The sequence below is a fragment of the Triticum dicoccoides genome, chromosome 3B, assembly GCF_002162155.2.
Source record: "Triticum dicoccoides isolate Atlit2015 ecotype Zavitan chromosome 3B, WEW_v2.0, whole genome shotgun sequence".
Taxonomy (NCBI): domain Eukaryota; kingdom Viridiplantae; phylum Streptophyta; class Magnoliopsida; order Poales; family Poaceae; genus Triticum; species Triticum dicoccoides.
The window spans coordinates 426794633-426866721 of NC_041385.1; the positions used below are offsets into that span (position 1 = coordinate 426794633).

Genomic DNA, 72089 nt, shown 5'->3' on the forward strand with positions numbered 1-72089 from the left:
CTCGCGAGAGGTGTTCTTGAGCTGGTGTAGTGTTCTCGTAGGAAGAGATTCGGTCCCCGTTGGCTTGGTGAGGACTCGATGCCTTCCTACTATGGTGGCTATCTCTATATATAGAGGCCCTGGTCCTCTTCCCAAATATTGAGCGGGAAGGGCGCCAACAACGGACATTTTGAAGGGGAACATCTAGTACAAGCTATCCTGACTAAAGTTGGTCTTCGACTGGCACTGGCAATGACGCCGTCTTGGGATCCACGGTGACCTCCATCCTGCCGCTCTGCTGGTCTTGGTCTCGTTGCACCAATCTGGAAACCTTTGCCTGATGCCTCGGTACTCCGCGCCTGTGCTTGCCCCCTTTGCACCAAAGAGGAAACAAGGACACTGCGCAGGCCGGCGCCCGCCTGGCGCCCGCCTGGTCTCGATCGTCACGGCTTGCGTCACGAGCACCTCGCGAGGTACCCTTGCCTTGATCTCTCTGCCTCCTCGCGAGCCTGCCTGGCGAGGCCGCTCCTGAGGAAGCCTTGCGTCCTCCTCCCCGCGAGGCTTGGCCCCTCGCGAGGGTCTTGAGTTTGCGTTGATGAAGATGGGCCGCACTGGGCCTGCACTTGAGCCACACCGCAGGCCGCAGGCAGGCAAGTCTGGGGACCCCCGTTCCCAAAACGCCGACATATACTAAGTCTTGAGCAAGAGATAGATGACTTAAGGGAGCATAATTCTATCCTTGAGCGCAAGCTAAGGAAGAAGCCTACATCATCAACAACTCCATCATCACCACCTTAGAAGAAAGAGACATAAACACATGGGTATGGGCACTCCCCTTGGCAACTGCCAAGCTTGGGGGAGGTGCCCCGGTATCGTATCACCATCACACTTCTACCTTTACCGTTTTTCGATACCTTTGGTTATATCTTGATCTAGTAGAATAAAGTCTTAGTATGATCTAGATTTGAGTTTTGTTTTGATCTCTATCTATGTAATCTAGTCCGTGAGATATATATAATAAAGAGTAGTTTTGAGTTGTGGGCTTTTGCTATCTTGATATGATCTTGAGGGAATTAAAGAAAGAATAAAAGAAATAAAAAGATCATATTGATCTTATGGAAAGTGATGACTTCATGATACGTCTCCAACGTATCTACTTTTCCAAACACTTTTGCCCTTGTTTTGGACTCTAACTTGCATGATTTGAATGAAACTAACCCGGACTGACGCTGTTTTCAGCAGAACTGCCATGATGTTGTTTTATGTGTAGAAAAGAAAAGTTCTTGGAATGTTCTGGAAATTCACGGAGGCACTTTTTGGGATTAATAAGAATTTTTGGCGAAAGAATTAATGCCAGGGGGCCCATAGGCTGTCCACGAGACAGGGGGTGCCCCTCCTAGGGCGCGGCCTCCTATCTCGTGGGCCCCCTAGACCTCCACCGACCTCAACTCCAACTCCATATATTCACGTTCGGGGAGAAAAAAAATCAAGGAGAAAGTTTCATCGCGTTTTATGACACGGAGCCGCCGCCAAGCCCTTATCTCTCTCGGGAGGGCTGATCTGGAGTCCGTTCGGGGCTCCGGAGAGGGGGATTTGTCGCCGTCGTCATCATCAACCATACTCCATCACCAATTTCATGATGCTCACCGCCACGCGTGAGTAATTCCATCGTAGGCTTGCTGGACGGTGATGGGTTGGATGAGATTTACCATGTAATCAAGTTAGTTTTGTTAGGGTTTGATCCCTAGTATCCACTATGTTCTGATATTGATGTTGCTATGACTTTGCTATGCTTAATGCTTGTCACTAGGGCCCGAGTGCCATGATTTCAGATCTGAACCTATTATGTTTTCATGAATATATGTGTGTTCTTGATCCTATCTTGCTAGTCTATAGTCACCTATTATGTGTTATGATCTGACAACCCCGAAGTGACAATAAGCGGGATACTTCTCGGTGATGACCGTAGTTTGAGGAGTTCATGTATTCACTATATGCTAATGCTTTGTTCCGGTTCTCTATTAAAAGGAGGCCTTAATATCCCTTAGTTTCCATAAGGACCCCGCTGCAACGGGGGGGTAGGACAAAAGATGTCATGCAAGTTCTTTTCCATAAGCACGTGTGACTATTTACGGAATACATGCCTACATTACATTGATGAGCTGGAGCTAGTTCTATATCACCCTATGTTATAGCTATTACATGAGGAATCGCATCCGGCATAATTATCCATCACTGATCCATTGCCTACGAGCTTTTCACATATTGTTCTTTGCTTATTTACTTTTCCGTTGCTACTGTTACAACTACTACAAAAACCCAAAAAAAATTATCTTTACTTTTGCTACCGTTACCTTTATTATCATACCACTTTTTTCTACTAAACACTTTGCTGCAGACACTAAGTTATCCAGGTGTGGTTGAATTGACAACTCAACTGCTAATACTCAAGAATATTCTTTGGCTCCCCTTGTGTCGAATCAATAAATTTGGGTTGAATACTTTACCCTCGAAAGCTGTTGCGATCCCCTACACTTGTGGGTTATCACTTCACATATAAAGAGTATGATGAATAAAAGTTGTTAAGAGTTAACAAACATAGTTTTGGGCATCGTTGCAATTAATAGGAAGTAATAAAGAAAGAGAGGTTTTCACATATAAATTTACTATCTTGGACATCTTTTATGATGATGAGCACTCATTAAAATATGACATGCTAAAAAGTTGATGTTGGACAAGGAAGACAATGTAATGGGTTATGTTTTCTTATATCCAAATAAGTTATATTGTCTTGGATCATCAAACATGTTGAGCTTGCCTTTCCCCCTCATGCTAGCCAAATTCTTTGCACCAAGTAGAGATACTACTTGTGCTTCCAAACATCCCTAAAACCAGTTTTGCCATGAGAGTCCACCATACCTATCTATGGATTGAGTAAGATCCTTCAAGTAAGTTGTCATTGATACAAGCAATAAAAATTGCTCTCTAATATGTATGATCTATTAGTGTGAAGAAAATAAGCTTTATGCGAGCTTGTGATATGGAATAAATAAAAGCGACGGACTGCATAATAAAGGTCCCTATCACAAGTGGCAGTATAAAGTGACGTTCTTTTGCATTAAGATTTTGTGCATCCAACCATAAAAGCGCATGACAACCTCTGCTTCCCTCTGCGAAGGGCCTATATTTTATTTTTACCTTCTACCTTCATACAAGAGTCATGGTGATCTCCACCTCTCCTTTTTGCACTTTATCCTTTGGCAAGCACTATGTGTTGGAAAGATCCTGATATATATATCCACTTGGATGTAGGTTTTCATAGAGTATTATTGTTGACATTACCCTTGAGGTTAAAGGTTGGGAGGCGAAATTATAAGCCCCTATCTTTGTCTGTGTCCGATTGAAACTTCATACCCATAAGTATTGCATGAGTGTTAGAAATTGTAAAAGACTAAATGATAGTTGAGTATGTGGACTTGCTGAAAAGCTCTTATATTGACTCTTTCGGATGTTATGATAAATTGCAATTGCTTCAATGACTGAGATCATAGTTTGTTAGTTTTCAATGAAGTTTCTGATTCGTACTTTACATTGTGAATAAATTGTTACTTTAGCATAAGAAATCATACGGCAATATATATGTTGTTGTTCTAAAGATGATCATGATTGCCTCATGTCAGTATTTTATTTTATCGACACCTCTATCTCTAAACATGTGGACATATTTTTCGATATCGGCTTTCGCTTGAGGACAAGCGAGGTCTAACTTGGGAGAGTTGATACGTACATTTTGCATCATGCTTTTGTATCAATATATATTGCATTATGGGATGTTACTACATATTATGTCACAATACTTATGCCTTTTCTCTCTTATTTTATAAGGTTTACACGAAGAGGGAGAATGCCGGCAGCCGGAACTCTGGGCTGGAAAATGAGTAAATATAGAGACTATTCTGCACAACTCCAAAAGTCCTGAAACTCCATGAAAGTCAGTTTTGGAATATATTAAAAATATTGGGCGAAGAAAGCACTAGAGTGGGGCCACCCACCAGCCACGAGGGTGGAGGGCGCGCCCCCTGCCTCGTGGGCCACCTGACAGGCCCCCGATGCCCATCTTCTGCTATATGGTGTTTTTTCCCTGGAAAAAATCATAAGGAAGCTTTCGGGAGAAGAGACGCCGTCTCGAGGTGGAACCTAGGCAGGACCAATCTAGGACTCCGGCGAAGCTATTCTGCCGGGGAAACATCCTTCCGAGAGGGGGAAATCGTCGCCATCGTAATCACCATTGATCCTCTCATCGAGAGGGGATCAATCTCCATCAACATCTTCACCAACACCATCTGCTCTCAAACCCTAGTTCATCTCTTATATCTGATCTTTGTCTCAAAACCTCATATTGGTACATGTGGGTTGCTAGTAGTGTTGATTACTCCTTGTAGTTGATGCTAGTTGGTTTATTCGGTGGAAGATCGTATGTTCAGATCCTTAATGTTACATAATACCCTTATGATTATGAACTTGAATATGATTTGTGAGTAGTTACGTTTGTTCCTGAGGACATGGGAGAAGTCTTGTTATAAGTAATCATGTGAATTTGGTATTCGTTCGATATTTTGGTGAGATGTATGTTGTCTCTCCTCTAGTGGGGTTATGTGAACGTCGACTCCATGACACTTCACCATGATTTGGGCCTAGGGGAAGGCATTGGGAAGTAATAAATAGATGATGGGTTGCTAGAGTGATAGAAGCTTAAACCCTAGTTTGTGTGTTGCTTCGTAAAGGGCTGATTCGGATCCATATGTTTCATGCTATGGTTAGGTTTACCTTAATTCTTCTTTCATAGTTGCGGATGCTTGCGAGAGGGGTTAATCATAAGTGGGATGCTTGTCCAAGGAAGGGAAGTACCCAAGCACCGGTCCACCCACATATCAAATTATCAAAGTAACGAACGTGAATCATATGAGTGTGATGAAAACTAGCTTGATAGAAATTCCCATGTGTCCTCGGGAGCGCTTTGCTTTATATAAGAGTTTGTCCAGGCTTGTCCTTTGCTACAAAAAGGATTGGGACACCTTGCTGCATCTTGTTTACTTTTGTTACTTGTTACCCGTTACAAATTATCTTATCACAAAACTATCTGTTACAGATAATTTCAGTGCTTGCAGAGAATACCTTACTAAAAACAGCTTGTCATTTCCTTCTGCTCCTCATTGGGTTTGACACTCTTACTTATCGAAAGGACTACGATAGATCCCCTATACTTGCGGGTCATCACAACCCACCTCCGAAGCATTTGAGAGAGAGATCCTTGCGAGGACAAAGCCCAAAACACCTAGAGCCAAAGAGTGCTTGGCATCACTGAAGTCTTTCTATCCGCGTGATCTGAAGACTTGTTACACTTGAGGACTGTGAATCCTCTAGCCGGTTAGGCGTCGCGTTCTGAGCATCCAAGAGTCATTGTGGATTGCCGGTGAACGAAGTCTGTGAAGGTTTGGAAGTCTACCTTGAAGACTTACCAGAGTGATTGAGCAAGGACTGGGTGTCCTTAGTTCAAGGGGAATAAGGTGAAGACGCGGTCTTCTGAGTCTAATCTCAGCCTCCCTAACTAGACGTACAGTTGCCTGGAACTGGTCTACCAAATCCTTGTCTTCACCAAGCAATTGGTTCTATCCCTTACTTTTCTTACCTTTCAGTTTGTCTTCGTGAAGTCATTGCTTGCCTGCTAAATTCATTTTTCTTCACTATGTGAAGACTTGTATCTGTTTGGCTTCATAATGTCTTCCTTTCTGATCCTGTCTACCTAACTGCAGATAGTTTTCGTGCTTCCACTTTATTGTCTGCTTGACTAATGCTAGTCTAGTGTAGTTTACATTCTGCTGCATATCATATAGGTTCGGTTTACTTGTTTGTCTTCAAAGCCCCCGTGTTTGGAAGACTTTCATAAAAATCGCCTATTCACCCCCCCTAGTCGATAACTAGCACTTTCACGGTGATTTATCTTGCCCATTGATGACGGCGGATCTCGATGGCGTGGCGCAGTGGAGACTCGACGCCCGATGCGTGGAGATGGACTCGCGCGGGAGGGTGATGCTGTCTGGCATCATGGTGGCGTCGGCTGGCAGCTAGACCGGGCAAGGTAGATGCAGCAGTACAACTCTGAAGATGGATTAGTGGCAGATGGTTGCGGCGGCCTCATACCCGGCAAGCGTCCTGGTTGAGGAGCACGCCGGACTAGTGGGTGCCCATATCTGGCACGCGTCCTCGTTGGGACCTCAGGTCTTAGATGTTAGGTTTGGCTGCGAGGTCTGTTTGGTACTAGGATCAGACTATCAGCGCCCCTTCATCAACTGGACAGGAGTAGCGACAGATGTTGCTTAGACGGTAGCTTTAGTCTTACTGTTGTATGACTTTGTAAGCTCTTGTGTTAATAATTAATAAAATGGTTGTATGCATCGTCCAGATGCAGAGGCCGAGGATCTTCCTCCTTTTCTAAAAAAAAGTTAGCACTTTGATTGAACCCACTGGTGCATACAGTGCACTATATAAAGTATCTTCCGTTAAGATCTCCATTAGCCGATATTTCAATTTAGAACCCGATCTCATCTCAGATGCACCCGATGAACAGTAAAATAAAAAGAATGGAAAGAAGATTTGAAAATTCCATGTTTTTTGTGGTGCGAGATGCTCGTGTGCGTAAACTTCGTGCAAAATTTGTGAAGTTTGGACATTCAAGGAGCTCGTGGCAAAAAGAAAAAATCAGGCATGAACTGTGTGATTTTCAAAAGTTTGTCGCACCCGAATTTTGTCTTCTTTTCCACGAGGTTCCGGAATATCCAAACTTCATCAGATTCTTGCACCAAGATCACGCATTTGAGCATCTTGCTTACCAAAAATGATTTCTTATTTTAAAATTATGTACTATTTTTAGTAATTTTACTGTTCATGCTCGGGCTTATCTGAGCCCGGGAGCCAAATCGCCGCATCTCAGGTAAGCCACCTAGTTTTTCCAGGCCCAAGATCACAAAGCGTTTCTTTTAAAGCATGTGCTCTTGACGTAAAAGAAGAATGTGTGTAGTAATAGAGTGGTCTGTGACAAGCTCTATTTTTCTTCTTAATTAATGGATGAGGTCAAGCTTAAGCTTATGCCTCTGTTTAAAAAAAATGCGTGCTCTTCGTAGCATTGTCATTTACAGATCAGAACCCATCGATATCAGCAACGTTTCCGCGGAGAATACACGCTGAAGTCAAATTACCAGTGATGCATGCTTGTCAAAAATGGCATCCTGTCCCGCTGGCAACTGCTTCAGCTTCTCTAATTTCTGAACCAGAAACCCAAAAGCAGGGTGTTGTTACTGATCCAAGGCTCAGGCTTATTGCATGAACTATGTGGGCAGTCCGATATTTTCTGTCGCTACCTAGTAACTTATAGATTAGTCCTGCTGCAGCAACAAAAAAAATAGATTTTTTTTGAGTAACAAAAAAATAAAAAATAAAATAGATAACGTTGTTAGATAATAACGAGAAATAAACGAGACAGAGAGATACGGATTTTTACGTGAAAACCCTTGCGGGAGAAAACCACGGAACGCACGACGGCGTATCACTATAATTGGGAGGAGTATTACATTACACGAGATGACAAACCCTCTACGTGCTAATCTGGTGGAGATCTCTCTCATCTATTCTATGACTAGCCGGTACTATATAAAGGGGCAAACAACTCTCTTTCTTGGTGGACACGAAACAGAGTTGTAGTCATGCTACGTCTAGCACGGTTGGCATGCCATAGTCCGGTAGGACTCCATCTGTAGTACAACACTTGTATGGGATTCGGAACATAATAAAATAACACTCCACCTTGAGACGAAATCCCTTATAATAATCATAGATAGCATCAACTCCTCAATTAAAGTCATCACAAGTAAACCTTGTGTCTGGAAACGTCCATAGGACTAATAAACTTCTCATGAAGTCATATTGAGCAAATCAGTCAGTAGGTCGTCCAGAAAACAACACAACTATCAACAAAGCAGACTAACAAAACTTGGTCTTCCAATAAAAGTCTGAGTCTGTGCCACTGACCTCAAAAACTGAAACTGCTCAATCATCAAATGACATAAGTCATCATATCTCCTGTGGTGCCTGAATGAGCGCATAGCTCATAGGGCAACATCTTGGTGCACATCGCATTGTGAAGAACTCATCTCACGGAATCTGAACGTGCTTCAAAACAGAAAGCACAAACCTCGGCAAACAATACTCATGCAAGAGCATATGGTGAAGGAAATATGCCCTAGAGGCAATAATAAAGTTATTATTTATTTCCTTATTTCATGATAAATGTTTATTATTCATGCTAGAATTGTATTAACCGGAAACATGATACATGTGTGAATACATAGACAAACATAACGTCACTCGTATGCCTCTACTTGACTAGCTCAATAATCAAAGATGGTTATGTTTCCTAACCATAGACATGTGTTGTCATTTGATTAATGGGATCACATCATTAGGAGAATGATGTGATTGACATGACCCATTCCGTTAGCCTAGCACTTGATCGTTTAGTATATTGCTATTGCTTTCTTCATGACTTATACATATTCCTGTAACTATGAGATTATGCAACTCCCGTTTACCGGAGGAACACTTTGGGTGCTACCAAACGTCACAACGTAACTGGGTGATTATAAAGGAGTACTACAGGTGTCTCCAAAGGTACATGTTGGGTTGGCGTATTTCGAGATTAGGTTTTGTCACTCCGATTGTCGGAGAGGTATCTCTGGGCCCTCTCGGTAATGCACATTACTATAAGCCTTGCAAGCAATGTAGCTAATGAGTTAGTTACGGAATGATGCATTACGTAACGAGTAAAGAGACTTGCCGGTAACGAGATTGAACTAGGTATTGGATACCGACGATCGAATCTCGGGTAAGTAACATACCGATGACAAAGGGAACAATGTATGTTGTTATGCGGTTTGACCAATAAAGATCTTCGTAGAATATGTGGGAGCCAATATGGGCATCCAGGTCCCGCTATTGGTTATTGACCGGAAACGTGTCTCGGTCATGTCTACATAGTTTTCGAACCCGTAGGGTCCGCACGCTTAACGTTTCGTTGACGATATAGTATTATATGAGTTATGCATGTTGGTAACCGAATGTTGTTCGGAGTCCCGGATGAGATCATGGACATGACGAGGAACTCCGGAATGGTCCGGAGATAAAGTTTGATATATGGGATAATAGTGTTTGATCTCCGGAAGGGTTCCGGAATTCACCGGAAGGGGTTCCGAATGTTTCCCAAAATGTTTGGGTACGAGAACACGTTATTTGGGCCAAAGGGGAAAGCCCACGAGGCTTATGGAAAGTGCAAAAGGAAGTTTTGCGGAGACTAGAGGCTAGACGCCAGGAACCCTGGCGTCTAGGGGGTAGACGCCGGGAACCCTGGCGTCTAGCCCTGGAGTCCGTGTAGGACTCTTGCCTTTCGGGCAAAACCGACTTTGTGGAGGCTTTTACTCCAAGGACCCCAAGGCTCAACATATAAATAGAGGGGCAGGGCTAGTACCAAAGACACATCAAGAAACACCAAGCCGTGTGCCGGCAACCCCGTCCCCTCTAGTTTATCCTCCGTCATAGTTTCCGTAGTGCTCAGGCGAAGCCCTGCAGAGATTGTTCTTCACCAACACCGTCACCACGCCGTCGTGCTGCCGGAACTCATCTACTACTTCGCCAGTCTTGCTGGATCGAGAAGGCGAGGACGTCATCGAGCTGAACGTGTGCAGAACTCGGAGGTGCCGTGCGTTCGGTACTTGGATCGGTCGGATCGTGAAGACGTACGACTACATCAACCGCGTTGATAAACGCTTCCGCTTAGCGATCTTCAAGGGTGTGAAGATACACTCCCCCTCTCGTTGATATACATCACCATGAACTTGCGTGTGCGTAGGAAATTTTTTGAAATTACTACGTTCCCCAACAGTGGCATCCGAGCCTAGGTTTTATGCGTTGATGTTATATGCACGAGTAGAACACAAGTGAGTTGTGGGCGATACAAGTCATACTGCTTACCAGCATGTCATACTTTGGTTCGGCGGTATTGTGAGATGAAGCGGCCCGGACCGACATTACACGTACGCTTACGTGAGATTGGTTTCACCGTTACGAGCACTCGTGCTTAAAGGTGGCTGGCGGGGGTCTGTCTCTCTCACTTTAGCTGAATGGAGTGTGGCTACGCCCGGTCCTTGCGAAGGTTAAAACAGCACTAACTTGATGAACTATCGTTGTGGTTTTTGATGCGTAGGTAAGAACGGTTCTTGCTAAGCCCGTAGCAGCCACGTAAAATTTGCAACAACAAAGTAGAGGACGTCTAACTTGTTTTTGCAGGGCATGTTGTGATGTGATATGGTCAAGACGTGATGCTATATTTTATTGTATGAGATGATCATGTTTTGTAACCGAAGTTATCGGCAACTGGCAGGAGCCATATGGTTGTCGCTTTATTGTATGATATGGAAACGCCCTATAATTGATTTACTTTATCACTAAGCGGTAGCGATAGTCGTAGAAGCAATAGATGGCGTAACGACAACGATGCTACGATGGAGATCAAGGTGTCGCGCCGGTGACGATGGTGATCATGACGGTGCTTCGAAGATGGAGATCACAAGCACAAGATGATGATGGCCATATCATATCACTTATATTGATTGCATGTGATGTTTATCCTTTATGCATCTTATCTTGCTTTGATTGACGGTAGCATTTTAAGATGATCTCTCACTAATTATCAAGAAGTGTTCTCCCTGAGTATGCACCGTTGTGAAAGTTCTTCGTGCTGAGACACCACGTGATGATCGGGTGTGATAGGCTCTACGTTCAAATACAACGGGTGCAAAACAGTTGCACACGTGGAATACTCATGTTATACTTGACGAGCCTAGCATATACAGATATGGCCTCGGAACACGGAGACCGAAAGGTTGAACGTGAATCATATAGTAGATATGATCAACATAGTGATGTTCACCATTGAAACTACTCCATCTCACGTGATGATCGGACATGGTTTAGTTGATTTGGATCACGTGATCACTTAGATGACTAGAGAGATGTCTGTCTAAGTGGGAGTTCTTAAGTAATATGATTAATTGAACTTAAATTTATCATGAACTTAGTCCTGGTAGTATTTTGCAAATTATGTTGTAGATCAATAGCTCATATTGTTGCTTTCATATGTTTATTTTGATATGTTCCTAGAGAAAATTGTGTTGAAAAATGTTAGTAGCAATGATGCGGATTGGATCCGTGATCTGAGGTTTATCCTCATTGCTGCATAGAAGAATTATGTCCTTAATGCACCGCTAGGTGACAGACCTATTGCAGGAGCAGATGCAGACATTATGAACGTTTGGCTAGCTCAATATGATGACTACTTGATAGTTTAGTGCACCATGCTTTACGGCTTGGAACCGGGTCTTCAACGATGTTTTGAACGTCATGGACCATATGAGATGTTCCAGAAATTGAAGTTGATATTTCAAGCAAATACCCGAGTTGAGAGATATGAAGTCTCCAACAAGTTCTATAGCTAAAAGATGGAGGAGAATCGCTCAACTAGTGAGCATGTGCTCAGATTGTCTGGGCACTTCAATCGCTTGAATCAAGTGGGAGTTAATCTTCCAGATAAGATAGTGATTGACAGAATTCTCTAGTCACCATCACTAAGTTACTAGAACTTCGTGATGAACTATATATGCAAGGGATGACGAAAATGATTCCCGAGCTCTTCGTGATGTTGAAATTGACGAAGGTAGAAATCAAGAAAGAGCATCAAGTGTTGATGATTGACAAGACCACTAGTTTTAAGAAAAGGGCAAAGGGAAAGAAAGGGAAACTTCAAGTAGAATGGCAAACAAGTTGTCACTCCCATGAAGAAGACCAAAGCTGTACCAAAGCATGAAACTAAGTGTTTACACTGCAAAGGAAATGGTCACTGGAAGCGGAAATGCCCTGAATATTTGGTGGATAAGAAGGATGGCAAAGTGAACAAGGGTATATTTGATATACAGATTATTGATGTGTGCCTTACTAGTGTTTATAGTAGCCCCTGAGTATTTGATACTTGTTCGGTTGCTAAAATTAGTAACTCGAAACAGGAGTTACAGAATAAATAGAGACTAGTTGAAGGGGAAGGGACGATGAGTGTTGGAAGTAGTTCCAAGATTGATATGATCATCATCGCACACTCCCTATACTTTTGGGATTAGGGTTAAACCTAAATAAATGTTATTTGGCGTTTGCGTTGAGCATGAATATGATTTGATCATGTTTATTGCAATACGTTAAAATCAGAGATTGTTGTTCTGTTTACATGAATAAAACCTTCAATGGTCATACACCCAATGAAAATAGTTTGTTGGATCTCGGTCTTAGTGATACACATATTCATAATATTGATGCCAAAAGATGCAAAGTTAATAATGATAGTGCAACTTATTTGTGGCACTGCCGTTTGGGTCATATCGGTGTAAAGCGCATGAAGAAACTCCATAAAGATGGATTTTCGGAATCACTTGGTTATGAATCATTTGATGCTTGCGAACCGTGCCTTTTGGGCAAGATGACTAAAACTCCGTTCTTCTGAACAATGAAACGAGCTACTGACTTGTTGGAAATAATACATACTGATATATGTAGACCAATGAGTATGAAGACTCGTGGCAAGTATCATTATTTTCTGACCTTCACAAGATGATTTGAGCAGATATGGGTATATCTATTTGATGAAACATAAGTCTGAAATAGTTGAAAGGTTCAAAGAATTTCAGAGTGAAGTGGAAAACTCATCGTAACAAGAAAATAAAGTTTCTGCGATCTGATCGCGGAGACGAATATTTGAGTTACGAGTTTGGTCTTCAATTAAAACAATGTGGAATAGTTTCACAGATCACGCCACCTGGAACACCACAATGTTTTGGTGTGTCCGAACGTCGTAACCGCACTTTATTGGATATGGTGCGATCTATGATGTCTCTTACTGATTTACCAATATTGTTTTGGGGTTATGCATTAGAGCAGTTGCATTCACGTTAAAAGGGAACCATCTAAATCCGTTGAGACGATAGCATATGAACTGTGGTTTAGCAAGAAACCCAAGTTGTTGTTTCTTAAAGTTTGGGGCTGCGATGCTTGTGTGAGAAGCTTTCATCCTGATAAGCTCAAACCCAAATTGGAGAAGTGCATCTTCATAGAATACCCAAAGGAAACTGTTGGGTACACCTTCTATCACAGATCCGAAGGCAAGATATTCGTTGCTAAAAATGGATCATTTCTAGAGAAGGAGTTTCTCTCGAAAGAAGTGAGTGGGAGGAAAGTAGAACTTGATGAGGTAACTGTACCTTATCCTGAATTGGAAAATAATTCATCACTGAAATCAGTTCCAGTGATTCCTACACCAATTAGTGAGGAAGCTAATGATGATGATCATGAAACTTCTGATCAAGTTACTGCAGAACCTCGTAGGTCTTCCAGAGTACGGTCCACACCAGAGTGGTACGGTAATCCTGTTCTAAAAGTCATGTTACTAGACCATGATAAACCTACGAACTATGAGGAAGCGATGATGAGCCCAGATTCCGCAAAATGGCTAGAGGCCATGAAATCTGAGATGGGATCCATGTATGAAAACAAGGTATGGACTTTGGTTGACTTGCCCGATGATCGGCAAGCCATTGAGAATAAATGGATCTTTAAGAAGAAGACTAACGCTGATGGTAATGTAACTGTCTATAAAGCTCGACTTGTTGCGAAAGGTTTTTGACAAGTTCAAGGGGTTGACTACGATGAGACTTTCTCACCCGTAGCGATGCTTAAGTCTGTCCGAATCATGTTAGCTATTGCTGCATTTCATGATTATGAAATTTGGCGAATGGATGTCAAAACTGCATTCTTGAATGGATTTCTAGAAGAAGAGTTGTATATGATGCAGCCAGAAGGTTTTGTTGATCCAAAAGGTGCTAACAAAGTGTGCAAGCTCCAGCGATCCATTTATGGACTGGTGCAAGCATCTCGGAGTTGGAATAAATGTTTTGATAGTGTGATCAAAGCATATGGTTTTATACAGACTTTTGGAGAAGCCTGTATTTACAAGAAAGTGAGTGGGAGCACTACAACATTTCTGATAAGTATATGTGAATGACATATTGTTGATCGGAAATAATGTAGAATTATTCTGCAAAGCATAAAGGAGTGTTTGAAAGGAGTTTTTTCGAAGAAAGACCTCGACAAAGCTACTTACATATTGAGCATCAAGATCTATTGAGATAGATCAAGACGCTTGATAAGATTTTCAATGAGTACATACCTTGACAAGATTTTGAAGTAGTTCAAAATGGAACAGTCAAAGAAAGAGTTCTTGCCTGTGTTGCAAAGGTATAAAATTGAGTAAGACTCAAATCCCGACCACAGCAGAAAATAGAAAAGAGAATGAAAGTCATTCCCTATGCCTCAGCCATAGGTTCTATAAAGTATGTTATGCAATGTAGCAGACCTATTGTATACCTTGCTCTGAATTTGGCAAGGGAGTACAATAGTGATCTAGGAGTAGATCATTGAACATTGGTCACGAATATCCTTAGTGAGGACTAAGGAAATATTTCTCGATTATGGAGGTGATAAAAGAGCCCGTCGTAAAAGTTACATCGCTGCAAGCTTTTACACCGATCCAGATGACTCTAAGTCTCAATCTGGATACATATTGAAAGTGGGAGCAATTAGCTAGAGTAGCTCCGTACAGAGCATTGTAGACATAGTATATTTGCAAAATACATACGGCTCTAAATGTGACAGACCCGTTGACTAAGCTTCTCTCACGAGCAAAACATGATCACACCTTAGTACTCTTTGGGTGTTAATCACATAAGCGGTGTGAACTAGATTATTGACTCTAGTAAACCCTTTGGGTGTTGGTCACATGACGATGTGAACTATGGGTGTTAATCATATACAGATATGAATATTGGTGTTAAATCACATGGCGATGTGAACTAGATTATTGACTCTAGTGCAAGTGGGAGACTGAAGGAAATATGCCCTAGAGGCAATAATAAAGTTATTATTTATTTCCTTATTTCATGATAAATGTTTATTATTCATGCTAGAATTGTATTAACCGGAAACATGATACATGTGTGAATACATAGACAAACATAACGTCACTCGTATGCCTCTACTTGACTAGCTCATTAATCAAAGATGGTTATGTTTCCTAACCATAGACATGTGTTGTCATTTGATTAATGGGATCACATCATTAGGAGAATGATGTGATTGACATGACCCATTCCGTTAGCCTAGCACTTGATCGTTTAGTATATTGCTATTGCTTTCTTCATGACTTATACATGTTCCTGTAACTATGAGATTATGCAACTCCCGTTTACCGGAGGAACACTTTGGGTGCTACCAAACGTCACAACGTAACTGGGTGATTATAAAGGAGTACTACAGGTGTCTCCAAAGGTACATGTTGGGTTGGCGTATTTCGAGATTAGGTTTTGTCACTCCGATTGTCGGAGAGGTATCTCTGGGCCCTCTCGGTAATGCACATTACTATAAGCCTTGCAAGCAATGTAGCTAATGAGTTAGTTACGGAATGATGCATTACGTAACGAGTAAAGAGACTTGCCGGTAACGAGATTGAACTAGGTATTGGATACCGACGATCGAATCTCGGGTAAGTACCATACCGATGACAAAGGGAACAACGTATGTTGTTATGCGGTTTGACCAATAAAGATCTTCGTAGAATATGTGGGAGCCAATATGGGCATCCAGGTCCCGCTATTGGTTATTGACCGGAAACGTGTCTCGGTCATGTCTACATAGTTCTCGAACCCGTAAGGTCCGCACGCTTAACGTTTCGTTGACGATATAGTATTATATGAGTTATGCATGTTGGTAACCGAATGTTGTTCGGAGTCCCGGATGAGATCATGGACATGACGAGGAACTCCGGAATGGTCCGGAGATAAAGTTTGATATATGGGATAATAGTGTTTGATCTCCGGAAGGGTTCCGGAATTCACCGAAAGGGGTTCCGAATGTTTCCCGAAATGTTTGGGTACGAGAACACGTTATTTGGGCCAAACGGGAAAGCCCACGAGGCTTATGGAAAGTGTAAAAGGAAGTTTTGCGGAGACTAGAGGCTAGACGCCAGGAACCCTGGCGTCTAGGGTGTAGACGCCGGGAACCCTGGCGTCTAGCCCTGGAGTCCGTGTAGGACTCTTGCCTTTCGGGCAAAACCGACTTTGTGGAGGCTTTTACTCCAAGTTTCGACCCCAAGGCTCAACATATAAATAGAGGGGCAGGGCTAGCACCAAAGACACATCAAGAAACACCAAGCCGTGTGCCGGCAACCCCGTCCCCTCTAGTTTATCCTCCGTCATAGTTTTCGTAGTGCTTAGGCGAAGCCCTGCAGAGATTGTTCTTCACCAACACCGTCACCACGCCGTCGTGCTGCCGGAACTCATCTACTACTTCTCCCATCTTGCTGGATCGAGAAGGCGAGGACGTCATCGAGCTGAACGTGTGCAGAACTCGGAGGTGCCGTGCGTTCGGTACTTGGATCGGTCAGATCGTGAAGACGTACGACTACATCAACCGCGTTGATAAATGCTTCCGCTTAGCGATCTTCAAGGGTATGAATATACACTCCCCCTCTCGTTGATATACATCACCATGATCTTGCGTGTGCGTAGGAAATTTTTTGAAATTACTACGTTCCCCAACATATGGTACGGATGGCATCGCGTGCACCCAAAAAACTGCCGACTTGTGAAAATCCATGACATGGTCATAAACTGTCCTTGTAGAACAACTGTCGGATGAAGAAACCATCTTAACATACAACGGAGTTTCAACTCTGCAATAGACCCCTCTTGAAAGAGCAAAGACAACTAAATTGCACTTGAAACTTAACAGCGCTAAATGTTGTAGTATCTAGCAGAAACAAAACAGTCTCCTTCTTGCACCTCAACTGATTCTCATCACGAACATGAATATCAAAACAAAACCTTCACATGCATGACAGCAAAATACTATGGAAAGAATAAAGTATATGCTGGCTACCAACAGGCTTAATAATTACCTCCTCCATATCCTTTTTTTTCTTGATAACTGAATTGTGTTCTTCAAATAACTGCAGCAATATTACATCCATTATCCCGACGGGTCATAATCCCCAAAACTCCACCTTGAAGAAAAACTGAGTGCATCCTGATAATCGGCTTGCGCCAACAATGCTCGCATCTCGACTTGCCATAGGGTAAACTTTGTGTCACAGTCCAGCGGCGGAAGATCGTACTTCATGAAAGCCATGAGTAGATAAATCTGTGTACACAAAGTAGTACAAGCCCGTAGAAAAATTCTTGGTAGAATTAATATTGCAGGACAAAGAACTAGAGAGATAGCACCTGGTAGTCGCTGGTGACCGTAGCAATTGAAAACGGACCAAAAGAAATCTGATCACTAGATCAGCCTTAACAACCACGTGAAGTAGTGGGATGATGCAAGTAGCAGCAGCAACTTAGGTACGTTTGACCACGTGAAGCAGCAGAAAAAACCGACCAGCCTTGTACCTCGGGACTTGATCCTGTACGCGGGAGCAGCGGCGGCAACTCGGCGACTTGTTAATTTGACGCGACGGAGCGGCGGAAGCTTAGACTGGTCACAATGGGCAAGAACATAAGCTAGTAACTTACACACTTCCCTAGATTATGTTACTACCTCCATAGTGGATAGGAACATCTATGTAGTGTCATGTAACGATGTATTTATTAGGTTATAGACTCATTGTTTCTTGGAGTATGTGATGTTCCGGTAACTTAGCTAGTTACCACAAGCACCTCTCTCTTCATTAAATACGTGCCAGATAAGCAAAGTTGTATTGAAGTGTGTGATGTTACTCCTAAGTTCCTTCCCACTGTGACCGGCCTTATGTTGGCCACGGACGTCTGCTCAATTAAGAATCGGATCAGCGGCAGAATACCTGTCGGTCTCGGCTGCAGGGAAAGTCGATCTGCCGCGGATCGCCAGACGTGTGCGGCGGCGCACACCGAACCATAATATCTCGATCTCAAATCTCGTATCTAAACCTCAGCTCTGTATACCACTTGATAGATACGAGAAATAAACGAGACAGAGAGACACGGATTGTTACGTAGAAACCCTTGCGGGAGAAAACCACGGACGCACGAAGGCGCAATCACTATGAGGAAGAGTATTACAAGCACGAGACGACCGACCGTCTGAGGTGCGACTACATGGGGTATATATGAGGGCAATACATGAGAGTCCTTGGAGGACAAGTAAATGAGTTGTACTCGTATGCGTTGGTACCAACGCAAAGGCCCACGCCGTATGTACTATGTCTAGTCCAATACGGTACTAGAATTTAGATCATAATTTAAAAACGTTCAAGATGTCGTGGGAAACGAACACCTATGGGGCAGGGCCCCTTTTCGGTCCGGCAGGGAGCAGAGGGCGCACGAAGAGCAGATCGAGGCGAAGCACGCGAGAGATTTTACCCAGCTTCGGAGCTCTCCGGAGAGATAAAACTCCTACTGTTGTTTTGTGTTTCTATTCTGTTCTTCCTCGAGAGCGTGGGTATGTTGTAGTTTCGAATGAGTCGAACCCCCTCTACGTGCGCATGGGCCTCCTTTTTATAGGCTAAAGGGGTCACCGACAGGTGGCAACGCAGAAGGGGTAAAAAAGTAAAAAAAGGGGTTGGTACAACCGCTATCTACAGTGCCCCCTACCTAACTCTGACGGCAGGGGACAAGGGCATTTAATGCCCGTCTGGTCGCCCAAACAGTGCAGGAAACGACCGTTAGGGGCGCCACCGATCGCCACGATGGCCTTCTCGTCATCTCCACTCGCCACCTCGCACCGCTTGGCTGCACAGCTACCCGCCACGTGCGCCTGGAATGATCCTGCGGCGACACGTCGTCGGATGCGCTGGAGCGTGGGCGCAGAGTGGTGGCTCTGCCGCGGCAAGCGCCTTGCCGCGGTCGCCGTCTTGTCGCACCCGCAAGCTTGTCGCTCGCCGGGTCTTGCCGGGACGCGCGGCGCGTCGCGGCAAGTCTCTTGAAATGCCTTGGTTGGCCTTCCCGGCAAGCTCCTCTTGCCGGGGCCTTGTCCTTCCCGGCAAGATCCTCCGCCATTCCTATTTGTGCCATTCAAGAACAAAGTGTCTTAACTGAGAAGACAAGGCCCCGGCTGGCCACTTGCGCCCCCGGCAGGCTCGCTTGCCTCGGCTTCGGGCTCCTCCTCGCCAGCGACCTCCCCGCCAAGGTCCTCTCGGTCGGCAAGGCTTGCCGCCTCGGCCGCCTCTGCCTCCTCCAACGTGAAGCCAAACTCACCCGCGGCGGCGGCTGCCGCTGCCTCTTCGGCCCTGGTGGCGATGTACCGCATCTCATCGTCGGTGGTGTCGCGGGTGAGGAGCCTCTGCTCGTCGGCGCGGACTGCTACCTCCACCAGGCTGTCGAAGAATTGCCGTATGACGTCGTCAGCGGGCTCCTTCCAAGTTGGGATAATCCCGTGCGAGTCGCACTCCGGCATCATTGCGCGGATGCGATCAAGCTGGGAGTTGTTGCACAGTGGGATGACGCCCTACGGCAGCCTGAACCACTCCGGATGGTTGGCGTCGTGCTTGAATAGCTCCTTGAGGATCCCGTCAAGCTCCAGAACTGTGAAGTTGAAGTTGAGGCCTGGACGCAGCCTCATGATATCTGCCGGGCCGCCAAACAGCCAGGCAGGCCTCCCCCTCTCCTGCAGAGGGGCGATGCGGCGACGAAGAAAGTCCGCGCCAACGGCCCCGACTGTGAGCCCGGCAAGTCTGAGCCGCAGAATCCGAGTGGATGCGGCGACGAAGAAAGTCCAGTCGCCGCCGCGCACCACTCGGGTCTGGCGCAAAGTGGTGAAGGGCTGCGGATCTGCGTCGACAATCCAACACCACTCAGCCCTCCACTCGTCCCATTTGCTGCGGAGCTCCCCCTCCAGATACACCTCCTTCTTGCCGACCCTTGAGATCCAGGAGACCCCGCCCGACAAGGGCTCTCCTTTCTCGACCCGGGGAATGAAATAATGGCGGAAAAGGGCAACGTTGGGGTGGATTCCGACGAAGTTCTCGCAAAGATGCGCGAAAACCGCCATTGTCAGAACGGCGTTGGGGGTGAAGTCAAGGAGATGGAGCCCGTATGTATTCATGACGTCGCAGAAGAAATCAGAAAAGGGCGGGCAGAGCCCGCAGTAGAAGAACACTGGGAAGAAATGGTACCCTTTTGGGCACCGCTTCGAGGTAGAAGCCTCGGCGGAGAGCACCGGCGTGCGCGGATGCGCCCGCGTCTCCGTCGACCAGAAGAGATAGAACTCCTCCCGCAGCGCCTTCGGGGTGAGCTCGGGGGGGAAAAGCGCTCGCTCCTCGCGCAGCGCCTCGGTCGACTTCGCGCTCTTCCCGGTCTTCGGAGCCATGGCGGAGGCAGCGGGGAGCGCGGAGGCGTTGGTGGCGACGGCGGCGACGGGCGGCGGAGCGCTGCTCTCTTTCGGCTTGGAAAGCGGAGGGGAGCGGCGGAGCTTTCTGAGGAAGGAACCGCAAATGGCGAAGGTGGGGGAACGGCCCTGTTTCCTCTGCTTATAAAGAGGAGAGGCGAACGTTACGCCTTTCTTGATTAAAAAATTGCCCACGATCTCTCCCACGACGCCGCGTTTGACGCGTGCCGTTACCGGAGGGCGCGGTGGATACGGAGTTAGATTTGGTATGAACCCAGGCTATGCTGAATCATTCGACCAATTCTGCAAGGTCCAGACAATGTTTGTTGGTTTATTTCTGTTATACATGTCCGTAGACCTATACACAGATGGATCGACCTACGTGCCTCACATTATACCCTCATCACCACAAAAATTGCTCCAAGGATATATCCATGCTTTCCACGGCAGTATGTGCACTCACGCCGACCAGCTGCATGCTTCCATTCTGCTCTTAAGCTCATCTTGTCCAAGAGACTGAAAAGAATTATGTACAGCTAGGTATGCGCGAGAGAGCGCGCGGGGTGTGGCTCTACGGCTCGGCTTTGCCTTTGGTGACGGACGGATCGGTGTCTGTGAGCGAGGAATCGGAGTCGGTGTTGGGCGACTTGGAGACGGAGAGCACGAGCTCCTTCATGTCGGAGCTGGAGGAGCGGAAGTGCGCAAGGATCTTGCTGAACTTGGGCTTCCTCCGGGTGATGGCGATGGAGACGTCATTGGGGAAGAGGTCCCTGAGCACGAAGGCGTGGAACATGGTGGTCACCAGCAGGCCGGCTACCGTGACGGTGGCAATGCCCGAGAGGCCGATCGACAGCGTCCGCGTCAGCACGTTGGTCACCTCCGTCGCGTACGTTATGGTCGCGATCGAGGCGCCGGTCATCGGGAACGTGTACGCCCACCACGCCAGCGAGAACCGGAACCCTCTGAAGAAGTTGATCCGCACGGCCTGCTCATCACAGACACAAATCAGAATCCCTACAGATACCATATAAATACAGAGGAACGACGCCATCAGGTTTATGTGGGAACAAGTAGAGTCTGTTGGTTACGTACCAGTGACATGTACAGGAAGAGCGCAATGAAGTAGGCTATCCGGGCGCCGTTGTCGAACTCGCCGTTGATCTTGGCCCAGGCCATGGAGGCGACACTGGGCGCCGCAACGAAGAGGAAGAAGACCGGGTGGAGCTCCTTGGGAAGCGTGACGTTGGTGGGGAGCCGCTGGTAGAGGGTGACGAACAGGACAATGTAGTGCGCAAGCCCGATGGCGAAGAAGAAGATGGGGCCCTCGCGGATGCCCATTTTGGCCCCCAGCAGCGCGCCGACAAAGTTGCCGACGATGGAGAGGTGGTTGGACGGGTTGGCCACCTTGGACAGCCGACGCTGGCCACCGGACATCCACTGGCCGTAGATCTTGAGCTCGAGGCAGAAGATGGGCACCATGAGCATGTACCAGACGCCGTGGTGCACCTCGGCCAGCTCCCGCGGGGCGCCCTGCACCAGGAAGAGGCAGGCGATCCACGGCGCGAAGAAGAAGTTGGCGCGTATAGGGTGGTAGAACTCGCGCCGGACCGCCTCGAAGTAGAAGACGATCTTGAGCAGGTAGATGCAGGACACGAGGCCCATCAGCGCCAGCGAGATGTACCACAGCGCGTGGGCCACCACGAGGCTCACGTGCAGGAACGCCGTCGGCGGCGCCGACGCCAGCGTCTTCCACAGAATCGCCTGGCTGCTCACGCCGAGGACCATCCCGAAGGCGCTGATCGGGAACCGCAGCAGGAACGGCCACTTCTCGTCGTTGGGCAGCACCGGTACCTCCGTGGCCTGAACAACCACACGCAACAGAAAAGGAAAGACCCAACCGTTAGCCTCACAGCTGAAGGTCACTGACACAGTTCAAGGCAAACCGTTGCTTACTTACCCTGAGGGTGTCGAGCTCGGGGCCTTCCAGGGCGTCGAAGTAGCGGTCGGTGCCGGGAACCTGGTCGGTCTCCTCGGAGATCTTGGAATGGTGGGAGCCGAGGTCCATGGGGTCCAGCGGCCGGCCGCGCAGGTTGGAGAGCTGCCGCTCGAGGCGGCCGGAGAAGGTCTTGAACGGATCGAACCGCTTGTCGCGCGTGCTGTCGGCCCTCCGCGTCCCGTCGTTGATCTGGGACGCGTGGAGGATCGGCTGCGAGTGGAACCGCGTCTGCTGCAGCAGCCGCGGAGATTGCGCCTCCGCCTGCTTGGCGTCGGAGGGCGCCACCGCCGCGCGCGCCTCGTTGCGGCGCACGGACGCCGCCCTGAACTGCGAGAAGTGGAGCCCCGACGGCGACGCCGGCATGCTGAGGGAAAGGGAGTAGGGTATCTGCGTGTCGTCGTACGCGCGCACAGGGGCAGCTGCTGGTGGGGTCGCCGGCGCCTGGATGCTAATGACAGTGTCCTTGTTGTTCCGCTCGTTCAGGGCGGCGGGGGAGACGGCGTCCCGGCCGACGCAGTCGAAGCCGGCGATAGTCCGCGATGGAACCTGGATGAGCAGCGACGGGAGACCTTCTCTGGACGACTGCTCGCCTAGCTGGCTGCCCATTTGGATTTGGACGTCTTTGTTGCTCAACTCCATACCGATCGAGAAACCTGCAGAATCATGTACACACAGTAGTGCTCCAGTTAGCAAAATATGCACCGCTGCTGGAACATAATAATGAACCAGAAGGACATAATCAAGTATGGCAATACCAGATACACCAATTCGGCCGGAGCACGGCTGGGCATTCCCGTATGGCCACGCTTGCCATATCGATCCTAAATCCTACCAGTATATTCTTACCTGGACTAGTGTGTGAATCGTAAACTGTTCTCGCTCGCCTAACAACAGGACAACCGGATCGATTTCTCGGTGCGCCCTAGCTCGCAGTGTATCGGAGTCAGGTTGCAGCTAGGCTCGGTGCGAGAGGTGCTGGATTTATAGAGCTACTAGCTTAGCTTGGCCCTGGTGGGAAAGCTCCAAAGCTAGCGACTCCTTTTCTGCACGCGCGCGCGGGAGCTGGTGGTGCCTGCCAGTTGAGCGGCAGAGCACGCCGCCGGCCGGCGACCGTGACGGCTCGGCGCTGGCCGCGGTTGCCATACATCGCGAAGGTTCGGTACGGTGTACCGCCAACGCCCGTCGCCGTCAGCCGAGGAGAAACTTGCCTGTTTCTCCTTGTCAAACTTTGACACTGCCTCCTCCTCCGCAATCCATACGGCCCGATCGAGAAGATCTTCGCGATCTTGTTCTATGGTAGTACAGCACTACGGCGACAGTAGGGTGGAATAAGTACCTTTTTGCTTGCCGGCGACAGGGAGAGGCAGGTACGCATGTGTACTACGTATGAATATATGATACGCACCAGAGTCCAAGCCAGGAGTGCTTCAAAAAGGCGGCCCTTAGAATCGGGAGACCCTTACCCTCAAAAAAGAAGAATCGGGAGACCCGTGTGGAAACTGAACGTTTACTCATGGCCAGCTACGGTCGGACCGTCCAGTCGGACACGATGCAACATGTACTATATGGATGCGATAAGGTTTTTGACTTGTGGCGAGAATGATCACTGTGATGTTTGCGATATACAGCTAGCAGACTAACTAGCTGTACTGTCGAAACTAAACAAGTTTTTTTTTCTTCTTTTTTTCGTTAAGAAACTACCCAGTTAACTACAGAGACGCCGGTCACAGTCGGTCGACTATAGTAAACCGGTGCTTCCGTGCATTACCGGATTGGGTGTACCCTCCCTAGATGTCACCGGGAATCCCTTCCCAGCTGACAACACCTTGCGGCTACCCTAACGATTCTTCCTAGTAATTCATTTCTAGGCTAGCAACTCCAATTCATAGCGTTAGCGTACACGTACTCTTTCTTGGCCGCATGGCATGAGAGCCATGCAACACCGAGCAAGAGAAACCGACAGAATGACACGGCTAAAGGTATCGAAAAAACCTCATCACTTTCTCGAGACCACCACGAACTACTAAAAGAACCAGCAAACAGATGGCACCAAAGAAGCATGGGCACCACCATGGATTGATGGCATCCATGCATGCATGCAAATGCTTGCTTCCCATCCATTTTATGGATTTACCTGTTGGTCTTGAGAATTAGTTCAGGAACGAGACGTGCTGTGAAAACCCCAGCAAAAGCCAAAAAAAGGAGATGTGTTGTGTAAAGGATGAGAGTAGTGGCGATAGGAGTAGATAGCAACCAAACAATGGAGGCTATCACAATGGAGGGTCGATGGAGGTGTGGTGGCTACAAGGGGCGCACTGGCTGTATATATAGAGGTAGGCCTAGGTAGATGGTGAGTGTATATATATTGTATAGTTGAAAGGGGGAGATGAATTTTTCCGCAAAAAGAAAAGAAAGGGGGAGATGAATTGGTGGAAGGAAAAAAAAAACGGGTGCTCGTACTACCTATTGTTGGAAGACAGAGTGGAAGCAGAAAGGTGGTGAGTCAAAGGCGCTCAAAGCGCGCGGTTCCCCGGCAGCCGTGTCTGCCTACTCCCCGGGCCCAGATCCAGGCCCTCCCGTTTACCAGGAAAATATTGATGGAGAGGCAACCCTAAAGCTATATATAGGTCATTTTGTTTTATACTCTAAACCTTAATCTCACCATTTTGCCTGCAAAACTTTCCACTTGTATGTGCTCATATGTTAAGATATTGATATTCTATTCATAGAAGGCAGGCTCTAAGCTTAGAGGTGACTATTTTTTTTTCTATCTTTGGTGACAGTTTTGCACAACATATGGAGGCGGCATCTATGCCTGCTTTAGAGGCAGCCTTAGGGCATCTCTAACAGATACCTGATACCCTATCCTAAAACTCTAAATTCTTCTCCCTGTCCTATTTCCACAATTTTCTAGGCAAATTACCGTTGCTCAACCAGCAGGTCCTCCAAAATGTTATTTCTACTAGACAATTGCCCGTGCGTTGCAACGGGAGTATAAACATTGTATTTGATTAGCCCGTGACTGCACGTCTATCATTATATTGATGCGCTAAAATCTCACAAAGTTTTCGTATGTAATCGTCATGATTTACCTATCATTTTATTGTTAAACACTTAATTGATAAGAATTTAATGACTTGCCAAAAAATATTTTTATTTTGGTAAGTTAATAAAACATGAAACAATTGATTCCATTTTAGAAAGAATGGATGTGAGGAATAATTGGAGATGAGAGGTAAAATCAACGAGGAAAAGGAAAGAGTGGGACGTATATAAGGAAAGGTTGGACGAAAGAGAGGTGAAATGGGAACTTGCGTTCTTTTTAAGTAGTATATAGAGATATAGAGATATAGATATAAGCACTTATTTGATGATAATTAATGACTTATCAAAGAAATTATGTTTTTGTTTTGGTAAGTTAATAAAACATGGGACAATTTATAAGGAAAACTATTTATATTTACAATATCAAATATACTATGAAATTACATCTTCTGGTGAATTTAATGTATATAATTGGCATTCTAGATGTAAATGTTTTCTCCGTAAAATTGATCAAATTTCATGAGGTTTGACTTTTAGAAAATCTATACACGACATTATCATGGAACAGAGGGGCAGTGTAAGTCAAACCAGTACTATTCCCTAGCTAAATACTATACAATAGTACTACAGTATTACGCACAAGCCGATACAGACCGTGAGCGCTAGTTGAGGACAGCTAATTACACAGTAGTCTAGTGGGTGAAGAGTACATGCCGTACGGTAGCACTTAACTAGCCTCGACGATGTTGATGGAGCAAGCGGACAAGAGAGAGGACGGCGGCGCAGGTAGATGGAACAAATCCTCTGGATCGCAGCAGGCAGCAGAGGCCAATATCAGCGCGTAAGCGACAAGCAAAGCACCCGATCCTTTCACCGTGGGTCGTTCACGTCCCCGTCCATCGCATCCCGTAACCCCATAAATAAAGCGGCGGCCGGCATCACCATGAAATTACTCGGGCAGGTTGTGCCGTGCTACTACTACGTACCTGGCTAAGTAGTGCCGGGCCGCTACTCTCCAAAGCTAACTCAGCTCCCCGCCGTGCAACTTGTTTGACTGCTGCGCCTCCGCCTGCGCCTGCGCGTGCGCGCGGTGCCGACGGCAGCGGCGATCTTCCGAACCCAGCGCGCGCGGTATGCTATTGGAAGCCACGAGATGCGAAAGCAGCGAAGACGATAAGGTTTGATCTGACCGAGGAACAATGTGCCACAGGCTTTCTCTTCTTGGCTATGGCGAGAGCTTGTTGGGCAAGGGGAAGAAGCTAGCTGGTTTAAACTGGCACTAGTGGTTCTCGCACTCCTTCCCCCCTGAGAAGCCGTGCTTTTATAGGGAGGCGATAAAGATTAGGAGTAGCAACGACGATGAGGGAAGGGAATTAATGCGCATGATTGTGAAAACATAAGCAGCAGCCGGGAGGGACCTAATCAGCCGAGGATTTTTTAGGTCGTGCACGATATGGTGGTTTGTGCTGTGCGACATGGCACATGTTGTAGTACGACGTCAGTGGCCACCATCCATCGCTCCCGCCGTCACAGCCCAGTGGGCGACTTCGTGGGTGCCAACTGCCAACTAGGATCCATCGGTGGGTTCTACTCGGGCAGGTTGGTCACGCCACAGGAGAATTTCCCAGCAGAGGGCTGAAAAGTCACTGGATCCAGATTTGATGGTCGATTCTGCGTCGTCAAGTCCGACGTTGAGGGCCGTGGCACTAAAAGTTTGTTCACTTGCACTTGCACTGTCGCAAGTGGCGAAATTGGGTTCGTGGCCAGGGGTACCAACGATGAGATGGACCAACGGATGCCTCCCAGCTAGATTATTCGTCTGATGAAACCCGTTCACGCGACGAGGATCCGATCTGTCATGCACCTACAAATAAAACAGAGATGTCCCTGAACTCCCCGCCGGACAAATGCGTTTCGTTCTTAATTTTGAGGTAATGTCCTCTGGCTAGCTTTATTTCATACCCGCTCGTGCAGCATGATCGGAAAACGTGCTTATCCCTAGATGTCCAGTCAATTGTTGCACCTCAACGCATTACGGGGGAAACTAGCTAGCTCTGGGTTAGAGTGACATTTCATTCCTAACCACAACTCATCCACTGATTCTTTAACATCAGTCCATCCAAGCTTCATCCTGATCATGGATAAATCACCCAGGCCTGGGTCCATAAGCGGTGTTAATCGCCCAATTAAGACTCGGTTTTGCTACAGCTCCGGTGGGTTCCGTTTGCTTAACCAAGCCACGGCCTATGAGTCATCGGCTCATTCTTCAACAGGCATCGCGGTCAAAGATCACTTTCCGTAACTAAATATAAGGCGTTTATAAAGTTATATAGGTGTATCAAACAACGATACACCGTTCAACGGCAAGCTGGCGGGCTCTTCTTTTAGTTTTATAAATGCTGGAATTTTATGTCCTTGATCTCAATAACCATTAACCCCAACCCAAGCATGCATGTGTTTTCGTCTGGCGTCAACTGCCCGCATTCATGTCATTGTAAAGCGGCCGCTCCGCATTAACGACGGCACAGAACGGACGCGACCTCTCACTGTTGACATTGAAGCGGCGCACCGGCCGAGAGATCGCCCCCGTTGTACGCCTGACTGAACACGCCTCCTCGTCGTATTCAAACGGTTACAGAATGTCTGTCTTCCTCCATTAAACCCGTGTGTCTGCTGAGAAACCTACTCTGGCCGCATGTCCATTCGCGAGCCGCCCATCATTAAACACAACACCGGTTGGCTCCGGCCTTCTGCCCGCTATTTAAACGATGCTAGACGTAGGGCAAAAATGACACCACACTCCTCTCGCATCTCCACCTTACACCATTTTCTCCACAATCTTCATGGCATCCAGCGAGCGGGGTGAGGAGTTCTCTAGCACAAAAGCCGGTTGGGTGGCCCGTTGAGCCAGGCAACTATCTGCTCCACCTCCCACGACGCTCTAGGCCGCTGCAGACCAGCTCATGGAGGAAGAAGCTCCAAGCGTTGCGTCGTTCAACAACTCACCGCTCCAAGCCAGCACGTGGTGAAGCACGACGGCACAAGCATCATGGCTATCATGGACGACACCGTGTCGTACCGCTCCTCCCATGCCTCCAACAGTCGCCAACGTCCGCGAAACCATGCCTTGCCGACGGAGAAAGAAGCCAGCTACACGGAGATCGACGAGGCAGCAGCCAGCACGTCCGCACCCGCTGCCATCATCAAGGAGAAGTAGAACATGAGAGTGTTGGGGAACGTAGTAATTTCAAAAAAAATTCCTACGCACACGCAAGATCATGGTGATGCATAGCAACGAGAGGGGAGAGTGTTGTCCACGTACCCTTGTAGACTGAAAGCGGAAGTGTTAGCACAACGCGGTTGATGTAGTCGTACGTCTTCACGATCCGACCGATCAAGTACCGAACGCACGACACCTCTGAGTTCAGCACACGTTCAGCTCGATGACGTCCCTCAAACTCCTATCCAGTCGAGCTTTGCGGGAGAGTTCCGTCAGCACGACGGCGTGGTGACGATGATGATGTTCTACCGACGCAGGGCTTCGCCTAAGCATCGCTACGATATTATCGAGGTGGACTATGGTGGAGGGGGGCACCGCACACGGCTAAGAGATCCAAGGCATCAATTGTTGTGTCTATGGGGTGCCCCCCTCCCCCGTATATAAAGGAGTGGAGGAGGGGCCGGCCAAGAGGAGGAGGCGCGCCCAAGGGGGGAGTCCTACTCCCACCAGGAGTAGGACTCCTCCTTTTCCTATTTGGAGAAGGAGAGGGAAGGAAGAGGAAGGAGGGAGGAAGGAAAGGGGGGCCGCCCCCCTTCCCAATTCGGATTGGGCTTTGGGGGGGGGGCCCTCCCTTGCTCCTTTCCCCTCCTTTCCACTAAAGCCCATTAAGGCCCATATACCTCCCGGGGGGTTCCGATAACCTCCCGGAGCTCCGGTATTGTCCCAATCTCACCCGGAACCATTCCGGTGTCCAAATATAGTCGTTCAATATATCGATCTTTATGTCTCGACCATTTCGAGACTTCTCGTCATGTCCATGATCACATCCGGGACTCCGAACTACCTTCGGTACATCAAAACACATAAACTCATAATATAACCGTCATCTAACTTTAAACGTGCGGAACCTACGGGTTCGAGAACTATGTAGACATGACCGAGACACGTCTCCGGTCAATAACCAATAGCGGAACCTGGATGCTCATATTGGCTCCCACATATTCTACGAAGATCTTTATCGATCAAACTGCATAACAACATACGTTGTTCCCTTTGTCATCGGTATGTTACTTGCCGGAGATTCGATCGTTGGTATCTCAATGCCTAGTTCAATCTCGTTAACGGCAAGTCTCTTTACTCATTACGTAATGCATCATCCCGTAACTAACTCATTAGCTACATTGCTTGCAAGGCTTATAGTGATGTGCATTACCGAGAGGGCCCAGAGATACCTTTCCGACAATCAAAGTGATAAATCCTAATCTCAAAATACGTCAACTCAACAAGTACCTTCGGAGACACCTATAGAGCACCTTTATAATCACCCAGTTACGTTGTGACGTTTGGTAGCACACAAAGTGTTCCTCCAGTAAGCGGGAGTTACATAATCTCATAGTCATAGGAACATGTATAAGTCATGAAGAAAGCAATAGCAACATAATAAACGATCAAGTGCTAAGCTAACGGAATGGATCAATTCAATCACATCATTCTCCTAATGATATGATCCTGTTAATCAAATGACAACTCATGTATATGGTTAGGAAACTTAACCATCTTTGATTCATGAGCTAGTCAAGTAGAGGCATACTAGTGACACTATGTTTGTCTATGTATTCACACATGTATTATGTTTCCGGGTAATACAATTCTAGCATGAATAATAAACATTTATCATGATATGAGGAAATAAATAATAACTTTATTATTGCCTCTAGGGCATATTTCCTTCAGTCTCCCACTTGCACTAAAGTCAATAATCTAGATTATACAGTAATGATTCTAACACCCATGGAGCCTTGGTGTTGATCATGTTTTGCTCGTGGAAGAGGCTTAGTTAACGGGTCTGCAACATTCAGATCCGTATGTATCTTGCAAATCTCTATGTCTCCCACCTGGACTTGGTCCTGGATGGAATTGAAGCGTCTCTTGATGTGCTTGGTTCTGTTGTGAAATCTGGATTCCTTTGCCAAGCCAATTGCACCAGTATTGTCACAAAAGATTTTCATTGGACCCGATGCACTAGGTATGACACCTAGATCGGATATGAACTCCTTCATCCAGACTCCTTCATTTGCTGCTTCCGAAGCAGCTATGTACTCCGCTTCACATGTAGATCCCGCCACGACGCTTTTTTTAGAACTGCACCAACTGACAGCTCCACCGTTCAATATAAACACGTATCCGGTTTGCGATTTAGAATCGTCTGGATCAGTGTCGAAGCTTGCATCGACGTAACCATTTACGACTAGCTATTTGTCACCTCCATAAACGAGAAACATATCCTTAGTCCTTTTCAGGTATTTCAGGATGTTCTTGACCGTTGTCCAGTGATCCACTCCTGGATTACTTTGGTACCTCCCTGCTAAACTAATAGCAAGGCACACATCAGGTCTGGTACACATCATTGCATACATGATAGAGCCTATGGCTGAAGCATAGGGAACTTCTTTCACTTTCACTCTATCTTCTGCAATGGTCGGCATTGAGTCTGACTCAGTTTCACACCTTGTATTACATGCAAGAACCCTTTCTTTGCTTGATCCATTTTGAACTTCTTCAAAACTTTATTAAGGTATGTACTTTGTGAAAATCCAATTAAGCATCTTGATCTATCTCTATAGATCTTGATGCCCAATATATAAGCAGTTTCACCGAGGTCTTTCGTTGAACAACTTTTATTCAAGTATCCTTTTATGCTATACAGAAATTCTATATCATTTCCAATCAATAATATGTCGTCCACATATAATATTAGAAATGCTACAGAGCTCCCACTCACTTTCTTGTAAATACAAGCTTCTCCAAAAGTCTGTATAAAACCATATGCTTTGATCACACTATCAAAGCGTTTATTCCAACTCCGAGAGGCTTGCACCAGTTCATAAATGGATCGCTGGAGCTTGCACACTTTGTTAGCATCCTTTGGATCGAAAAAACCTTCTGGTTGCATCATATACAACTCTTCTTCCAGAAATCCATTCAGGAATGCAGTTTTGACATCCATTTGCCAAATTTCATAATCATAAAATGCGGCAGTTGCTAACATGATTCGGACAGACTTAAGCATCGCTACGGATGAGAAAGTCTCATCGTAGTCAACTCCTTGAACTTGTCGAAAACCTTTTGCAATAAGTCGAGCTTTGTAGACAGTAACATTACCATCAGCGTCAGTCTTCTTCTTGAAGATCCATTTATTCTCGATGGCTTTCCAATCATCCGGCAAGTCAACCAAAGTCCATACTTTGTTCTCATACATGGATCCCATCTCAGATTTCATGACCTCAAGCCATTTTGCAGAATTTGGGCTCATCATCCCTTCCTCATAGTTCGTAGGTTCGCCATGGTCAAGTAACATGACCTCCAGAATAGGATTACCATACCACTCTGGTGCGGATCTTAGTCTGGTTGACCTACGAGGTTCGGTAGTAACTTGATCTGAAGTTTCATGATCAACATTATTAGCTTCCTCACTTATTGGTGTAGTCGTCACAGGAACCGGTTTCTGTGATGAACTATTTTCCAATAAAGGAGCAGGTACAGTTACCTCATCAAGTTCTACTTTCCTCCCACTCACTTCTTTCGAGAGAAACTTCTTCTCTAGAAAGGATCCATTCTTAGCAACGAATGTCTTGCCTTCAGATCTATGATAGAAGTTGTACCCAACAGTTTACTTTGGGTATCCTATGAAGACACATTTCTCTGATTTGGGTTCGAGCTTATCAGGTTGAAGCTTTTTCACATAAGCATCGCAGCCCCAAACTTTAAGAAATGACAACTTTGGTTTCTTGCCAAACCATAGTTAATAAGGCGTCGTCTCAACGGATTTTGATGGTGCCCTATTTAACGTGAATGCAGCCATCTCTAAAGCATAACCCCAAAATGATAGCGATAAATCAGTAAGAGACATCATCGATCACACCATATCTAGGAAAGTACGATTATGATGTTCGGACACACCATTACGCTGTGGTGTTCCGAGTGGCGTGAGTTGCGAAACTATTCTGCATTGTTTCAAATGTAGACCAAACTCGTAACTCAAATATTCTCCTCCATGATCAGATCATAGAAACTTTATTTTCTTGTTACGATGATTTTCAACTTCACTCTGAAATTCTTTGAACTTTTCAAATGTTTCAGACTTATGTTTCATTAAGTAGATATACCCATATCTGCTCAAATCATCTGTGAAGGTGAGAAAATAACGATACCCGCCGCGAGCCTCAACATTCATTGGACCACATACATCAGTATGTATGATCTCCAACAAATCAGTTGCTCGCTCCATAGTTCTGGAGAATGGCGTTTTAGTCATCTTGCCCATGAGGCATGGTTCGCAAGTACCAAGTGATTCATAATCAAGTGATTCATAATCAAGTGATTCCAAAAGTCCATCAGTATGGAGTTTTTTCATGCGCTTTACACCAATATGACCCAAACGGCAGTGCCACAAATAAGTTGCACTATCATTATCAACTCTGTATCTTTTGGCTTCAACGTTATGAATATGTGTATCACTACTATCGAGATTCATCAGAAATAGACCACTCTTTAAGGGTGCATGGCCATAAAAGATATTCCTCATATAAATAGAACAACCATTATTCTCATATTTAAATGAATAACCGTCTCGCATCAAAAAAGATCCAGATATAATGCTCATGCTCAACACTGGCACCAAATAACAATTATTTAGGTCTACAACTAATCCCGAAAGTAGATGTAGAGGTAGCGTGCCGATGGCGATCACATCGACTTTGGAACCATTTCCCACGCGCATCGTCACCTCGTCCTTAGCCAGTGTCCGCTTAATACGTAGTCCCTGTTTCGAGTTGCAAATATTAGCAACAGAACCAGTATCAAATACACAGGTGCTACTGCGAGCTCTGGTAAGGTACACATCAATAACATGTATATAACATATACCTTTGTTTACCTTGCCATCCTTCTTATCTGCCAGATACTTGGGGCAGTTCCGGTTCCAGTGTCCAGTCTGCTTGCAGTACAAGCACTCAGTCTCAGGCTTAGGTCCAGACTTGGGTTTCTTCTCTTGAGCAGCAACTTGTTTGCCATTCTTCTTGAAGTTCCCCTTCTTCTTCCCTTTGCTCTTTTTCTTGAAACTGGTGGTCTTATTGACCATCAACACTTGATGCTCCTTCTTGATTTCTACCTCCGCAGCCCTTAGCATTGCGAAGAGGTTGGGAATTGTCTTGTTCATCCTTTGCATATTATAGTTCATCACGAAGCTCTTGTAGCTTGGTGGCAGTGATTGAAGAATTCTGTCAATGACACTATCATCCAGAAGATTAACTCCTAGTTGAATCAAGTGATTGCAATACCCAGACATTTTGAGTATATGTTCACTGATAGAACCATTCTCCTCCATCTTGCAGCTGTAGAACTTATTGGAGACTTCATATCTCTCAATCCGGGCATTTGCATGAAATATAACTTCAACTCCTGGAACATCTCATATGCTCCATGGCGTTCAAACGTCGTTGAAGTCCCGGTTCTAAGCCGTAAAGCATGGCACACTGAACTATCGAGTAGTCATCAGCTTTGCTCTGCCAGACGTTCTTAACATCGTCAGTTGCATCTGCAGCGGGCTTGGCATCGAGCGGTGCTTCCAGGACATAATTCTTCTGTGCAGCAATGAGGATAATCCTCAAGTTACGGACCCAGTCCGTGTAATTGCTACCATCATGTTTCAACTTTGCTTTGTCAAGGAACACATTAAAATTTAACGGAACAACAGCACGGGCCATCTATCTACAACAAACATAGACAAGCAAAATACTATCAGGTACTAAGTTCATGATAAATTTAAGTTCAATTAATCATATTACTTAAGAACTCCCACTTAGATAGACATCCCTCTAATCATCTAAGTGATCACGTGATCCAAATCAACTAAACCATAACCGATCATCACGTGAAATGGAGTAGTTTTCAATGGTGAACATCACTATGTTGATCATATCTACTATATGATTCACGCTCGACCTTTTGGTCTTAGTGTTCCAAGGCCATATCTGCATATGCTAGGCTCGTCAAGTTTAACCTGAGTATTCTATGTGTGCAAAACTGGCTTGCACTGTTGTAGATGGACGTAGAGCTTATCACACCCGATCATCACGTGGTGTCTGGGCACGACGAACTTTGGCAACGGTGCATACTCAGGGAGAACACTTTTATCTTGAAATTTAGTGAGAGATCATCTTATAATGCTACCGTCAATCAAAGCAAGATAAGATGCATAAAAGATAAACATCACATGCAATCAATATAAGTGATATGATATGGCCATCATCATCTTGTGCTTGTGATCTCCATCTCCGAAGCACCATTATGATCACCATCATCACCGGCGCGACACCTTGATCTCCATCGTAGCATCGTTGTCGTCTCACCAACTATTGCTTCTACGACTATCGCTACCGCTTAGTGATAAAGTAAAGCAATTATAGGGCGACTGCATTGCATACAATAAAGCGACAACCATATGGCTCCTGCTAGTTGCCGATAACTCGGTTATAAAACAGGATCATCTCATACAATAAAATATAGCATCACGTCTTGACCATATCACATCACAACATGCCCTGCAAAAACAAGTTAGACGTCCTCTACTTTGTTGTTGCAAGTTTTACGTGGCTGCTACGGGCTTAGCAAGAACCGTTCTTACCTACGCATCAAAACCACAATGATAGTTCATCAAGTTAATGCTGTTTTAACCTTCTCAAGGACCGGGCGTAGTCACACTCGGTCCAACTAAAGTTGGAGAAACTGACACCCGCCAGCCACCTGTGTGCAAAGCACGTCAGTAGAACCAGTCTCGCGTAAGCGTACGCATAATGTCGGTCTGAGCCGCTTCATCCCACAATACCGCTGAACCAAAGTATGACATCCTGGTAAGCAATATGACTTGTATCGCCCACAAATCACTTGTGTTCTACTCGTGCATATAACATCAACGCAAAAAAACAGGCTCTCATGCCACTGTTGGAGAACGTAGTAATTTCAAAAAAAATCCTACGCACACGCAAGATCATGGTGATGCGTAGCCACGAGAGGGGAGAGTGTTGTCCACGTACCCTTGTAGACCGAAAGAGGAAGTGTTAGCACAACGCGGTTGATGTAGTCGTACATCTTCACGATCCGACCGATCAAGTACCGAACGCACGACACCTTTGAGTTCAGCACACGTTCATCTCGATAACGTCCCTCGAACTATGATCCAGCCGAGCTTTGAGGGAGAGTTCCGTCAGCATGACGGCGTGGTGACGATGATGATGTTCTACCGACGCAGGGCTTCGCCTAAGCACCGCTACGATATTATCGAGGTGGACTATGGTGGAGGGGGCACCGCACACGGCTAAGAGATCCAAGGGATCAATTGTTGTGTCTATGGGGTGCCCCCCTCACCTGTATATAAAGGAGTGGAGGAGGGGGGGCCAAGAGGAGGAGGCGCGCCCAAGGGGGGAGTCCTACTCCCACCACGAGTAGGACTCCTCCTTTTCCTATTTGGAGAAGGAGAGGGAAGGAAGAGGAAGGAGGGAGGAAGGAAAGGGGGGGCTGTCCCCCCTCCCAATTTGGATTAGGCTTGGGGGGGGGCTCCCTTGCTCATTTCCCCTCCTTTCCACTAAAGCCCATTAAGGCCCATATACCTCCCGGGGGGTTCCGATAACCTCCCGGAGCTCCGGTATTATCCCAATCTCACCCGGAACCATTCCGGTGTCCAAATATAGTCGTCCAATATATCGATCTTTATGTCCCGACCATTTCGAGACTCCTCGTCAAGTCCATGATCACATCTGGGACTCCGAACTACCTTCGGTACATCAAAACACATAAACTCATAATATAACCGTCATCTAACTTTAAGTGTGCGGACCCTACGGGTTCGAGAACTATGTAGACATGACTGAGACACGTCTCCGGTCAATAACCAATAGCGGAACCTGGATGCTCATATTGGCTCCCACATATTCTACGAAGATCTATATCTATCAAACCGCATAACAACATATGTTGTTCCCTTTGTCATCGGTATGTTACTTGCCCGAGATTCGATCATTGGTATCTCAATACCTAGTTCAATCTCGTTACTGGCAAGTCTCTTTACTCGTTGCGTAATGCATCATCCCGTAACTAACTCATTAGCTACATTGCTTGCAAGGCTTATAGTGATGTGCATTACCTAGAGGGCCCAGAGATACCTCTCCGACAATCGGAGTGACAAATCCTAATCTCGAAAAACGTCAACTCAACAAGTACCTTCGGAGACACCTGTAGAGCACCTTTATAATCACCCAGTTACGTTGTGACGTTTGGTAGCACACAAAGTGTTCCTCCGGTAAGCGGAGTTACATAATCTCATAGTCATAGGAACATGTATAAGTCATGAAGAAAGCAATAGCAACATACTAAACGATCAAGTGCTAAGCTAATGGAATGGGTTAAGTCAATCACATCATTCTCCTAATGATGTGATCCCGTTAATCAAATGACAACTCATGTCTATGGTTAGTAAACTTAACCATCTTTAATTCACGAGCTATTCAAGTAGAGGCATACTAGTGACACTATATTTGTCTATGTATTCACACATGTATTATGTTTCCGGGTAATACAATTCTAGCATGAATAATAAACATTTATCATGATATGAGGAAATAAATAATAACTTTATTATTGCCTCTAGGGCATATTTCCTTCAGAGAGGCCGCCGTTTCTTGTGTCCCATGAAGGCCATCACTGAGGCGACGCCGGCGTACATAGCCGGAGTCTTGCCCTGTTGCAGGACACCTTCATCCCCCGCCCCCTAAACCAGCCTTGATCCGTGCATCACGGATGTGGGAGGCGCCATTTCCCTCTAGCTGAAGCATACGGCGATGCCACTCCGATGAGCGGCGCTGCCGAACATTGGGAAGTGAGTCGTTCTTTGTGCTGAATCATATACCTTCGAGGCTCACATCAGTCCGATGAGAGGGCTGTCGGACATGGGGAAGGCAATGGAGATCCGCCGCGGCCGGCCATAGACTACTCAAGGGTATCCATGTCATGTGAATGGATATTCGTCGACGTTGGCCGTAAACTAGGTTTACTTATTCTGGTATAGTTTAAGTTAAAAAATATCCAAAATATAACGAATTTCTTCCATTTAGTTCAAACAGTGGTGCAAATGTATGCAGGCCGCTTTGGATGACCAGTTCTTGAATCCGTGTCCGCGGATTGGTTCCTCAGTCCTTGGACGGATATGGGAGGAAATTTGCGGGTCAGCGTTGGAGATGCCCTATGGCTCCCATCTCTTCTAAGATACCGACTCCGGATGCTATTATCCTGGAGTTCACATTTTTTAAATTTTCATAAAAATATTAACTTGTGTGAAATGTTAAAATAAATACGTTAATTTTTGCAGAAAGATTAGAAGTATCATGCAGATCCAATGAGTATAAGCAAACTAACACATAACCTAAAAATGACATTTCTTATCATTGTACTAATGAATCTCCGCCATTATATGGGATTTTCTTCAAATTTTATTCAATGAATATAGGCAAATTCAAATTTTCATTAACACACACATTCCCCTTGGTAAAGTATATGTGGTCTCCAACATGCACTTTAACCACTTAGTTGGGATTCTATTTGTTGTAGTAATGAATCAATACTACTTAAGATCTCACCCCCTATCCTAATGGCATTGCCAAATGGGCAATCAACACAAGTCAAGATCAGTGAAAGAGAGTTAAAGCAGTCAACCATAATCAAGCCACTTGAGTCAACAAAAGTTCAAGCAAGTCTTCACGGTCAATAAGTCAAAGGAAAAAAGACCACATAAACAATAAGTCAAAAGTGAAGGCAAGAAAGCAAAGAGGCCTAGGCCCAAGATAGCAAGCTTCCGCATGTTGTTGGGATTCCCCTTTAGTGGGGTTCAACCCACCTCCTAGCCCAACTAGAGGCACATGGGCCAAGGACGAAAAACTATCTAGCTCCACCCTCCCATCTCCTTACTTCGAGGGTAGCATTGGTCATTTGTCAAGGAACCCTAGGCTATGTAAGCCCTCCCATGGGGATGTAAGTCACTCATTAACACTTGAATAAAGTCAAAGGGAGGACCAGTCTCCCCATCTAGCTCTCTTAAACCCGTCCGGAGGGAGAATATATGTTTTTAAACAACTCATGAGGCGTTTTTACATAGCAATATATCCAGATCCTCCACAACTGCATAATAACCGAAATATGGAGCATAGGCTACAAAAAGCACTATAACAGAGTCGTCATACCTATGAAAATCAACATAATTTATGGAGCGTCCTCCATATCAGACCTCACAGCCTCCGTATTTTGTGTCTCGGTGATAATTTTGAAGCGCACTCCATCCAATGATTATGTGTGATGGGAGGAAACTTCACATGACCCCTACCTCATGTGGGGATGGCAGGAAGATTGAGGAAAAATGATGTGCCATTGATGAGTGGATCGTACAGTACGAAGGCAGCTAACATGGAGACTCTGAGTTTGGGCATTGCCTCAGCGGTCTCCATATGCACAACATATGCTTCATCCACGTTACGAAGCCTCTCAATATGGGACGGGGCTTGCCCACTCCCGTCCAATGCTCCCATATGTGCTCCAAACACGTTAATTTTTCATCCAACAGATGTACGATTTTCCTTCTATGACAATTCTTTTCAAACGGAAGCAAATCACTGAGCTCCCGTATCCCGTCTCTCCTTTGTATGTATTCCCTTCCTCCCCGGAAGCTCATTTCCGACAGTCAAACATGGTAAGGAGGAAGCATGAGGAATTGAGTGAATCTGGCTATTTCTCTCCGCTCCCGTTGCTGCACCTCCTCCCTCCTTACCCACTGGGCACTGTCTCCCCTGTGGCCAAACCATGCAGCTGCAGCACAAGCTCAGCATTGAATCAAATCGGACCTAGGCCATGGCCTCAAGCAGGAGGTGGGAATTAAGGAGGAGCACCGTCTCACCGTAGCTGGGGCGTCACCCCTATGCCAGATGTCGACCCTCTCCAACCTCAAGACAACCTCCGTCCCCTGGTTTTGCTCCTCCTCCTTGCTGCCCTTGATCCCTCATTGTTCGATCTAGCTTGTTTCTTGCTTCTTCTAATTTTGTTGTCTGTCGATTGCGTCTATTCTTGTTCCAAAGGCCGGGTCTTGGAGTTGTCGACAATGGTGGATTTGAGGTATGGACATGTAGTGTCTGGGACAGTTGAGGTCGGTAAGGAGGAGAGGCCAAAGCCCGTCATGAAATTCTAGGCGGTCAACTATTCTACTACAACAGAAAGACGTGATATTTGACCGATGGTCTTTAATCCATGGTCATTGTTGAAACTTTTGAAATTCTTTCGGCAGGGAAACTTAAGCAATCGATTTGACAAGGAAAAGAACAATGAAAAGAGATCATGAAGAGTATACTTTTGGTCCTTGAGATGGATCACCGCCCCTCGTAATACACGGGACCAATGTTTTGGACTTCTTTTTGCAAGAGAAACTTCGTATTTATTCATAATCAATCATGGCAGTAATGAACTCGAGAGGTAATAAAAATTACAGCCAGGTTCATAGGCCACCTAGCGACGAGTAGAAGCACTGGAGCGAGCCAAATGCGTGCAAACGTCATCGCCCCTCACTCACCGGAGCCTGGCAGATCTTATTGTAGTAGACCATCGGGAAGTCGTCGTGCTAATATCTCATAGGACAAACGCACCAGAGAAGCAACCATCACCGATGAAGAAACTCATAGATAGGAAGGATCAACTCTATAAACACTTAGACGAAGACTGGATCCAAATAGATCCACCTAAGATCAGCACCGACCGAGTCCGAGAGGATTCGTCGAAGACGAACCTCCATACGGTATCCAAGGATGCTAGATGCACCAATGCGACGTGGATTGAATGTGGGAGACATTATTCCTACCGATAAGATGGCCCTTTCCTTCAACCCCTAGGTCGCTTAATACTACCTTGTTCTGCTTGGGATTGATTTGTTTGACGCACCTTAGCTTCCAGATTGTAAAATACTATTCTTTTACCTAAGATTGAATTTGTTTGATGTGCTTCTGCCAAGGATCTTGTTCAAGATTGATCTGGGCGATCTAATATTATGGTGAGATTTGAGTGTTTCCTCTATAAATTAGCAGAGATCGGTGTGGTGTCTTGTGGATCATAATCTAAGAGGTTTGACGTCCAAACCTATGTTTTGTGTGTTTGGCAGCAAAATAGTAACATGGACGCCCTTCTTTCCTCCAGATTTAACGAGTATTACGTAGCGTTTTTGTCAGAGAGGGTATTACGGGGTGTTATATGGAGGGAAATAAAACATGGTTTTGTATTCTTTTTTGTCTAGAAAAGAGACGTAGGGGGTGAGATAATTGGTGTGGCTGTTGGATGAAAAAAATAACGTGTTGGTGGCACAGATGGAAGCACGCGATGTTAGCCAATACGGCCACTCTGCTCTATTTGCTTTAACTTGATGCTTGCGTGGGATTTCATGTACTCAATCTAAATGGGAATATAAGCCAAGCACGAGTTTTTAGGTCCACAATTTGACTAGAGAAAACATGTGTTGTGTATATAAAAAATTACATCTCTAGATTAATTATCGAACAAACTTTCTGAACAAATATTTTTGGACAACGCTAACGCCCACACGCCCTATAACACACAGACTACGACATGTCACCACATGCATGCATGTGGAAATCTTTTTGGATTTTTTGTTTTTAAAATGTTTTATCTCTTAAATGAAAAAATCGATTGAAGATCCGTTTTCACCATTAAATCCCTCGCGACGAGATCTTCGAAACTAGATGTCATATCAATATATTTCGATGAAATTTTTTTTGGGTTAAAAGTTGCCGTGTCTGTTGCACATGAATTGCCATGATGTTTACACTGAAGTTGCCATGATATGCTTCAGCTATTTTCTTCTACATTTAAAATTAAAATTTGACATATTATAAAACGAGGAATTAAAAACTAGACTTACCATGCACCATAAATTAAAATTTTCATGATACATGCACTTAAATTTGCCATGGTTCATAAAAAATATATTTTCATGGTCAAAGTACTGGAATTCCATCATCAAAAAACTAAAATTGTCATGATCTACAAACTAAAATTGCCACATGGCAACTTTAGTTTAAGCACTATGATAACTACAGTTATCATGGCAACTTTTGGGATTTTTTTTGTTGAAACATATCAATATGGGGTCTAATTTTGAAGATTTCGTCGAGACAGATTTAATGGTGAAAACAGATTTTTAATTCGCTTTTTTAATTAGAAGGTAAATCATTTTTAAGCCGAAACCCCCAAAAAATCTGCTGATGTCATCTGTTCATACGTGGTAAAATAAGTGATGATGGAGACGTGTGGATGATGTGCAAACACCCACACGTGTGGGCGTTAGTTTTTCTGATATTTTTTGTGGCACATTATAGAAGTTTCGCTAGTTAAATCGACGACCTAAATTTCTGTACCGGACTTATATTCCCATCCGGAGGGAGTATGCACACAACTGCTTTGACTAGTTAGGTGATTAGGTCCATGCCCCCTGCTTTACAGACTTTAAACCGATCCATCTATCAAGCGAAGGGCTTGTACCGCCTAATGGAATCACACGTACGTGGCACTCGAACTTGGTGGTTCAAATCCGTCCTGCATGCAGGTTGGGGATATCTGTATATGGTGTCTCAAATATACTACTACATGCTGGTATAATAAATAAAGTATGATAAAGCTACGTACTACGTGGACGTGGCCGGTTGCAAGAAAGAACCATCTCTCTGGGATTGCGATGTCAAGCCCGGGGGAACTCGTAATGCTATTGTTCGGTACGAGCTAGAAATGGGTGACGCTGACGCATATATGTCGACCGATCGGTCGGGTCTATCTGACCGACGGCGCTTTCGAGCCCGACAGCCCGTTCATGTGCACTACAAGGGATTCGGAAACGGATATGCATTTAATCTGCCTGCCATGCCTGCATATGACGTTGGAGGTTGGACAGGGTAATATATACGTGAGAGCACGTATTAGCTAGAGCCGTGCAATATATGGGCCTCCGCGTGCATGTGCATGTCACTTTATCGTGCGTCGGTGTTAGGGTTGGATCAGTTACACATACATATGTATCCATTGGAAAAGCGAAAAAAGAAATCAGCATGTGTCCGCACAACGTTAGTTGTAGAATAATGTTGTTGTTTTAGATAATGCAAGATAGTCTGGGGTGATAGACTGCCAAGCAAGCACTGCAAAGCGTAACAGTAATGTATTCGCGCCATGTGTGCATGCACGCAACGTTTTCCATGTACCGAAGGCCTATATATTTATCCCCGCAAAAGAAAAAAAAAGTCTATATATCAAGGAATATACTACCACGTACTTTTCGTACAATTTTTTTGGCAACCATACATATACAACGGAGAAGAGAAAACAAATTTAGCACGTTGATGGCACAAAGTTCACTGCATAATGTTGTTATCTTTCTTTCCGCGAATACGCACGAAGGCATATCATTTCATTGATAGGTAGGAGAGAATACAAAGGTTTATGGTTACCCCAAGGCGTACACAACTAGGGCGCCTTCAAGGTTATCGATGAGCATAGGAGATGGGTTGCTCAGCCAAACGCAGTAAGGATCAGGTTACAGGTATAATCCTATCTAGACCCTTGGCACCAGCGCGTGCCCATCGCTTGGCTTCGTCTTTGATGGCACTGGTGAGGCAGCGGTTGGATGGTTGCTCGCCGTCGAAGATGATTGCGTTCCTGTGCTTCGAAATGAACCAAGCCGTGATGATAACAAGGGAGGCGAAACCCTTGCGCTGCTGTGGCGGGGCTGAATTAGCACACTCCAACCACCAGTCGAAGAAAGTGGTCTGGCCATCAGGGAGGGTAGAGGAAGGCGACACCAAGACAGGATCTCGTGCCAGGTGATCCTTGAGAAGACACAGTGGTTGAGGAGGTGCTGTAGGGATTCCTCATCTTGGGAGCATAGGCAACAGACTGGTGGGTGCTTCATCCAGCATCGGTTCTGGGACGCGAGCCATAAGAAGAACTTAACGTTTAGCGGTGCCCAGCTTCGCCAGATGATCTTCCAGAATGGTGCCGTCGTGGATCCCGCGAACATCATATGGTAACAAGAGCTTGCCGAGTACTGACCATTAGCGGCCCAGCGCCAGGATATGGTGTCGGGAGCAGTGGAGAGGGAGACTTCCTGGATGCACCGCCAGAGGTCCACATATTCGATCGTGGCAAGCGGCCCAAGACCTCCAATGATGTCAGAAATCCAGGTGCGCTGAGCGAGGGCATCACAGACCACTCTGGCTCGACATCGACGGTGTGGGACTAGGGAAGAGAGGGTCAGTGCGATCTCTGCAATGGAGCACCCGTCAAGCCAGTGATCCGTCCAGAATCTGCATGTTTGGCCATTGCCAAGCCTCCAGACCATGGAGGCGCGGAAGAGCTACTGTGCCTCAGGCTCATGAGGGAGAGGGAGGTGTCGCCAGGGACGGTCGGGGTTGGTGGCTTGCACCCACAACCATCGGGTGCGAAGAGCAATGCCGACACGGTGGATATCGCGGATGCCGAGGCCCCCAAGCTCGAGAGGCCGGCAGACCTTGGCCCAACTGACCAAATAGCACCCAGCCCGCGCGTCCTTGCAGCCCTGCCAGAGGAAGTCACAGATAATCCGGTTGATTCTCTTGAGGATGGTGGGGGAGACCGCCATTGCCAGTAAGATGTGGGTTGGCATTGCCGTAAGAATATGGCGCGCGAGGGCGAGGCGCTCGCCGCGGTTGAGGAATGTGGCCTTCCAGGTGGCAAGTTTGAGGAGGAGCTTGTCAACGAGTGGCATGAGCTCGCAGGACAGGGTCTTGCGGACGGAGAGTGGCAATCCGAGGTACTTGACAGGGAAATCCTTGACCGAGCAGTTGAGCATGGTTTCGATACAGGCAGTCACAAGCACCGAACATCAAATGGGCGTCCTGAGCACTTGGCAAAGTTGGTACGGAGGCCCGATGCCTCGCCAAATGTGTCGAGAAGCTGACGGACGGTGAGTAGCTCGGAGGCGTCGGGGTGGCAGAACATAACAACATCGTTAGCAAAGAGAGAGATGCTGGACGATGCATGCCGAGAAGTGAGCCGACGCAGTACACCCTGTCTAATGGCCTGCTGGAGCAGGGAGTTTAGTCCATCGATGACAAGTGCGAAGAGCATTGGGGACACAGGATCACCCTGGCGCAAGCCGCAACTGTGGTCAATTGGTGGGCAAGGGTTGCCATTCACCATGACCCGGGTGGACGCGGTTGAGATGAGCGTGCAGATCCATGCGCACCACCTGTGCCCGAATCCCACGTGGGTTAAAATTTCCAGAAGAAAGGGCCAAGAGACCATGTCAAAGGCCTTGGCGAAATCCAACTTGAGCCGAACGCGAGGCCCTTTGAGGTTGTCGAGAAGCTTGACCGTCTATTGCACAAGCATGAAATTTTCATGCATGCCCGTCCGGCAATGAAGGCACTTTGGTTGGTGGAGATGAGCATGCCCATTCTCGGGGCAAGCCGTAGCGAGAGGACCTTCGTGAAGAGCTTGGCAATGAGGTGAATTAAGTTGATCGGCCTGTAGTCAGCGAGCGACGAGGCGTCGGACTCTTCGGGATGAGGGTGACGAGCACTTGGTTGATCTTCTGTAAGCCGCGGCCATTCATCGAGTATAGCTTGTCAAAATCTTCACAAATATCATCCTTGATGATGCTCCAGCATGCGCACAAGAACTCGGTTGTTGAAGCCATCAGGGTCGGGGGCCTTTCCGGTGGGCATCTTTTTTACTGCCTCCCAGATCTCCTCCTCGGTGAAGGGCTGGTCCATCTCTGAAAGGTCGAAGTGCCAGTCGTCCAGGAGCTGCAGGTTGAGGGTGAAGTCGCACGCAGTGGTTGTCCCGATTAGAGCCGAGAAGTGATCGTAGGCAGCTCTGGCCATGCTCGCCTCGTCCGAGACCACATCCGTGCCAACAAAGAGCTGGTCGATGTGTTTTTTGTTGCTCCGGTGCGCCGCGTGGATCTTGAAGAACACGGCATTGGTGTCACCCTCTCGAAGCGAGGAGAAGCGAGCGCGCTCACAGGCGATTGATCAGTCGAGGGAAGCGAGGCCAAGGTACGCCCGCTTAAGCTATCGTCGTAGCCATGTTTCCGCATGTGAGAGTGGCTGGAAGTCTTGGGCAGAGTCCAGGCGTAGGATGAGCTCGCGTGCGACCATGAGCCGCGAGGAGATGTGGCCAAGAGTGCGAGCGCTCTAGGCTTGTAGTTTACGCGTCGTTGCCTTCATGCAATGATAGATGGTGCGGAAGGGATTGTTATCCGGTGGGACGGAATTCCAGGCGTCGTCAACCAACTGGTGAAAGCCTTCAAGTTTGATCCAGAAGCGCTCAAAATGGAAGCGACGCTTTAGGCAACGCGCAGGGAGCAGTCCAAGATTAGTGGGATGTGATCAAATGCAGCCAAAGCAAGGCAGGGAAGGGTGTCGCATGGGAACATCGCCTCCCAAGACGAAGTGCAGAGAACTCGGTCGTTCTTGACCAGCGTGGGGTTGTCCTGCTCATTGGACCATGTGTAGCGACGCCCATGAATGTAAATATCGCACAAGGCCAAGTCTGAAATCAGCCGATGGAATCGGTTCATCATGCAGTGGATAATTCTGTTGTTATTCTGGTCAGCCACCAAAGCGATCATGTTAAAGTCACTGCCAATGATCCACTGTCCGGCGATAGATGAGTTCAGGTGATGGAGCTCGCCAAGGAATTCAAGCTTGTTGGCATCTCCCTGGGGGCCGTTGTAAGGGCATATTTATCCCCAAGATGTTTTGGTGATTGATGACAATGCTTGTGCGGACTAATCGTGTGCGTTAAGTTCTTTCAGAGATTCATCCTTTGGCACGAGACGATTATCTCCCCTCGGTGTTTTATTCAAGAAGTTGTAGCTCCTTTGTTTCGTTGTTGGTGGACTAGTTTCGTAGGAGTCACCATACTATCAAGAGGGGATCCGCTTTGGTAAGACTAGGGTGGAATCAACACATACACATCCATATCACACCCGTCGTTTTCTTTCCGCTTCATTGGAGCTGCCTTTTTCCCCTAAGTATGCTTTGTTCTGCCCCAGCACTAGTACCGCGATCCACAGCGGTAGTACCGCCGAAGCACCCCAGCGGTAGTACCGCTCCCAGAGTGGTAGTACCGCTCCAAGCGGTAGTACCGCTCTCCGAACGGTAGTACCTCTTGGGGTCTTCGGCCATAGTACCGCAGTGCTTCCGGGCTACTGCCGCCTCGATTCGAGAACGAAGTTTTTCGTGTCGGGTTTTGTGGTACTAAGGGCGGTAGTAGTGGCGGTAGTACCGCTCCAAGCGGTAGTACCGCGCCTACCCCCACGGTAGTACCGCCCGGGGGTCAGGGCCCTGTCAGCGCGGCAGTACCGCTGGGTATGAGCGGTAGTACCGCCCTGAGCGGTAGTACCGCCCTTCCCTAGCGGTAGTACCGCTCTGTGCGGGGCTGTTCAGTGGAATAACGGTTGGATTGATTCCCCCACTATATAAAGGGGTCTTCTTCCCCAAAGTTGACCTACCTCTTTCCCCCAAAGCTCCATTGTTGCTCCAAGCTCCATTTTCGCCCGATCTCTCTCCCTAGCCAATCAAACTTGTTGATTTGCTCGGGATTGGTTGACAAGGCCCAGATCTACACTTCCACCAAGAGAAATTTGATTCCCCCCACTTATCCCTAGCGGATCTTGTTACTCTTGGGTGTGGAGAACCCTAGATGGTTGAGGTCACCTTGAAGCCATACTCCATTGTGGTGAAGCTTCGTGGTGTTGTTGGGAGCCTCCAAGTGTTGTGGAGATAGCCCCAATCTTGTTTGTAAAGGTCCGGTTGCCACCTTCAAGGGCACCAAAAGTGGAATCACGGCATCTCGCATTGTGTGAGGGCGTGAGGAGATTACGGTGGCCCTAGTGGCTTCTTGGGGAGCATTGTGCCTCCACACCGCTCTAACGGAGATGTACTTCCCCTTAAAAGGAAGGAACTTCGGTAACACATCTTCGTCTCCACCGGCTCCACTCTTGGTTATCTTGTGCCTTTACTTTTGCAAGCTTACTTGAGTTGTATCTATTGCTTGCTTGTGTGCTTATTGTCTTTGCTTCATATAGGTTGTCCACGTAGTTGCACATCTAGACAACCTATTTCATTGCAAGGTTTAAATTGTTAAAGAAAAGTCTAAAATTTGTTAGTGGCCTATTCACCCCCCCTGTAGTCAACCATATCGATCCTTTCAATTGGTATCAGAGCCTCGTCTTTTTATTAAGGACTTTGCCGTCCGAAGAGTATGGTTGACACCCACGACGGTGCGGAGGAGCACTCCGGTGTGAATCCCATCTCGTCTTTGGTCGAAGGGGGAACCTCGGTCTCACGTGAGGAATTCAATGTGGCTTTAGACACATTGAAAACCTCCATGACGGTCGAGGTTAAAAGCATGTTTTCTGAATTCCTAGATGGACTTAAACTATCTACCTCGCCGATGAAAGTGGGTGATCCCACTAACAAGGTGACAGATGCTACCTCCGACAAGGGGGAAGCTAACAGTGAAAAGAGTCCTTCTACTAGTGGTAGAAATGGCACCGACATCTTTGCCAATGTGGAACCTCCAGTGTATAGAGGACCGATCCCCTCTACTCACTTGAATCATGCCGGTCCTCCTCCTAAATATGTGAAAAATGAAGATTTTGATTCTTGGGTTTATCGCTTCAAGCGTCATTTAAAACATGTGAATACTAACCTTTGGAGAATCATTGAAGAAGGTTTCTATCCTCATGACCCAAGCAAATTCACCCCTCGAGAAGAAGTGGACAATCAATTCAATGAGAGTGCTCTCTTCATCATTCAAGATGCAATCCTTCCCGAAGATCTCCCTCATCTCCGACCTCATGTCATGGCTAAAGAAGCATGGAAATGTGTTGAGTCTCTATCGAGGAAGTGCTAGTATTCAATGCTCCAACTATGAAGTGGTGCAAGATGAAGCCGATGAGTTTGCAATGAAAGAGGATGAAGAACCTCGTGAGCTCTTTCGAAGAGTGACCAAACTCGCGGTCGCACTCCGAGATCATGGGAGCAAGGACATGGATGACAATTGGATCAAACGCAAGTTCCTCAAGGCCATGATGCCCTACAACAAGGCCATGTCCTCCGTCATTCGTCAAAGACCGGACTTCCACTCCATGACCTCAAGTGAAGTGTTGGATGAGTTTGTTGCAATGAGCATCTTGGACAAGACCGCCGACAATGCGGTGCTCCGTTCTCAAAGGGCAAAGAAGCCCAATCTTGCCTTGAAGGCCAAGGTTAGTGTGGAAGAAGAAGAAGAAGAGGAAGATGAGGAGAGCAACCCCGAAGACACGAAGTATGATTATCATGAGCACATGGCTCTTGCCTCAAGACAATTTTGGAGTAAGAAGAATACAAGACCCAACTCCAACAAGAACAACTCAAGTGGCCTCAAGGGCAAGCAACGAGTTAGAACTTGTTTCAACTGTGGCAATGTGAGCCATTTTGTTGCAGATTGTCCTTACGAGAAGCGGGAAGACAATGGTGGCAAGTTCATCCGAAAAGACAAAACCAAGTCCTTCCCCCAACAAGAACAACTTCACCAAGAAGACTCCTACTCGCGGGTTGGTGGTTCAAGAAGAATACCGTGAGGATGACGATGATGATGAAGATAGTGAAACAACGGCCATGGCATCCGTTTCCATTGTCACAACTCCCCAGGTATCTCTCTTCGATTCACCTAACGAGAACATCACCGCCAAGTCCCTCATGGCTAAGGCCACCAACAAGGTAACCCCCAACATCAAAACCACCATTATTCCTAACCCTCCTTCAACGGATGACTTTGATAATGGTAAGGGGTCTAATGAGGAGGTTAATGAATTTGAGTCCTTCATGAGTAAGCTCAAGGGCAAATCCAAGAAGCACTTCGTTGCTCTCTTGGAACAACTTGGTGAAGCCAATGACATGATAGAGGCTCACGAAGAAACCATCTCTAAGATGGAAGGTCATAGTCGCGACTATGCCCATGAGATATCGAATCTATCCAATGATCTTGAGAAAGAGCGTGGGCACCGTTTGGCTCTTGAGGAGTCACACAACGATGACCATGCCAAATTAAAGAAAGATCTTGATCATGCTCTTCTTGTGTCTCGTGTTCTAACTTCCGAGAAGGCTAAACTTGGGGTTGATCATGCTAGACTCAAGGAGGAGTTTGATGTACTTGACAAGGCCCATAAGGTCTTGAAAGGTGCTCAAGCAAACCTCAAGGAGTCTCATTGCCAACTCCAAGTTAAGCTTACCAAGGAAAAGGCCACATTTCCTCACATGGTCTTAATTGATAATGCAAATGCTACTAACCCATGTTGTGAGCATGTGCATCTTGTGGAGGAGAATGCCAAGTTGAAGGAACAACTCGAGAAAGGTCTTGTGTCATGCATACAAGGCGAGAAGAACCTAAATGACCTTTTGAGCAATCAAAAGGAAGTTGTGGGCAAGGAGGGAGTTGGGTTCACGCCCAAGTCCAAGAACAAGAAGAAGAACAAGGAGAAGAATAACAAGACCAATCGACCTCCCCCACTCAAGCAAACATTTGTGAAGGAGGGAGAGGGTGCTCCTAAGAAGAAGAATAACAATGCGAAGAGTGGTGATGCCAAAGAGCGCAAATCCATCTCTCCCAACAAAGCCGGAGACTTTAACCCCTCTTATGTGTTGTGCCGTGCTAGCGATGGGCATGTTTATGCTAAATTTGTTGGTTCTTCTTATGAGTACATTGACTGGTCTATTTGGGTTCCTAAGACCCTTGTTACTAACATCAAAGGACCCATTACTCAATGGGTACCTAAAACCAAGCATTGACATCTTGTAGGTGTTTGCTTCCGATGGGGGATCATGGTTGCTCGATAGTGGAGCAACAAATCATATGACCGGGAGCAAGGACTTGGTGGTGGACGTGCACAAGATCCCATCTATGCCCACCAATGTCGAATGGGGTGATGCCTCACATTCTAAGGTATTGGGTCTTGGCAAGGTTGTCATTTGTCATGATCTAACAATCGAGAAAGTCATGCTTGTTGAGTCCCTTGCGTTCAATTTACTTTCCGTTCGTCAACTCGCACTCATGGGCTTTGCCACCTTCTTTGATATTGATACCGTGGCCCTCGTGTGGAGCAAGACTCTTAAAGTAGCCTTTGTTGGGCATGTCGAGAATGGTCTCTATGTGACTAACTTTTCGGAGCAACCCACTAAGACCGCGACATGCCTAATGGCTAAAGTTGATGTGGGATGGCTTTGGCATCGCCGTTTAGCCCACGTCAATATGAGATCTTTGCAAAGTCTTCTCAAGGGGGACCATGTTCATGGACTAACGAATGTTAGTTTTGCCAAAGATCGTGTTTGCAGTGCTTGTATCGAAGGAAAGCTTCATGAGACGGCTCACCCTCCCACGACTATCATCTACTCGAAGAGACCCTTGGAGCTCCTGCACATGGACCTCTTCGGGCCTCCATCCTTTGATAGTCTTGGGGGTAGAAAGTATTGCTTGGTGATTGTGGATGATTATTCAAGATACACTTGGGTATACTTCTTCAAGAGGAAGAGTGAGACTCAACAAACCGTCATCGACTTTGCAAATGAAGCTCAACATCAACATAATGCAAAGATCCTGACTATAAGAAGTGACAACGGCACCGAGTTCAAGAACTACACCTTGGATGAGTTTCTTAGTGATGAAGGGATCAAGCATCAATATTCTGCACCATATACCCCTCAACAAAATGGTGTTGCGGAGAGGAAGAACCGGACGTTGATGGATGCGGCAAGGACCATGATGGCGGAGTTCAAGTCTCCATACAACTTTTGGGACGAAGCCATCAACACTGCATGCCATGCATCCAATCGGCTCTATCTCCGCAAAGGCTTGAACAAGACTCCGTATGAGATACTCACCGGGAACAAGCCCAATCTCAAGTACTTCCGGTTGTTCAGGTGTAAGTGTTTCATTCTCAAGAAAGGTGTTCGTTTGTCTAAATTCGAGGCTAGAGCTCATGAGGGCATATTTGTTGGTTATGCTACAAACTCTCATGCTTACCGCATTCCCAACAAGTCCAACGGACTCATTGAGGAGACGTGTAACGTAGAGTTTGACGAAAATAACGGCTCCCAAGTGGAGCAAAGTGGTACTTGTGATGTAGGTGATGAAATTCCTCCCCAAGCCATAAGAAGAATGGGCATTGGTCATATCCTACCCATTGAGGAACCCCTTGTGGCCGAAGGAGAAGGACAATGCTCCACTTCAGTGGAGCCTTCACCTACTCAAGACCCACACGCTTCCGAAGAACAAAGTGAAGGCCCTCAACCTCGGGAACAAGACCAAGGGCAAGATCAATCTCAAGATGGTGGTGAACCTCCACATGATGCCCAAGGTCAAGTTCTTCCCCTCGAGAAAGTTCAAGATCATGAGCAAGCTCAAGATCAAGAACAAGCTCCTGACGACGCTCAAGATGATCAAGTGAACCCTCCTCCTTCGACATCCGAGGAGGAATTGGAGCGTCGTGCCGTGAAGATTGCTTCCAAACTCACCACCAAAGGTCATCTCATGGAGAATGTGGTTGGAAGCCTAAGAAAGGGGGTAAGCACTCGTAGACAATTAGCAAACTATTGTGAACATCACGCTTTTGTCTCTTGTGTTGAACCCCATAAGGTCTATGAGGCGCTCGAAGACTCGGATTGGCTCAATGCCATGCATGAAGAACTCAACAACTTCGAGTACAACAAAGTGTGGAGGTTGGCGCCAAGGCCTTCCGGGAACCATAACATCATTGGAACCAAGTGGATCTTCAAGAACAAGCAAGATGCTCATGGGAACATCTTTCGCAACAAGGCAAGATTGGTAGCACAAGGCTACTCCCAAGTCGAGGGTATCGACTATGGTGAAACCTTTGCTCCCATTGCTCGCCTTGAATCCATTCATTTGTTGATTGCTTATGCTTATCATCACAACTTTAAGTTGCAACAAATGGATGTGAAAAGTGCTTTTCTTAATGGTCCTATTAATGAGTTGGTCTATGTCAAGCAACCCCCCGGGTTCGAGGATCCCTTCTTACCAGATCATGTATATCAACTCGTTAAGGCACTCTATGGCCTTAAACAAGCCCCACGTGCGTGGTATGACCACCTTACCGAGTTGTTACAAGATCGTGGATTTGAAGTAGGGCTAATCGATCCCACTCTTTTTACTAAGAAGGTCAAAGGGGAGTTGTTTGTATGCCAACTATATGTCGATGACATTATCTTTGGTTCCCCTAACAAAGCTTTCAATGAAGAATTTGCCGCTCTCATGACCTCTAAGTTCAAGATGTCTTCAATGGGAGAGTTGAAGTTCTTCCTTGTTTTTGATATCAAACAAAGAAGAGAAGGTACCTTCATCAACCAAGCCAAATACACTCAAGACATGCTCAAGAGATTCAAGCTAAGTGATGTCAAGCCGGCCTCTACTCCAATGCCCACCAAGTGCCAACTTGACATTGATCCCAACGGTAAAGCGATGGATCAAAAGGTATATCGCTCCATGATTGGCTCCTTGCTTTACCTTTGTGCATCTAGACCGGATATCATATTGAGTGTGGGGATGTGTGCACGGTTTCAAGCCGCACCGAAGGAAAGTCACTATGTGGCGGTCAAGCGAATCTTTCGATATTTGGCTCATACCCCAAACTTTGGCTTATGGTACCCAAGAGGGGCAACTTCAAGCTTGAAGGATTTACGGATTCCGATTGTGCGGGAGACAAAGTGGATAGGAAGTCCACTTCCGGAGGGTGCCAGTTTCTTGGGTGCTCTTTGGTGAGTTGGTCTTCCAAAAAGCAAAGTTGTGTATCTCTCTCGTCCACCAAAGCTGAATATGTGGCGGCCGGTAGTTGTTGTGCACAACTTTTATGGATGAGGCAAACTTTAAAGGAATACGGTGTCATTTGTGACAAAGTGTCTCTTTGGTGTGACAACGAAAGTGCCATCAAGATTTCTCTCAACCCGGTGCAACACTTCAAGACGAAGCATATTGAGATTCGGTATCATTTCATCCGGGATCACATTAGGCGAGGGGAGATCGAGCTCAAATATGTCAACACTCATGATAACCTTGCAGATATTTTCACGAAACCCTTGGATGAAGCAAGATTTCGCGAGTTAAGGCATGAGCTAAATATCATTGATTCGAGCAATGTGACTTGAACCCTTGCACACACCACCTCACTCAACTTGTTGTCTAGATTAGATGTAGGCATGGACATAGGGGGAGTGTTGTTCTCTCAATGAACTCTCCCTCCCCCCATTATGCATAAATCGATCAACTCTTTCACATTAGCCATTTTTGATGGTACTTGTGCTTCAAAGACGAGTTTTGGTCATGGGCCCAAGGATAATTCTTAGCGGTGCCATACCAATTGACTCAAACATAGGTGGCTCCGGCCACCGCCCTCTCCTGAGAGAGGCCAGAGCTCGCTCTGTTTCGTGTGGTTGTTTTTGTGTGAGTGGTTTCTGGTCCGTTGTTTGTGAGTGTGTTGCCTGGTTGGTCTTCTCCTTCTCTTGGCCTTGCTTTCGTTTTTTGAGCGTTAGCCGTTGGTTTAGAAGCCGTGTAGTTGCTGAAGCGATACTACCGCTGGTGGTGAGCGGTACTACCGCTCCTAGCGGTACTACCGCTGTGAGGCGCGGGCAGGGGGTTATATCGGGGGCAGGGGGAGTTTCTTCTCCCCCATACCCATTCGCTCGCCCCCTCACTCTGTTCCTCTCTCTTCAGCAACCGGCACCGCGGGAGGGCTCCGGCAGATCTCCCTCTCCGGGGCACTCCTCTCCATTTCCTTCGGTGGAGTCGATCCCCACCTTGTCCTCTTGCCATGGATGCCGGTATTGCCCCCGTTCCCTTTTTCCTTTTGTCTAGATTTCCAATCTAGCTTCTTAGGGGCAATAGCAATTGCATCTCTAGATTTTTGGCCAGATCTAGGCTTGAGTAGGATGGAGAATGCTTCTAGACAGTTTGGGTTAGTATTTGGTTGGAGTATTTTTGAATTTGGTAGGACGGTAGTACCGGATCTGACCACGGAAGTAGGAAACTGCTGTTTCCCCGCCTCGAGCAGTACTACCGCTTGGAGCGGTACTACCGCTGAAGGGTCACGGTACTACCACCCCTCTACCAGTTTCTGTCATACTCCTACCTCTCAGTGATCCTTTTTGCTCGTGTTTTGTGGCTTACGCTCGTTCTTTCTGGTTGTTTGCGTGTTTGTGTGTGTGGTTCCAGGTGATGAGGTTCCTGAGCATCAGGCTCGTCGTGTCAACCCCGACCGTGCCTCGTCCAAGCGCTACTGCACCACTGAGCCTGCCGGAGGATCTTCTAGTGCTCCACCTCCACCTCAACTCCAGAAGAAGCCTGGGGTCAAGCCAAAGCCAGGCAAAACCGCGCCAGAAATGCCGCCCAAGGAGTTCTGGGCAAGGCGCCGCCGCAACCCGTATGAGAACGACCAAGATCCCACTTTGGTCAACCGTCCGTTCTGGAACAGGTTCCAGTTTTCCATCTTCGTTGATGTTCTCAAAGCCAAGAAGAATCTCTATGTCAACGTGCACTCCATCGACACCGACCATATGGAGAAAGATCCTGAATACTTTGGTGAAGCTCTTCAGATGTGCACTCAACTGAACATTCTCGGGATCATGCAATTCAACAAGGACTATGATGCTGATATTGTGGCCCAATTCTATGCCATGGTTCACCTTGGGACTGATGAGGATAGGACACTGACTTGGATGACCAATGGCAAGTTGCTTTCAGTCAAGTGGAAAGCTTTCATGGAGTTGATTGGGGTGCAAGATCTAGGTCTTGAGTCGTGTGTCGGCTTTTGCCCCCACCGCCGCACCAATGCCACTCACAAGCAAGCTCTATGGCCCTACTGCACTTTGAGGATCAACCCTGGGAGGAAGAAGGAAACCTATGAGATGCCTGCCTATCTGGATATCCTTCACCGTATCTTCAGAGAGACTCTTTTCCCTCGAATCGGGAATCTGGACCAGGTTCACTCCTATCTCGTGGACATGCTTCTCTTCTGCCAACGTGAGAAGGGACAGAACACCGGAGAGTCCTTGGATATCTCTCATGTTATGTGGTCTGAGATGCTATCTGCTATCTCCGAGCGCAAGTGCCCGATTTATGGTCCATTCATCATGCTGCTCATTGAGAAGGCCTGGGATCATGTCTATCCCCAGGTGTTACTGGAGACTGGAGAGTTGGTCTCTCACGATGTCAAGCGTCTGAGGAAGAAGGATAACTGGGGCACTCAGGCCCCTAGGACTGGAGTTCCTTCATCTGCTACTGCCATGGAGACCGAGGAGGAGACTGGGGCTGAGGTTGATGATGATGACTACGTGCCTTCTGAGGCAGAACCCTCTTGGGCAAAGAAGCTCAAGCTCAAGATGAAGAAGCTGTTCTGCATGGAGTCTCACGGTTAGTACATGACTCATGTGGCTGAGAAGAAGGCCCGAGGTCGCCACAAGGAGCTCATGTGACAGATGGGTGCTACTGTGATCAGTGGATCTGAGGATCAGCTTACTGAGGAGGAGGAGTGGATTTAGCAGCACTGCCCGTGGACCGATTCTGATGCCGAGCACTTCCAGACCGACGACGGTGGCGCAGATGATCCCACTGAGCTCTGATGTGTGTGTCCCTCGTTTTCTCTCACCTGGAGCCGTAGCAACACTCCCTCTCCTTTTTGGTGTCTCGATGCCAAAGGGGGAGAGAGTTTAGGGATTTGTGCTTTGTGTCTTCCGTCTTCTATGTTTGTGTTTTCCTCGCTTCTACTTTGTTTGGTTTGTGTCAGTGAGACCTAAGCTCGAGTCATATGGTGTGAGACATATGCTACCTTATCTTTCCAGTATCTTTATCTATGTCACTATCTAGCTTATGAGTTGCAATGCTTATCCTGTTAAGTTAACTTATGAGTTGCATGCTTATCCTGTTAAGTTATCTTTGCTACTCTCTTTTACCCCACTTAGGTGGTTGGTCTCTAAAATGTAGGGGGAGCATTGATCCTAGTATGTGTGCCGTGCAGTCCAAAGCACTTATCGAGATAGCACACATCTAGGGGGAGCACATCTACATTTTAGGACGTTGGGGTTTTTGCGCTTGTTCTATATCTCTCATATTGTGCAAATCCCGTATTGTCATCAATCCACCAAAAAGGGGGAGATTGTAAGGGCATATTTATCCCCAAGATGTTTTGGTGATTGATGACAATGCTTGTGCGGACTAATCGTGTGCGTTAAGTTCTGTCAGAGATTCATCCTTTGGCACGAGACGATTATCTCCCCTTGGTGTTTTATTCAAGACGGTGTAGCTCCTTCGTTCCGTTCTTGGTGGACTAGTTTCGTAGGAGTCACCGTACTATCAAGAGGGGATCCGCTTTGGTAAGACTAGGGTGGAATCAACACGTACACATCCATATCACACCCGTCGTTTTCTTTCCGCTTCTTTGGAGCTGCCCTTTTCCCCTAAGTATGCTTTGTTCTGCCCCAGCGGTAGTACCGCGATCCACAGCGATAGTACCGCCGAAGCACCCCAGCGGTAGTACCGCTCCCAGAGCGGTAGTACCGCTCCAAGTGGTAGTACCGCTCTCCGAACGGTAGTACCGCTTGGGGTCTTCGGCCGTAGTACCGCAGTGCTTCCGGGCTACTGCCGCCTCGATTCGAGAATGAAGTTTTTCGTGTCGGGTTTTGCGGTACTAAGGGCGGTAGTAGTGGCGGTAGTACCGCTCCAAGCGGTAGTACCGCGCCTACCCCCACGGTAGTACCGCCCTGGGGTCAGGGCCCTGTCAGCGCGGCAGTACCGCTGGGTATGAGTGGTAGTACCGCCCTTCCCTAGCGGTAGTACCGCTCTGTGCGGGGCTGCTCAGTGGAATAACGGTTGGATTGATTCCCCCACTATATAAAGGGGTCTTCTTCCCCAAAGTTGACCTACCTCTTTCCCCCAAAGCTCCATTGTTGCTCCAAGCTCCATTTTCGCCCGATCTCTCTCCCTAGCCAATCAAACTTGTTGATTTGCTCGGGATTGGTTGAGAAGGCCCAGATCTACACTTCCACCAAGAGAAATTTGATTCCCCCCACTTATCCCTAGAGGATCTTGTTACTCTTGGGTGTTGAGCACCCTAGACGGTTGAGGTCACCTCGAAGTCATACTCCATTGTGGTGAAGCTTCGTGGTGTTGTTGGGAGCCTCCAAGTGTTGTGGAGATAGCCCCAATCTTGTTTGTAAAGGTCCGGTTGCCGCCTTCAAGGGCACCAATAGTGGAATCACGGCATCTCGCATTGTGTGAGGGCGGAGGAGATTACGGTGGCCCTAGTGGCTTCTTGGGGAGCATTGTGCCTCCACACCGCTCTAACGGAGACGTACTTCCCCTTAAAAGGAAGGAACTTCGGTAACACATCCTCATCTCCACCGGCTCCACTCTTGGTTATCTTGTGCCTTTACTTTTGCAAGCTTACTTGAGTTGTATCTATTGCTTGCTTGTGTGCTTATTGTCTTTGCTTCATATAGGTTGTCCACGTAGTTGCACATCTAGACAACCTATTTCATTGCAAGGTTTAAATTGTTAAAGAAAAGTCTAAAATTTGTTAGTTGCCTATTCACCCCCCTATAGTCAACCATATCGATCCTTTCACGTAGACTCCAGTAATCCACCAGGGATCGCCACCCAAAACGGGCGTGACAGTTGTAGAGACGTGGAAAGTGTCGATGGTGCGGTTGTGGAGCGAGACGTGCTCGCTTGCCAAGCCAGGAGGATTCCACCACGTGTACCATGAGTGGCCAACCAGTAGAAATCGCGGAACGATGCGCCAAGGGTTTCAGCCATGATGGCGGGAGAGACGCGCTCATCCAGTGCATAATGTTGTTATCGGCAGGGGACAGATAGATAGTGCTACTGTTTGATGTGGCAATCAGTACGTTGTGAGTCGAAAATGCGTAGGGGCATGCACTTGCGCTGGTGACCTGGTATGTTCGTTCGCACCTTGATTTCTGCACTTGTGTGTATGGAAAAATCATGAAAAACCACTGGTACTAGATATACGCTATGAATACGATAAAATACAGTCGAGTATATATATTGGTCTTGTACATATACGTCATACATACTGTTGCACTATTCCCTCTTTGACTGGGTGGACCTTATATGTTACTTCTTTGCTTCCTATTCATCTCCTTCCTCTTGTCTCTGCATTTTTAGTCTGGATGAACTCTTCTTCCTTTTCTACATCTTCATTGTTGTGCCATCAATGTTCATCCAATGCTTTCTATTCTCTTTGCTCTCATGTAATTCCTTTGCTTCGCTGCTTCACCTACCATGGGTATTCTGTGCACTACCAGTATGATATCTTTCCGAGCAGAGTTTGATGCATTAAAGCTGCAGTTCGACAGGTAATTTATTCTACTACTCATTGTATTCTATTACTATTCTTGGTTACTCACATGGGACGCTCATATCTTTCTATCTTGCATTGTATCGATGCACGTCTGCGGTGCTCAGATCATCTGATGCAAACTCCTGTTTACCATCTGACGTTTGTGCAGAGGATTGCGATGTTACTAAGGTTTAGTCATCACATGATTCTGAATCGACAACTCGGGAACATGGTTGTCTTGTGCAATGAACTTCTTTTACTGATTCATAGATCCATACATCTGAATTTGTAAACCTCAGTTTCTTCCCAATACAACCATCAACATACTAGGTTTTTTTGAAATCTTTTGCTTCCAAATTAATAGTTTATTATCTCATCAGCAAGTTACGCTATCTGAAACTTGTTGCATTTAAGTTTCATTGGTGTACCTTAACTAGTTCTTAATGTCATGATGTGCAACAACTTTCAAAATGTTATGCATTCTGGACTGCGTGTTGATTGTGATACCCATAGTGGTTTAGATGAAATTTCTTCGCTCTATAATATGAGTATTCCTGCCAATCCAAGCTCGTCTGATATACCTCTATCAGTCATGAACGATATAACAAATTGTTTGGTCATTTTTCTCAGTACACACTTGTATTCCAGTCATCTTTACACATATTGTTCGCCAAATTGGATAGTTATGAAATTTTAAGTATATTTCTCATTTTTTGCTTACTTGTTTCAGATGGAAAGAGATTGTAAATTGTACTCATATCTGCTCACAACGGATAGATGATCAACACGAAGGAGAACCTGATTCTGGTGGTACTGCTCACTACAACAAATTTTCACAACGGTTCTTTCTGTTATTTACTACCTTTGTTAACATTATTGTAGATGGCACAACAGTCTTAATTCTACCAATATCACATTTGATTCACTTGATGTTCTATCCGATGTTCCACTTTCCCCACATATTCCTTAGTTTCTCTCTATGCCTTCATGACAACCACCTGAATTAGTGCATATACATGGTTCAAATGGTTCCACTATACATAATCAACACCTATCATCTTCTATGCCTAAAAAGTGAACAATATGATGTCGATTCGATCCAATGTGCATTGACAACTCATACGTAGATCCTCTACCTTCCTACAAATTTACTGTGTTCAGTTTACATATCTTCGCTTGTATATTGCTAATTTTAAAATTCTTTACGAGGTCACATTCCAATTCTCTTCTAGATGTTCAGCCACCAAACAATTCTCGCTTTTGTGCTCTACAAAAATCATTATACACATATTCAACACGGATAACAGAAACTATTATGTACCCATCACATTTCGATACTATCACGGGGGCATATGATTTCTACAGTTTATACAGTTGTGAGATGGGATTTGGCATCAGTATGGAAAAAGTTGGAAGAATTCTTAGAAAATTCATGCAATGCAAGAATTCAACTGTCTATGTGGAGTATGTCTAAAGTAATTACTTCTATATTTGCAACACCTTCTGTTACATTCTATGCATATAATGATCTCTTTGCAGGGTATGCCTTGTCAAAAAATAGCAAATCCATAAGAACTAAATGCCCTTCTATGATTTGAGCTACACTTTGTATTGACAATCTATGGCACATCAATGAATTTCGGTCTGATCATAACCATCCGTTATCAACAAATGATTCCCAAAAGATGCATCGGAAACCGCATCGTTATATTGATATATACCTTCAATAACTAATAACCAATATGAGAGCAAACAATGTTCACATATCGAAGGTGTACATGTTTCTTGGTACTTTTTTGGCAGGATGGAAATAATTCCTTTAGTAAGCGCGGTTTAAATAGTTTAAGCGGTCGTATCAACAAAGAGCTCGCAAATATGATGTGAAAAAAAACATTTGATGTTTTTGATGATATATGTTCCGAAGATCCTGATTTTGCCTAACAGGTTCCAGTTGACTCACAAAGCAGAATTGGTACTTTACTCTGTACAGATGGTTGTAGTCGATCAGAATATAAATATTGTAGAGATATTATTACTTTTGATAAAACTTACCGAAGAAATATATATGCCATGCCTTTTGGTCCGTTTGTTGGTGTCAACAACCATTTTCAAAGTATCATACTTGGAGGTGTTTTTATGCGACATGAAACAACAAAGAATTTCCAATGGGTTTTCTTTGAGTTCCTAGCACTCATGAGTGGCAAGCGTCCTGTTACCATAGTGACAGGTTGATTCCAGATTTGTTACAATTGTATCTTCTATACATTTTACAATCTTTTTACACATCTAATACTCCATGACTTCATTATGTAGATCAATGTTTAGCTATGGAGATTCCTATTGGTTTGGTAATGCCAACTACAACACATAGGTGGTGCAAGTGGCATGTTCTTCGAAAAGCTAAAGAATCTCTAGGATCATATTAATCGCTCCAAAATGGCTTCCATGCCGACTTCCGCAAATTGGTGAATCAGATGCTCATTGTGGATGAATTTGAGTTAGGTTGGAAAATGGTTATTGCAAAATACAACTTAGAGAAGAACACTTTCCTTATATAGTGCTTTGATGTTAGACATAAGTGGGCTAAACCCTATTTTGCTAAAAAAAATGTGCAAAGCAAACAAACACACAACGTTGTGAAAGTGCAAACCATTTATTAAAAACTTATATACCCGCTCTTTCTCCAATGCACAACTTTGTCAAACAATACCAGAAAATGAAATTTTACCTAGCATCCGAAGAAAGTTATGAAGAAAAAAGAACAAGCCTCGTAAGATTTTATTCATTTCAAATATGTTTTTATTGTTCCAGATTTTACACGAATTTGATTTTGTATAACTTTGGTTACTTATTTTTTACAGATTGGTGTTGTCCTCAAAGCTAATAATCCACTTGAGATACATGCTAGCAAAATATATACACGCAAAAATGTTTGAGATGTTTCATAATTACGTATATGAACCTAGAGACTATCAAGTTGAGGTTGTCATTCCAAACAAATAGTACAAGATGATTTGTAGAGAACTTGTTTAACCTGAGAAGGGGTGCCACCCTGATTACACTACAATAAAAATACACTTCTGTTATGATACATGTTATTCCCAGTAGGTCATATTTTCTGTCATGCATGTATATCCATGATGATTTTATGACCGAATCAAGATAGTCATACATGTGCGGCCATAGAAGTGTTCGATGACATGCCAATATTATCAACACGGAAGTGTCCACTTCCATGACGATAAATCGCGCGTCATAGAATTGCTTTTGTCAAGGGTAACCGACATGTGGTATCCACCATAACGGGTCGATGTTAAGCTATCAAGTTCCGGTTTGGATCCGGTAACCCGTTAACAGCCCGGACCAATGGGGATTTTCCACGTGTAAAATTCTCCATGGCCAGAGGAACCACGTGTCGGCTCACCGATGGGACATATGTCATCCACTCATTGGACCGAAGGTGCCTATGATACACCGACACATGGCATGGCCCAACGGAGGCCCACTCCAGTGAAAAGGCTGACCCGTTTGACCTAGTCAAAAGGTAGCGGGCCGGCCTACTGAAATCCTGTTAACGATCTGTTCACATACAGCCCATTTACAGCCCACTAACTCATGACCCGTTATGGCCTACCCGAATTTGGCCCAGTAGCGTCATTTGGGTCGTCCAATATGATTTTGGCCTGTTGTAACTTCCGGCCCATGTATGGCCCATGATGTCTTTCGGCCCATAGGAGGCCCTTTGTAACTCTGCGCCCATTAAAGGCCCGAAATGAAACAGGCCCATAATGAACAGTGTATCACTTTATACCAATTAATGACCCATTATTCCGTTGGCCGTTTCTAGTACGTGTTAACTTTCGGCCTTCTAAGGGATGAGGGAGTCCGGGATTAAGGGGTCCTCGAACAACCGGACTATATACTTTGGTCGGACAGTTGGACTATGAAGATACAAGATTGACGACTTCGCCCCGTGTCCGGATGGGACTCTCCTTTGCGTGGAAGGCAAGCTTGGCAATTCGGTTTTGACACCGACATTGGTGCTTTCATTGAGAGTTCCACTGTGCCGTCGCGGTAAGGCTTGATGGCTCCTTCAATCATCTTCAACGACGCGGTCCAGGAGGAGGTTTTCCTTCCCGGACAGATCTTTGTATTCGGCGGCTTCGTACTGCGGGCCAACTCGCTTGGCCACCTGGAGCAGATCGATAGCTACGCCCCTGGCCATCAGGTCATGTTTGGAAGCTTAAACTATATTGCCGACATCCACGGAGACTTGATCTTCGACGGATTCGAGACCATGTCAGGTATGCCGAACAGCCGCGACGAGCATGACTTAGATCTGCCATCAGACAGTGTTCGGGAGATTGCACCTGCGGCTGCCCCGGGAATCAATCCGGAGCAAATCACGCCTTCCGAGGACAGGTGGATGGACACCGCCACGGAGGCCGCACACCTATCGGCGTTCCAGCCGAACACTGATCCCACCCCTTGTGAGAATGGTGTCATCAGACCCTCGGACTCGTCTCCGGCTACAGGATCCGAACCGCGTGTGTCCATGCCTATCGAATCTGATTGGGCACCGGTCATGGAGTTCACCTTCGCGGATATTTTTCAGCACTCACCCTTGGGCGATGTGCTAAACTCATTAAGGTCTCTTTCCTTGTCGGGAGATTCTTGGCCGAACTATTTCCGGCTCGAGTGGGAAGTGGATGACGAAGAAATTCTTTCCCACCCACCACCCACTTAATAGCCACTGTCGATGACTTAACCGACGTGCTTGAGTTCAACTTCGAAGACATCGACGGTATGGACGACGATGCAGGAGAAGAACAGGAACCACCGCCTATAGGGCGCTGGACAACCACCTCATCATATAATATATATGGTGGACACCCCCAAAGAAAGCAACGGCGATGAGGCAACGGAAGATAACCCCTTGGAGAAGCAATCTAGGCACCGGCGTCATAGGCGCCTCTCCAAGCCCTGCCATAGCAAAAACAGTGATACCAGCACAAGAGATAACAATCCGGATGGTGCCGAAGACGAAAACAATCTTGCACAGCCAGGCTTCGAGCAGGCCGAGCAAGAGGATGGGCAAGCTAGCCCTAAAGAACAGGCAACAGATGGAGAATCAGAGGATGAAAACTACATGCCTCTCTCCGAAGACGAAGTGAGCCTTGGCGACGAAGAATTCATTGTGCTTGAGGATCCCGTCGAGCAGGAGCGCTTCAAGCGCCGGCTTATAGCCACGGTAAAAAGCCTGAAGAAAAAGCAGCAACAACTTCAAGCTAATCAAGATCTGCTAACTGATAGATGGACCGAGGTCCTGGCTGCCGAGGAATACGGACTCGAGCGCCCTACCAAAAGTTACCCAAAGCGTAGGTTTCTACCTCAACTCGAGGAGGAGGCTTCAAAGCCCACACTACCAGCGCATGATGCGGCTGACCGGCCACCCCGTGGCCGAGACAAAGCGGCGTACCAGCCCGAAGTCCAGACCGCACCCCGTCCCCAACCAAACGATAATACTAAGGCCCGGGGCTTCACGAAGGACCTACGAGATGTATTGGAAAACAAAGCAGGACAGTCAAGATCGATCTACGGATCACGGGGGCGCGCCACAACACGTGACGATAACCGTCATGCCGGATACAATAAACCAAAGTCCGGCCGGGCCGAATACAACAAACCAGACTCACTTGAACTACGTCGGGATGTAGCCCGGCATAGAGGCGCTGCACACCCCATATGCTTCACAGATGAAGTAATGGATCATGAATTCCCAGAAGGGTTTAAACCCGTAAACATTGAATCATATGATGGCACAACAGACCCCGCGGTATGGATTGAGGATTTTCTCCTACGCATTCACATGGCCAGCGGCGACGACCTACATGCAATCAAGTACCTACCACTTAAGCTCAAAGGACCAGCCCGACATTGGCTGAATAGCCTGCCAGCAAGCTCCATTGGCAGTTGGGAGGACCTGGAAGACGCATTCCTTGACAACTTCTAGGGCACTTACGTGCGACCACCGGATGCTGATGACTTAAGTCACATAACCCAACAGCCCGGAGAGTCAGCCAGAAAATTCTGGACTCGGTTCCTAACTAAAAAGAACCAAATTGTCGACTATCCGGATGCTGAAGCCTTAGCAGCCTTCAAGGATAACATCCATGACGAATGGCTCGCCCGACACCTCGGCCAAGAGACGCCAAAATCCATGGCAACCCGTACGACACTCATGACCCGCTTTTGCGCGGGCGAGGACAGCTGGCTGGCTCGTAGCAACATCACACCGAAAAACTCCGGCGATTCAGACGCCAGAGATAGCAACGGCAAGCCACGACGCAATAGACACAAGCGTCGCAACAATGGTGACAACGCCGAAGACAAGGTAGTCAATGCCAGATTCAGAGGCTCTAAATCCGGACAGCAAAAAAAGCCATTCAAAAGAAACAATTCGGGCTCGTCCAGTTTGGACCGCATACTTGATCGCTCATGTCAAATTCACGGCACCCCCGATAAACTAGCTAACCACACCAACAGAGAATGATGGGTGTTTAAACAGGCCGGCAAGTTGAATGTCGAAAAAAAGGAAAAGGGGCTGCATAGCGATGATGATGAGGAGCCCCGGCCGCCGAACACAGGAGGACAGAAGAAATTCCCTCCCCAGGTGAAAACAGTGAATATGATATACGCAACCCATATTCCCAAGCGGGAACGGAAGCGTGCACTAAGGGACGTCTATGCGATGGAGCCAGTCGCCCCAAAGTTCAACCCATGGTCCTCTTGTCCGGTCACCTTCGATCGCAAGGACCATCCTACCAGTATCCATCATGGCAGTTCGGCCGCATTGGTCCTTGACCCCATCATCGACGGATTCCATCTCACACGAGTCCTCATGGACGGTGGCAGCAGCCCGAACCTGCTCTATCAGGATACAGTACGCAAAATGGGCATCGACCCCTCAAGGATCAAGCCCACAAAAACCACCTTCAAGGGTGTCATACCAGGTGTGGAGGCCTGTTGCACGGGCTCAATCACACTAGAAGTGGTCTTCGGATCTCTGGACAATTTCCGAAGCAAGGAGTTAATCTTCGATATCGTCCCCTTCGGTAGTGGTTATCATGCTCTACTAGGACGAACCGCATTTGCTCGATTCAATGCGGTACCGCACTATGCATACCTCAATCTCAAAATGCCAGGACCTCACGGGGTTATAACAGTCAATGGAAACACAGAACGCTCGCTCCGTACGGAGGAGCACACTGCGGCCCTCGCAGCAAAAGTACAAAGCAGCCTCCTTAGGCAGACCGCCAATCCGGCGATAAAGACTCCGTACACCGTCAAGCGAGTCTGGAGTGCCCTGCAACAGGATCGTCCGGCACGCCCAGAGCTCGACTAGCAATTTGGCCTCCGTCCTAGTCCCAACCAAGCAGCGAAATTTGTGCCGCGCATACATAGTTACTCACTCAAAATACCATGGGCATGGACGGAGGCACGACTAAGACGCGGTCCACAACGCGGCTCAACCGCCGCGGGACCCGTATTCCTTCATCATTTTCTTTCTTCCAGGACCCTACTTTCTAGAAGCCCTTTCAGGTATCCGGATTATCAGACTCATCATCGGAAGGAAAACCCAAGGAGACAAGAAGCGGGGGCGTATAAGGGAATACTCAGGTGGTCTATGATAACGATAGTTATACCTGTTTTACATACCCACGTGCAGCTTACCCTTGGCTAGGACATGTCAAATAGTCCCATTTTGCTTATCGCACTACTTGTATACATACGCTTTGACATATTATTTAAATAACAATGGAAAAATATACAACATCATCCTATTATTACACTTTCTTTATGTTTTTCCTTGGCGACTTATTTACTACGAACCGCACCCGTACACTTTGGTACGTCTAGTTACCAGGGGCCTCAGTGTACCCCATAACATGGCAAGAAAAGTCGGAACACTTTTGACAGTGCGGCACCCCGAACTTATAGCATTATATGCATCAGCTCCGAATCATGCCTTGGGTCAATAGTTTGGTTTGCCTGGCTCCTATGTTTTGGTACCTTACATTCCGCTATATCGGCTAAGGTAGCGCAGGGAGAACTACTGCGATTGTGTCCTGGTTCTTCTGGACGAGCACCTTAGTAGAGAAAGCCGAAAACTGACTGTCATGATAAGGCGAGAGCTGGTCGCTGTTCAGGAGGTCTCAAATCCTTAAAGATTTTTTCCGCTTCAGGTGAGGAATCGGCCTCGTCCGATTTAGGCGTGTATAGCGCCCCGAGTCCGGCCTTCCGGATACTAGGGGCTTCGCCAAAATTTAAAATTGTTGACTTCTATGGCTAAGTGAGAGCGATAAAGCGTATAGTACGATTGCCTTGTTCGCGGTGCTAAACACCTCCTTAAAAGGAATAAAATTTGGATAAAGAGTGTTTATATTTATCCCGAACACCCTAGTACTAGCTACATGGGGGCAGAAGCCGACGATTGGCCAACATTCAAGATTTTATAAACAACCGCACAGAAGGTAATATTTTAAATTAAGAAGCGCCATATAGCGCACATGAACTGGTTTTCATATTACAGGGTGACATGAGTACATTCATTCAAATATTACATCCTTAGTACAATCATCCACCACAAGGCAGACACCCTTAATGACATTGTCATAGTACTGTTCGGGGTGGCGATGCTCCTTACCCTTTGGCGGCCCCTCCGTCACCAGCTTCTCGGCGTCCATCTTCCCCAAGTGCACTTTCGCACGGGCCAAGGCCCTGCGTGCACCCTCAATGCAGACGGACTGCTTAATGACTTCAAGTCACGGACAGGCATTTACCATCCGCTTGACAAGGCCGAAGTACCTGCTGGGCAGGGGCTCGGCAGGCCACAGCCAGACTATGAAGTCCTTCATGGCCAGTTCGGCCGCCTTGTGAAGTTCGACTAGTTGCTTCAGCTGGTCGCTCAAGGGCATCGGATGTTTGGCCCCAATATACTGGGACCAAAATAGCTTATCCGTCGAGCTCCCTTCCTCAGCCCGGTAGAACTCTGCAGCATTAGAGATGCTGTGCGGAAGATCTATGAACGCTCCTGGAGAGCTCCGAATTCGGGTAAGTAAAGGGAAAGTCTCCTTCACATGCTTGCTTTGCATAATGAAAGCCTTACCCGCAGCTATCTTCTTGGCCGCCTTAATTTTCTGGAGGGCATTCTGGGCTTCGACCTTGGCGTCTTGCACGCTCTGACGGGCCTTCGCAAGCTCCGACTCTTGCGTCTTGGAGTCACGCTCCAAGGACTCGAATTTTTTGACGAAATCCTGGAGCTCTTGCTGGACCTCATCAACCCGAGCCTCTTGTTTTTCGCGATCGGTGCGCTCCTTGGCCGCTTTGTCTTCGGCCTCGGACAGCACCTTCTTAAGGGCCGCCACTTTGGTCGTGGCCCCTTGTAAAATTCATCATGCCTCTATTAGCATCAATGATTTTTTTTCCTTTATCTAACAATCAGACGGGGTATCAGTTACCTTTGTTCTCCTCGAGCTGCCACTTCATGAGGCCGAGCTCTTCTTCGGTGTGCCCCAGGTTCTGCCTCAGTCCGGAGACCTCCGCAGCGGCGGCGGTGGTGGCCAGCAGCGACACCCACTTATTCACATAGACATAATATGATTAGACTCCGGGGAATAATATTTGATCCTTGTTCGGCCTTTCTTTCCGAACACCAAACAGAGCATCAGGGGCTACTGTCTATACTGTGTTACTTTCTCATAATTTAATTACTTACCTCAAAGCCTGTCAGGAGGCTGGCGCAGGCTTCGGTCAATCCGCTTTTGGCGGACTGAACCTTCGCAATCACCGTACTCATAAGAGTACGGTGTTCTTCATCAAGGGAAGCACTCTGAAGCGCTTCCACCAAGTTATCCGATGCCTCTGGATGGACAGAGATCATCGGCACAGGCGGCTCGCCCCCCTTAGCGAGGGGCCGCCTGCCTGAATCCGGAACCACTGGAGGTTCTGGCGCAGTATCCGGCTGGGGGCCAAGCTTACTGCGACCCCCCTAATCAGCATCCATGGGGATCTTCCTCCCCATGAGCCCGGCATCGGGGGTTTTGCCTTGAGGCACCTCCAGAACTATCTCTCCCTGGTCCGGTATCCTCTGAGACAACACTTCGGTGTCGTCCGCTGGCTAGGGAGTGGAGGCCGTCAAGAGCGAATAGTTGTTCATCTCCAACGAGCTCAAGGACCCATCTGAGGAGGATAAGTTGATGCAGGCTTTGGATGGACTGCACAAATATATTTCGACATAATAAGAAGCCATTAAGCTAAACATGCCAGAAGTATTATGGTATCCGGATACTTATGACTTCGCCAGGGGCTTGTCCCTGGGTAGCCACTCCTCGTCGTTGTAGGCGGCCGTGGTGGAGTGGTCCGGAGGGAGGGTCCTCCCCTTCTTGGACCCTTTGGCCTCCCCGGAAGGGGCAGCCTTCCTTTTCTTCTCCCCCTCGGTTTGGGGGACAGGGTTTTCCTTTTCCTCCTCCTCGTTGTCGTTGGAGGAGTGCGCCTCGGTGTCTTCGGACGATGAGTCCGACGCAACCTTGCGTCGGAGACCTTTCCTGGTCCCCGTGGCCTTCTTCTTGGCCTTCTTCTCCGACACCTCATAGGGCGCCGGAAACAGCATCTCCGTCAAGAGAGCGGTTGTTGGATCTTCAGGCAACGGAGCTGGATAGTCGATCTGCTCCGCTATCGCCACATAGTCCTGTTAAATCAGCATGATGGCTTAGATTCCTCCCACGAACATACTGAGGAAAGGCACATATTGTGAAATATAGAAGGCTTACCGGATTGGCGGGGCGCTTTGCACTGAGTCCGCGATCCTCGGTGGTGGGTGAAGGTACTTCGGCGGCCTTGAACAACACCTTCCAGACGTCTTTATGCATCGTGTCGAAGAGCTCTCGTAGCATCTGGTGTTTTGCCGAATCAAACTCCCATAGGTTGAATGCCCGTCTTTGACACGGGAGGATCTGGCAGAAGAGCATGACCTGGACCACATTAACAAGCTTGATCTTCTTGCTTATCATATTTTTGATGCAGTTCTAGAGTCCGGTCAGCTCCATAGGTGCACCCCAGGCTAAGCCCTTCCTTTTCCAAGAGGTAAGCCGCATGGGGATGCCGGATCTAAATTCGGGGGCCGCCGCCCAGTTGGAGTCGCGCGGCTCGGTGATGTAGAACCACCCCGATTGCCACCCCTTCATGGTCTCCACATAGGAGCCTTCAAGCCAGGTGACGTTGGGCATCTTGCCCACCATGGATCCTCCGCACTCCGCTTGCTGGCCGACCACTATCTTCGGCTTCACGTTGAAGATCTTCAGCCACAGGCCAAAGTGTGGCTTGATGCGGAGGAAAGCCTCGCACACAACGATAAATGCCGAGATGTTGAGGATATAATTAGGGGCCAAATCATGAAAATCTAGCCCGTAATAAAACATGAGCCCGTGAACAAATGGGTGGAGGGGGAATCCCAGTCCATGGATGAAGTGGGCAAGGAACACAACCCTCTCGTGGGGTTCCGGAGTCGAAACGATCTGCCCTGCGTCCGGGAGCCGGTGCGCGATATCTGCGGCCAAGTATCCGGCCTCCCGGAGCTTCGTAATGTCCTCCTCCGTGACGGAGGAGGCCATCCACTTGCCTCCCGCTCCGGACATGTTTGTAATGGCTGTACGGAGAAGGTGAGAACTGGGGCGCTGGAGCTCGAGCGTGCGAGAATGGATGAGCGGAGGAAGAAGAAGGCGTGGGTGAAAAAGGGGAATCCCTATCTCTTTATAAAGGTGGTCGAAGCTGTGCGCCTCCCCACTTGCCCGTTAAAATCGCTTATTTCCCAAGCGCCACAATTGATGGCACAGTTGGGTTACTCATGCCCGTATTGATGAGAATCCCGCGATAAGGGGACACGATCTCTGCTTTGACAAGACATGTCAAGGAAACCACCTCGCATTATGTGCAGTAGCTGGTTGTGAAGAACAGCTCGAATAAAGACCGGGCCGTGGCGTGACGTCACACTATGAAAAGTTGTCAGCAGATTAGATTTGTGGAATATTGTGCTCTCTACGGTGGTATGTGGAATTTGTTTTGCAGAGCCGGACACAATTCTTGTGTTCAAAATATTTTATGGGGTATTCGGAGAAGGAACCCGCCTTGCAATGTCGAAGACAATCAGCGCACCGGACTCATCGTCATTGAAGCCTGGTTCAGGGGCTACTGAGGGAGTCTGGGATCAAGGGCTCCTCGGACAGCCGGACTGTTGGACTACGAAGATACAAGATTGAAGACTTCACCCCGTGTCCGGATGGGACTCTCCTTTGCATGGAAGGCAAGCTTGGCAATTCGGATATGTAGATATCCTCCTATGTAACCAACTCTGTGTAACCCTAGCCCCCTCCGGTGTCTATATAAACCGGAAAGTTTAGTCCGTAGGACAACAACAATCATAATCATAGGCTAGCTTCTAGGATTTAGCCTCTACGATCTCGTGGTAGATCAAATCTTGTAATACTCATATCATCAAGATCAATCAAGCAGGAAGTAGGGTATTACCTCCATCGAGAGGGCCCGAAACTGGGTAAACATCGTGTCCCCCGCCTCCTATTACCATTAGCCTTAGACGCACAGTTCGGGACCCCCTACCCAAGATCCGCCGGTTTTGACACCGACAAGGGCCCATTTGTGGGCTCATTTCCAGAATTCGGGTACTTACGGTT

The 72089-nt window shown here is 46.8% G+C and overlaps 1 protein-coding gene across 3 annotated transcripts; it reads right to left on the reverse strand.

Annotated features, from left to right (window-relative positions):
- Window positions 1–20849: 20849 nt before the first annotated feature.
- On the reverse strand, window positions 20850–26884 carry LOC119276314 (S-type anion channel SLAH2-like). 3 transcript variants are annotated; one of them, XM_037557351.1, is made up of 4 exons: window positions 26566–26884; window positions 22496–23187; window positions 21631–22398; window positions 20850–21523 (listed from the first exon to the last, which is right to left on the reverse strand). In XM_037557351.1, exons 2-4 carry the CDS (start codon window positions 23171–23173, stop codon window positions 21110–21112), a joined length of 1860 nt encoding a protein of 619 aa, XP_037413248.1. In that variant the 5' UTR covers window positions 23174–23187; window positions 26566–26884; the 3' UTR covers window positions 20850–21109. The 3 variants fall into 3 exon arrangements, with proteins under 3 accessions (XP_037413248.1, XP_037413250.1, XP_037413249.1); XM_037557353.1 differs by lacking the exon at window positions 26566–26884 and adding an exon at window positions 23381–23630; XM_037557352.1 differs by lacking the exon at window positions 26566–26884 and adding an exon at window positions 23290–23630.
- Window positions 26885–72089: the final 45205 nt, after the last annotated feature.

Excerpts from the sequence above, each read along its gene's own strand:
- LOC119276314 (XM_037557351.1), bottom strand. The coding sequence starts at position 23,173 with ATGGAGTTGAGCAACAAAGACGTCCAAATCCAAATGGGCAGCCAGCTA. Across the intron at positions 22,399-22,495 it reads CCGAGCTCGACACCCTCAGG|GCCACGGAGGTACCGGTGCT; the intron begins GTAAGTAAGCAA and ends GTGGTTGTTCAG. Across the intron at positions 21,524-21,630 it reads TCTTCCTGTACATGTCACTG|GCCGTGCGGATCAACTTCTT; the intron begins GTACGTAACCAA and ends TGTGATGAGCAG.